Consider the following 72,089-nt stretch of genomic DNA (forward strand, 5'->3'; position numbering starts at 1 on the left):
ATGTACCAGGCTTGCATGCGGTGGGTAATGCCACCTTTAGCTGGGGTTACCCTATTGAAGCCCTCGCAGCACCCCCCCGCGGCATGTGTGTCCTTCTGCGCATGCGCAGCAGCACGCCTGAGAGGCTTCTGGGTCTTGGACCCAGAAGTCCCTCATTTGCAAAGGACAGCTCTTACCGAGAGAGTGGCCTTTTGTGCATTCCTTCATGCATACTGACATTACTAACGCCGGCATGCATGCGAAGAGCGGCACGAATGCATCGCATCCTGAATGCGATGCGTCATGCATCCCACCCATTGTCTTTATCTCCGCATTCAACATCTGTGGGAGTCCAAGTCGAAGACAGGGAAATAACAATTGCAATGCTGCAGAATTTAACGTCTGAATTAGATTTTCTGATAGTAACTTTAGAATCCAATATGGCTAAGCTATTAACATAAATTGTAAGAACTAAAGTACTGCAATTCCAAGAACGCATGGCAATTGAATTAAATACTGAGGTCTTTATAACACATCCTCTGAATATCACCCAGTGTCATTTACAAGGCATTAATGATATACAGATAAGGGCCGTAATTACCTTGGGGGCCACAATTCCTAAGAGTGGGTCAGTGAGGACTCTCTAAAGGGCCAATAATAAACTCTGCAGAACCCCTATCAAAGCAATTGAGAAGGGGAACCATATAATATAGGGGTACCAGCTCTTTATAATGTTGAACACCAAGCTACTTGAGGGGTGCAATATATGTGTGTGTTTGGTGGGGGGATGCAGGTGGTGTCCTGCTAATTATAAAGAAAGGAGGATGTGGACAATATGTGGGGTTGCAGATAATGACAATCACATGGGGGGGCATAAAGACAGCAGCTTAAGGAGGGATGATGTTATTTGCAGTGTGGTACTATTGTATATTGTATAAAAGTTCCCAAACTCGGTCCTCAAGGCACCCTAACAGTCAGGGCCGGCTCGAGGCACGTGCGACCAGTGCGGTCAAACCGGGGCGCCACCCCATAGAGGGCACACCCCTCCAAACCATCCCGATTTCAGCGGGACAGTCCCGTTTTTGGGCACTGCCCCGCTGTTCCACCTGAGGGCCAAAGTGTCCTGCCTGTGGTCGGGAGATTGGACACCCCCATTGCCGCAGCTGTGCCAGCCCCGAAGAAGAGAAATGGATGCCGTGCACCATTCAGTGCAGGAAGAGGGCTGGGGGAAGTCCAGCTACTGATATTAAATGGGAGGCATGCCATATGGGTAAGCCATCAAATAGCATAATTTGGGGGGATGTGGCCTATGGTAATTAGGCCACATCCCTTTTCGAACGCGTGCACAGGGTAAGGGACCATTGGATTCCATATCTGCACAGGGCGTGGCTCCTCCTGGAGTCGGCCCTGCTATCAGTCCAGGTTTTAAGGATATCCATGCTTGACCACAGGTGACTTAATTAGTACCTCTGTCTATTTGATTTAAGCACCTGTGCTCAGCCATGGATATCTCTAAAACCTGAACTGTTGGGTGCATTGAGGACTGCATTTGGGAACCTCTGATATAGTAATAAAAACCACTTTAAGATAGGAGCAATATCTATGGTGCATGAAACCCTGGAATTTATTTATACATACACAACTGCTTAAGGAAGGGACATTTGTGGGTGTGTATGTAGGGATGTATTAAACATCATGGCAAGCTGGAAATGCAGCTAAATTAGGTAAGTGCTGAGGTTATATGAGGAGAGGATGACAATCTAATTCTGTATTAGCTGAGCTTTAACTACTTCCTTGTGAGGTTTTATTAGACACAAATAGTTTGGTCCTGTGCAGGGGCAGAGTCAGGGTCACTCTTCCTGGGCTGCCTCACCTTGCATGTGCATGCCATCAAAATGTCTACAATGATCAGTCTGCAGGGAGAGAGGTGCAGCTGGACTGGCCACCTGGCCCTTCTGTCAAATGCCAGAAGGGCTGATGGCCTGACGGGCAAGTCTGAATCCCTGAAGGCCTGGTCAAGAAGCTCCTCCTCCCATCACTGTGCTTGGCTGGCATACAGATATGGGGTGTGGCACTACCCCATGCCTCTGTGACTCGCAGCATGCCCACACTAAGCATACCCCTCTGATGCATGGCCATGCCATGATTCTGGCCCCTAGTCTGTCCCTGGAGAGGTGAGGAATTGATACTGTGTATTGTGCATTGTCGTCAGCAGCCCACCTAACATGTATTCTACCTTATGCAGTGGCACCAAAGGCCCCTCCCTCCCATGGTAGAGGGCTGGGCTATGCGTCAATGGGGCCTTTCGGGAATTACCCGAGGATCCCATCCGTAAAGTACACCTCAAAATGTTTGTTACAAGGAGTAAGAAGTAGCTGGGAGCTGCCTTGTGAACCTGTCCCTCCCCCAGCCGGCACTGCTCCATGTGTAAAGTGCTTATTGAACATGTGAAGTGTGTAGCAAGTCAGTGTGACAACACAGCCCAAATAACCTGCCCTTTTCTGGCCCCTTCAGCTTTATAAAAAGGAGACTTAGGGGGGGAGGGATAAATTTACACAAGTTCTATAAGGAGGTTTCCATACAAGTGTATGGGGTCCACGTTCCACTATGGGGATGACAGTTACCTGTTTAATGAACGTTAACAAAACTTACTTTTCACAAAAGTAGGTGAAACTTGTTTATTTTCACCTATTTTAAGGATAATGAGTTGGCCCCTATGAGAGAAACATACTAAAGGTTGGTTTGTAGAAATCAGTTTTTTTGTCTTTTTGTTGGTGGTTTTGAAACCAACAATTTTACTATAGACCAAAAAAGCCACAAAAGTGCAGCAAAACCATAATTTTCAAAACTCAACACTACAATTGATGCCCTGCCTTTCACCAGTATAGAATAGAGGCCACCGTGCTTGTCAAGTGGCGGATTTGTGATCCACCAAACAAATGCCAGAAATACCAACTAAACATATAAGGTATTTCTGATAGGCGAGATAGCCCAAACAGCTTTCTATCATCACTATCTGCCAAACAGCTACCAGGGAGGCTCATACATTTATTATGCCTGAAATCATTATGGTATAAGAGGTAAAGAAGATTCATTGTTATCTTATGAGGGCATTATTGTTATTGAATAAATGTCTTAGGGCTCCAACTGAATTTTTACCATGTATTAAGTATATTAAGCTGGAAATATGAATGATTGGTAAAGGAAACAAATAAATGTATTGCTGATGGGGAAAACAATACTTTGTGATGTGGTCTCCATTTATAGTGGCATAAAATAGTAATTGTTGCATCTATCATAATAACACAAATGGCCCCAATATTAATCATATTACAAACCTTATACAATTACTAAATAATATTGGTTTATTAATATAATAAATCACTTATTTAGGCTACTCATATATTAATCAGATTTAAATGCCCTTATAAGGTAATTATATATTTTTTTCCCTTTTATTCAGTCAATGATTATTGCACTAATAATACATTTATTAATCCTCCACATAACTTACTGGTAGTTTTGCAGCAGTTTAGCAAATATTAAAAGCTGCACATTGATGGTGGTTTTAGTCACCCTCCAAGCTGCTGAATAGTAAATACGGCCTTTGTAAATTCCCCTTAGGCTTCCCTCATATACTGTAGCAGACAGTACCAGACACGCTACTACTGATATATAGGTGTGAAACATTGCATCATTGGACCCATGGTAAAATTGAGGGACAAGATCGGTGCCATAATTTGGATATCACAGAGCATGCATCGAACCCATGTACAGTATGTTTAGAAGGTGCCCCAGTTCTGTCAACAGCAAAACAAGGTGCCTTGGAATGGTAACCCAGCATTGGCCTTATAGCTGTCATACCCTCTGCTCATACCCTCTATGAACACTGCAGGAATACACCAATGTGTCAGGGACCTAAAAGATGTGAACTTTAAGTTCTTTCAATAGTCCTAAATGCAGGATAACTGGTATGCATATGACTATAATTTTCAATCACTAATTTATGTTAAATATCTGAACTTGTGACATATTTGATAGATATGTAACTATGGTGGAGATGTACTAAGCTCTGGAAAGTGATAAAGTGGAACGTGATAAACGATCAGCCACTCAGCTCCCAACTGTCATGTTAAAGGCTGTGTATGAAAAATGACAGTTGGGACCTTATTGGTTGGTCGTTTATCATTCTCCACTGTATCACTTCACAGAGCTTAGTACATCTGGCCTTATAAATGTTACTGTTGTTCCCTTATGTAACGTAGTTTTTAGCATCAGTGGTCCTTTAAGTCTGGTTGTAGCCATGGCAACAGCACTAGCACCATCACTGCACAACAGGTTGCCAGGGCAACGCCAGTTGTTTAGACTGTCTGTGAGCTCAGGTTCCTGACAGTTGTCACATCTGCCTGACCAGAAGAATTGAATTATATTTATTCATTTACACTTATTTTATTATACATAATATTTATATTTTATAATTTTTATTATAACATTTTTAGATAAAATATATAAGTTATTTTAATAGTATAAGAGTTTAATTTTTTTATTATTATTTTATATATAAAAATAAATTAGATATTTTACGATTTAAACTTTTTAAATTTATGTTTTTTTACATCTTTATTTCAATTAATTGTGGATTTTAAGATAAACCACATTTTTAAGTTTCTTTTATTTTGATACAATACTTGGTGCATGTGAGCGAGTGGCAGAGAAATGGACACTGGGTAAGTACAATGAGCCAGTCACTATATATAGTAGCTTATAGGATACTGTAAGGGGATAAACATTGTGATGCTGACTGTGAGTAGTTAATCCTTATGTCAAATATTATGAAGAAGTTAAAATAATTATCTTGGGTACTGAGCCTGATTCAGATGTGGAGGCAAATGCCATCGCACCTGCAATCTCTCACGGATTGCAATTGCGAAAATATGCTAATGACCCACTTGCCATCCAGTGCTTAGAGACGCCCACTGACAGCATCTCACATCCGCTACTCGTGCACAAAATCACGAACATCAAATGCAGATAAAGTGGCCATTTGCTTTCTCAGTAAGATTACACTGTCGCAGACATAGCGATTCTCCAGACACACAGAGAGCTCTCCTACTGCGAGTAAGAACGCAAAGGCTAATTTATGGATGCGCAGAAAACAGTGTTTAAATGGTCCCAACACACCTGCATTTATCTATGTCCCTCATGTGCTGGGGAACAGACAGGGGCTTTTCTACATTAATGGAAGTGGGGCCGTTTCTGGGTGCTGAATTACTTCCCTTATCTTTCATATGAAAATATGTATTATTATTACCATATATAATAGAGATTCATTTATCGCACAGGACAACAGCCCAGACACCCACAGCAAAGAAGAGAAAACTAAACCTCTATGAAGATCTGAGCCGCCATTCCCCGTCTCCTCACCTAGGATATGAGAAGGAAGCCTTCTACAGATTGCTGGGTAAGGCTGTCTTATCATTTACTAACATTTATTAGGACCACAAACAACATTAATAAGAGACTATACTGCACATATACCATTTCATTTTATGTAGAATAAAAACTTATTCCTAGCAAAACCTTGAAAATGGTTCTGGGTTTGAATTATTCATATAAAATGTATTGTTCAAATAATATTCCTATAATAATATTCTTCCCGATGTAAATAAATCACAATATACAGCCAGCAATAATTATTGTTATGTGAAATGTGATCAGGGGTGTGTTGGCCATAGGCCTTACTTGGACTTTTTTCAATAGGCTGATGGCTGTGTGGCTGGATGAAGGCTTTTTTTTTAATCATTTGCTGATTGTTACCCAGCACCTGACTCACTCATCAGGACTGATCCTCGGCCATCTGAATAAAGTGTTAAAGGTATTGGCCATGCAGTCTGCTACAGTGCACCACCCCTACCTCTTCTCTGGAGGCCTGTCCCTTTTACATGCTTTGTATTATATTGTGGTCACTAGGTTTCTGACTGTATTGCACATGCACTCTGTATTGTACGGTGGTCTACTGGGGTGATCTATGTATTGTATGTCAGTATGATGCTGTAAGTTTTGGGTACAGTTAGGCAGAAATTATGTGATTTATATTTTTATTGTACACTGCTAGGAAAATGTTATTCTAACCCCACCTACATTTGTGTTGGCAATGCCCACAGGTGAACTGGTCCCATCTAACTGAGGTCACTTTTATAATTTTTTGCAGGGCCACTTTAACAATCTATCCCTGATTGTCAGGAACTTGTAAGAGGAAGGGCAAGCTCCTGTAAGGGGTTATTTGTGTAAAGTAGAATGGGTACAACAGATCAGTGTATTACACAATATCGCCCTTTTGTATATTTATAAGGGATGCAATGAAAATTTTCTTATTAGAAATACATGAAGCCCCGGATAGATCTCAGATAACTGAAAAATGGCAGTACAGAGAGGACTAACATCACTGCCTTGTTTATTTGTAGGTAATTAAAGTAACAGACCTTATAAGCATTGAGCAAATAATTATCATCACTATTAAGAGCCTTTATAATTATTATTAGTATTATCCTACGTTTATATAGCGCCACAAGTGTTCTGCAGCGCCCTACATAGTACAGAAAACTAATAAGTGAACATAAAAAACAAACAAGTAACTTACAGTACAGTGAAGGACATTATATACATTTCTGCAATAGTGATTAAAACACTCACAATAAGCAGTAGGGAGTTGGCAGAGATGTGTTAGGTGCCCTTATGAGGAGTAAGGAGTACAAGAAAGTGTAAGGAGTAGCACATTAGGGAAGAGGTCCCTGCTTGTGAGAGCTTACATTCTAATGGGGAGGGGATAAGCATTGATAAGCATTGAGCAAATAATTATCATCACTATTAAGAGCCTGGAAGTGCCTTTGATATGCTGGTCCCTGTTGTGTTAAAGAGCACATATAATCCATCCCCGCCTGTCCTGTATTGTGCCCAGAGTCAGCCCTCTGCCAGCTACCCAGCAGTCCTGATCCAACATTAGTATGACAAATTTCCCTAGCAAAGTTTTGTCTAATATGTTACATGACTACATTAATAGCATGATGAGTACGTTATGGGTAACTGTAGGAAGGCAGGTATACCTTTCATCCAATGAGATTCTGTCATTTCTTAGTGGTTTAAAAATGAGAGTAAATGTCCAAATGGCTTCTATGGGCAACACCAACTTATGTTCTGTTACCTGTAGGAAATTAGTATAGAAATATTCCCCATTATAGTATATAGGATTTCAATATTTTATTTTTTTGTTTGCAGAAGAAAGTACCATCAAAGCATTCCTTAAATTGGATAAGACCATGAGAATGTCAGACAAGGTATTTATTTTACTGTTATGTCACCATTACTATCTTAGATTTGTAGTGTGTAGTATATAGTAACCAGGCTGATATTACCTATTACCAGGGTAATGCAAACGAAAACAGTGAAAGGTCATGTTTAATATTTTTGGACTTGGGGCTGATCAGAGTTATACGTTAATGCCGTCACAGCTGCTAATGTGTACTCATCTGCTATCCGAATATATGCAAATATTGCAGCTGCCGGGAGATGTAATGAGATGTCCTCCTGAGTGTGGACAATTTGCGTCAGAAGCGACTTTCCGTAGTATTGTGTATGCCGTCCTATTCTGAGGCAGTCCCACATTGGCCAGATCGGTGTTTTCATGTAATAGGGCATTTGGGAACCACCCTGACTTGTAGAGCATCGTGGAAGTGTTGTTGAGGTGAATAAAAAGCTCCAAGTTACTAAGGCATGTGTACGGGGAAGGGAAGCCTGTTACTCACACATCTCTTGTACCTAGCATGGGGCAGACACTAATGATGACGGCTGAGGCTGCCGGTGTGAGGTCAATGGGCGTCACTGGTTTCCGCTTGCACACCCACTGTCCCCTCATTAATTACATAGATACTCGCATTAGCATAAAGTAGTAAATAGGGATGGATTCATGTTTATAGGGGCCCTAGGGCAACTAACTTCTGGGGGCCCCTGCCAATAAAATTGACAATAATATATACTGGCAATGTTATTAAAAAAAGTATAATGAGTAAATATTCCCAGCACAACAATGTAGTGTGCCCAGTTTACATTATGCCACACAGGATCCTCAGTACACATATGCCACAGTGCCCCCAATGCTGGTGATGTAGCAACAGAGGCGGCTCCAGGAGTTGGAGCATCTTGTGCCGGCTCTTTACAGTGCACTCCAACAGCGCCAAATATGGGGGTGTGGTCTAATTACCATAGGCCACGCCCCTATGTGGCATTATTTGGAGGCGTGCCCGCATGGCACGTCTCCAAATACCGTCGGGCTAGCTGGGGAGAGCCTGAGTAGCTGGGCTTCCCCCAGCCCCTCTCCCGTTACTGAATGGATGCCGCGCGCATGCGCGCAGCATCCATTCGGACACCAGGGTCTGGCACGGCCACACAGCTGTGATGGTGGGGGTCCCCAACCTCCCAATTTGACCACCCGTGGGCCACTTTGGCCCATGGGTGGAATAGTGGGACAGTACTGTCCTGCTGAAATCGGGATGTTGGGGATGGGTGGGCCCTCTATGGGTGGTGCCCCTGTTTGAACGCACTGGTCGCACACCCCTAGAGCCGGCCCTGTGTAGCGATGTGTGGGGGGCCCTGGGCAACCATCCTAGTGGCCCTGTTGTCAATCTGGCTCTGACAGTTTTGCAGGTTTCCGCAGCTGCCCACAATTACAGCCATTTTGGGTATGACTCAGAAACAGCCCATTAGATCCTCCATGTCACCAAATCCCACAGCCATGCCCCCAATAGTTTGCCTTTTGAGCTACAGGGAGCTGAACAGTGGAAGATAGGACTGCTGGGCTATGTACACATGTATTTTTCCATTCTGACGCTGTAACTGGTATTTCTATCCTAGTACTTACTGGCCATGGTGTTCACCTACTTCCAGAGAGCCCACCTGACCCTGAGCGAGTATAATTCCATCAATTTCTACTGCGCTCTGTAAGTATTTTTATTTGTTGATTACTCAGTTACTGTATATCTGGAGACCAAGGGGCCTATTCATCATCACTTATTTTTCACAAAAGCATGTAAAAATTTACATTTTCACATACTTTTGTAAAAAATAAGTGTCAGGGCCATTCATCAAGTTCCGAAAAAGCATTTTTTTGGAACTTGATGGTGTTACTGAACATCACTCTGAGATGGCGTTCAGCCTCCGATAATCTTCACAGGCTGCTGTTTACACGGTAGCCTGTGAAGATTTACATGGCAGCCACACAGCACATGGATCTATTCAGATCCCTCCCTGCTGTGTCTGCACAGCCGACATGTGGCCCAGCTCACCGAAAGAATATAGGTGAGCCGGGTTACAGAGATGCAGCGTCATGAAGCAGGCGGATACCAGCAAGGGAAGGGGGTCTCACACCTGTGGGGGGTGGGAGGGAGGGCCAGATTGTACACCTGCAAGGGGAGGGGGTGCTGGATTGTACACCCGCGGAGGGGAAGGGGGGTTCCCGTATCATACGGAGGGGCAGTGAATTCAGCAGCCTGTGTAAGACAGGCAGTGAAAAGTTTCTCCCTTACGAAATACTGCTTCATAGAAACAGCAGTTTTTTGGAAGTGATAGTTTAGGGCAGGAGGCATGATGAAAGCCTCCTAAACTGTGTTTGAACTCACATGTGATAATTATGTTTCGATGAATAGGCCCCCAAATGTCCTAGAAAACTTCTTAGGCAAGTCGGGGGCTGTTTACTTATCTACAGCCATTACTGTATGTCCAACAATAAAGAACAATAAAGGATTATATGCATTTACTAAACAGCCCAAATGACACAGGGGCTATAAGTGAGATATTGGGGCTATATACTCCCTGTAGGGGATATACCCAGCTGCCACAGAGATACATATCCAGAGCTGTAATAGTTACTTATCACTCTGCTGGCCCCCGTTCTTTTCTGAGTATGTACAGAGCCTGCTGCATAGCATTCACATGGCATACATACACACAGCATACATACACATACTGTAGCATATACACACAGCATACTTACAAACACACACATAGAGCATACATGCACATAGCATACTTACACAGTGGCATTAAGTTCATCCCAGATGCCCAGAGGCAAGTTATAATTTAGTGCCCCCGCGTCACAGCCGCTGACACCGTAATGTAGCATTCGCATGCAGACAGGCTATAGATAGACAAAGGCAGCAGCTGATGGTCTGACATAGAGCTCTCCACTAGTGTATGGTGGCTTCTCAGGTGCCGGGAAGGGGTGCCATGTATTGGGCGGCCGTGACATTACACTCCGGGTACACAGTTACAGCCGTAAGTGGGGTGAATATGTTGTGGACAATGGAGGAGGTGCCCCTTCAGAACGCCTCCCATAGCTGCTTACACACACACGCAGGTCTGGATTAAGGGGGGGTGACAGGGGCGGTCATCCTGTGGCCCCCACACACAGAGGGGCCCCCACTCTTGACCACGCTGGGGGATTTCTGAGTGCTTAGAAACCACCCCCCCGATGGACCAATTCCCCTCTTCACCGGCCGTAATGGGGGCAGAGCCAATATGACAAGCCCCACCCCGAAATCAACCGCGAATCACTGCATTACAGCGTGAGGGGGCAGAGCCTAATGATGTGAGCTGCCCGTCCCCATTAGCAACCTGAAGCTGCTGGATACAAGTAAGTGTTTGTACTGTGTTTGTGTGTATATATGTGTATGTGCTATTGTATATACAGTATGTGTGTATATATGTGTATGCATGTGTTAATATGTATATGTGTTAGTGTGTGTATACTGTGTATGTATATGTGTTAGTGTGTTTGTATGTGTTTATGTGTGTATACTATATATGTGTGTGTTAGTATGATATATGTATATCTATATATATATTACATTTTCTACATATATCTATATATATATATCATATATATGTGTGTGTGTGCGTGCGTGTTTAACACACACATGGGGGAGTAGGATTAGGCTCCGTGTGGTGGGTGGGGTGGGGTTAAGTAAGCTCCGTGTGGCTTGGTGGGGGCCCCCACAATTTAGTTGCCCCAGGGCCCCCACAAGCCTTAATCCAGTCCTGCACACATGTGTGGGTTCTGCTGCTAGCTGCAGACCTCCTCCTAGGTGCCTGTGAGGACTGTAATTGCGGCACGCTGCCCGGACCCTGCCGGTTCAGCTGTCAGCGCTTCCACGTCAGGTGATATAAAAGCCACCTGACGCGGAAGCGCTCACAACTAAACAGGCAGTGTCCGGGCAGCTCTGATCGTGGTGGGTGGCCTGCGGCTGGTGCACAGTCAAAAACAAGGCTGTACCATCTGAAAAAAAAATGGTCCAGGGTGGGTTTCTGGGTACTCAAATCCCCCATCCCTTGCATGCGGTACTATATATTATATATTATATCACCTGCCTTCAAGAAAACTCATTATTACATTGTGCAGAGTAATAAGAGGTCAGCAGCATCTACAGCACTGTCACCAGCAAAGGGCTGTACCCAGTGATACATACACCCTCTTCCCCCTACCACACCACAGTCTACTTTATTGCCTTGTACTTAACATAATGGGACCTGTGACAGAAATGGTAGGTCCTATTGATGGAAACTAAGACATGATTTGCACATTTGATGGCTAGATGGCACAGACTTGCTTCTCGTGGTCTTCTGTTTCCACAGGTTCCTGGCTAATCAAATGGAAGAGGAGAATTTCTCTTACTTTACAATGTACTGTGATGCTGACATTCCTATTCCACTCGAGACGTTTGACATGTTGAAGAACAGGTTTTGGGTGAGGATGCAGCACAGGACATTTGTTGCACGTGAAGAACTGGAAGTGGTGAGTAATTTATTAGAATAAATGTAGGAGAATTTCATGGACCATAATGGGAGTCATTAAGAAAACCTCTCTGTAAGCAGTGTAATGTGTAATGTATCTGATAAACATGTCATTTAAACCAACATAGGGGGTCATTCAGAGCCGCTCGTGAGTGGCAGTACGCTCGCAAGCGGGTCGATGTCCCCCACTGTGCATGCGCACGACAGAGGGAGCTCCGTCGTGCGCATGCGCGAGACCCGGAGAGCGACGGGCTCTCCATCGCTCCGGGTCTCGCACCAAAGGGGGCGTGCTGTCGATGTTGATTGACAGCACGCCCCCTTTGGTGGGCGTGCTGGGGGCGTGCCTGCCAGACAGAGGCGTTCCCATGGGAACGTCTACCATCTCAAGCCGGCCCCACTAGTGATGTCAGTGGGAGTGATTTTGGCTCTGATAGAGCCAAAATCACTCCAGGGCTTGCGGCAGCGAGACCCTACCGCAGGGTCTCCGTCGCAAGCCCGATGGTCGCGATGGTCAAGAGAACGTAGGAGGAGGGCCCTGATTCAGAGCGAGCGCTCTGGTCAGAGCGTTCAGCTCTGAATCAGGCCCATAATCCCATTCTAGAGCATTTGGCAAGGGTAATGAGCTTTGTGTGTCGCACAAAACCATATAACGTAGTTATTACTGATGTGTGATCAGTGATGTAGGGTATGGAGTCTCTGCCTTAAGCTAGGTACAGTACACACCTAATCCATTACTCTGCTGATTGGGTAGAACAGTGGTGCACACATGCTATATCCACCTATGCCTTTCTCCTGCATTAGGGGGGCAATGGAGTTCTAACTTTGTCCAAGTACAGTAAAGTAAGGGATGATGATGATGATGGCTGCTGGACTTGCAGACTTTTTGTGATTGACTGGTGTTTTCCTCTGATAGTCCCCCCCCCCCGTCCAGCATTTTATGCAACCAATATTTATCCTTCATGCAAAACAACTAATAAATGTTTGTTCACCCCTTGCATTGCAGCATGGTGTGTCCAGGTACACAGATACTTGCTCTTGAGAGGTTTTAGCAGCTGTACCTATACCTAAGAGTGTATGCATTTATTAGACATAAAGGAGATGGTTTAAGCATGGGTGCAAATGGGACATACTGTAAGTGCCTGTGATGTGTGCCTGGCATAATCCAGGTGCGTATGTTACTGTTGCTGCCCAGAATGCATGTCAAGCTTCACATATGGGTGGAAATATGATATTTTGCATGTGACTTTTTTAATAGGCTATTTTTTAGGTCAGCTCTTCAAGAATGTGTTACATATCTGACAGTCACAGGCTATAAAAACAGATTCAGGGTCCAACAAGACGTGAGCCTTTATTATAGAGTGCGGAAGTCCAACTAGCAGACCGTGAGCTGAATGTGACCCTCAATAGCTGGATAACAGTTTTCTTTATGTTTACTAGATTATGAGAAATGACCCACACTATGCCTGGGAAAGGAAACGGAAAGACCCGCATCAACATCCAGCCATCCGGGCAAAAAGAAGAAAAAAATAAGGCATCCAGGAAAAAATAAGAAAATTAGCCCCAGCATCTAGTGATGACCCACAACAACTAATGCCATCACCTTTCTACCAACACCATCACCTCTGTACCAACACCATCACCTTTGTACCAACGCCATCACCAATGCCAGCACCTTTGTACCATCACCTTTGTACCAACATCATCATCTATGTACCAACACCATCATCTTTGTACCAACACCATCAACTTTGTACCAACGCCCTCATCTTTGTACCAACGCCGTCATCTTTGTACCAACACCATCATCCATGTATCAACACCATCATCCATGTATCAACACCATCATCTTTGTACCAACAGCATCAACTTTGTACCAACGTCATCAACTTTGTACCAACGCCATCAATTTTGAACCAACGCCATCATCTTTGTACCAACGTCATCATCTATGTAACAATGACAACTATGTAACCAACACTGCCACCAACTTATTTCCCCTATGGCTTGCTGAGAATTACCACCGTATAATGCTGAAGGAGGAGGAAAAGAATATTTAACATCAATATAATAAATAAGTTTTCTCAGCTACAGTATATAAAATGTATTAGTATTTTTCAGTATAGAGGATAAAGCTAAATGTAGATACAGATACAAATTAATATGAACTTAAACAATTTATACCCAGCGCTTGACATAGCAGAGGTATAAGGGCACAGCTGCAGCAGTAGTAAAGGGGCAATTGCCCGCTCCACATTACATACAATAAACAAGAAAAAACTGTGCTGCTGTGTCCTATTGGGGTAACAAAATCAAGTTTTCCAGCCCTTAAAATAATATTTATAACAATAAAAGACAAATAAGAGTGTTATTTTGTTTCTCAACAAAAGCCTTTGGATCTGCACTTACACATGCGTGCCTTATAATTCCGTGCAGAAAATTAATCAACTGAAGAGAAACTGACATCCAATGACCACAAAGTGCATACTATTTATATGGCCAGCAATGATTTGGGAGCTATACAGCTTGAAATAGGCCACAGTAGTGGCTGAAACATGTTGCTGATCCCTGTTTTATGCCCCACTGTATCCTGAATCCAGAAACCACAGGCCAAGCTTACTGCACCTACCTGTGACTGAGTATTGCTGCGGGGACCCTATACTGGCTCACTGCATTTGTCTGGGGAAGCGGTGAGCATGTTCCCAGTGTGACAGGAAATAGGAGTGTGACACGTAGCCATGCCACCTTTTTGTGTGCATGCTGAAAGAATGTGCATGAGGACCCGATCGCCCCATCACAACTATTGTTCTTTAGGGCCCCCCAGAGTCTTAATCCGCTGCCCTATGCTATAGAAAACATATTTTTTCCACATATGGGGAGAGGGCACTATGTGCCCTATCACGCCCATAATTACACCTGTAAATGTAGGGTCACTCAAAATTATGTGGCCCCTTTAGCCGTTATTGTTTGGTGAACACCTGTAATCACCAGACAATATCGCCCAGCGCTCCAGAAAAAAATAGTTTTCCAAGATGGAGGAAGGGCACATTGTCCCTATCTCTCCCATACTGACCCACACACACATGGGGCACTGAGTCTTCAAACAATGTGCCCCTTAGTAGTTAGTTATACCCCTTTTACACCGGAGCAAAAACCTGGGTTTACCCGGGTCACAGCTCAGTGTAAAAGGGTCCCTGAAAAATAACCCAGGTCAAGTGACCCGGCAATCCAACCCAGGTAGCTACCAGGGTTGGACCCAGGATGGACCTGGGTAATGGTGCAGTGTCATGTCTAAAATTAGCTGATTGGTGGTTGTGGAGCAGTTACCTCCCACTTTCTATGACCTCACAAGTTTAGTAGGGCAGACCCGGGTTCATTGTGAACAGGGCTGAGCTGAGAATAACCCAGATTGATGGTGCTGTGTAAACGGTGTCTGACCTGGGTTGGAACCATGTCTGAAAACCCAGGTCGGACCCGGGTTTTTGGTGGAAAAGAGGTATTATTGTCTTACAAACCCTCCAACATAAGTCTTAACCCATTCTATTAGGTACAAAATGCCTTGCACTGCAGACACCTGTGGAGAAACACCCTTCTCATCAATTAACTAGTTTAACACAGGTGACTGCAATCACAAATCAGGTGGGAAGTCCAAGAGCAGAGCATTTTTTACCTGATGGAAGGGTCATGTGGGAGGGTACGCAGACAATAACTAACACAGGACACAAATAATAAAATTTTCTACAGATCTAAGGGGTCTATTTACTAAGAAGTGTTAAGAGACAGAGTTGAAAGTGATAAGAAAGTGATAAGGTGCCAGCCGATCAGCTCCCAACTGATCCTATATTTAATGCAGTTGGTTGTCTAGTGCACAGGTTCTCAACTTGGTCATCAGGACCCCAAACAGTGCATGTTTTCCTGGTTTTCCCACAGAATAACAAGTGAAATATTTAGCTCCACCTGTGGATCTTTTAAAATGTGTCAGTGAGTTATGAATACACCTGTGCACCTGCTGGGTGACCTGGGAAATGTGACCTGTGTGGAGTCCTGAGGACAGAATTTGAGAACCACTGATCTAGCATATATATAATGGTAGCCTTGTTGGGCTCCCATATTCTTCCTATACATAGGAAAAATCCATTTTTATTTCAAGTGCAGATATTTTTTGTCAAAATCTACACATAGTATCCTGCATTTTATTATTTTGGAAAGGTGAATTATTGGTGAAACAGGAACCATAAAGTATTTCTTTGTGGTGCTTATTTGCTTATCTTTTCTTTTCTTAAAACTTCAATAAACACTTTTTGGCCATATGGGTTAAAAAAAAAAAAAAGTTTTAAGTGTTAGAATGAGTAAATAAACTATTGATATTTACTGAAAATATAGGGCCTCATTTACTAATGAGTTTTATTACCAAAACGAGTGATACATTTCACGGTGTATGATTTTCCAACTGCACAAGCGTGGCCTTCCGCTTATTCTCCAACTACACATGTGTAACCTTCTGCCGATTCTCCAACAGCACATGCGTGACCTTCTGCCAATTCTCCAAACCGCACATACATGACCTTCCGCTAATTCTCCAACTGCACATGCGTGACCTTCCGCTGATTCTCCAACTGCACATGTGTGACCTTCCGGCCGATTCTCCATCTGCACATGCGTGACCTTCCGATTCTCCAACTGCACATGCATGACCTTCCACTGATTCTCCAACTGCACATGTGTGACCTTCCACTCATTCTCCAACTGCACGTGTGACCTTCTGTTGATTCTCCAATTGCATATGCGTGACCTTCCACTAATTCTTCAACTGCACATGTGTAACCTTCCGCCTATTCTCCAACTACACATGTGTGACTTTCCCCTGATTCTCCAACTGCATATGCGCAACCTTTCCCATATTCTCCAACAGTGCAACCGCGACCTTTCCCTTATTATCCAACTGTACATGCATGTCCTTTCCCTTATTCTCCAACTGTACATGCATGTCCTTTCCCTTATTCTCCAACTGTGCAAGCGTGACCTTTCCTTATTCTCCAACGGTACATGCGTGTCCTTTCCCTTATTCTCCAACTGTGCAAGCATGACTTTTCACTTATTCTCCAACTGTACATGCATGTCCTTTCCCTTATTCTCCAACTATGCATGAGTGACCTTTCCCTTATTCTCCAACTGTGCAAGTATGTCCGTTCCCTTATTCTCCAACTGTGCAAGCGTGACCTTTCCCTTATTCCCCACTGTGCAAGCACGACCTATCACTTATTCTCCAACTGTACATGCGTCTCCTTTCCCTTATTCTCCAACTATGCATGAGTGACCTTTCCATTATTCTCCAACTGTGCAAGCATGTCCGTTCCCTTATTCTCCAACTGTGCAAGCGTGTCCTTTCCCTTATTCTCCAAATGTGCAAGTGTGACCTTTCCCTTATACTCCAACTGTGCAAGCGTGACCTTTCTCTTATTCTCCAACTGTACATGCATGCGCTTTCCCTTATTCTTCAACTGTGTATTTGCAACCTTTCCCTTATTCTCCAACTGTGCAAGCGTGTCCTTTCCCTTATTCTCCAACTGTGCAAGCGTGTCCTTTCCCTTATTCTCCAAATGTGCAAGTGTGACCTTTCTCTTATTCTCCAACTGTACATGCATGCGCTTTCCCTTATTCTTCAACTGTGTATGTGCAACCTTTCCCTTATTCTCCAATTGTGACCTTACCCTGATTCTCCAACTGTGCAAGCGTGACCTTTCCCTTATTCTCTAACTGTCCATGCATGTCCTTTCCCTTATTCTCCAACTGTGCATGCGTGTCCTTTCCCTTATTCTCCTACTGTCCCTGCGTGACATTTCCCTTATTCTCCAACTGTGCATGAGTGACCTTACCCTAAGTCTCCAACTGTGCATGCATGTGCTTTCCCTTATTCACCAACTGTGCAAGCGTGACCTTTCCCTTATTCTCCAACTGTGCAAACGTGACCTTTCCCTTATTCTCCAACTGTGCAAGCATGTCCTTTCCCTTATTCTCCAACTGTGCATGCGTGACCTTTCCCTGATTCTCCAACTGTGCATGTGTGACCTTTCCCTGATTCTCCAACTGTGCAAGCGTGTCCTTTTCCTTATTCTCCAACTTCATATGCGTGTCCTTTCCCTTATTCTCCAACTGTGCATGAGTAACCTTACCATGATTCTCCAAATGTGTATGTGTGTCCTTTCCCTTATTCTGCAACTGTACAAGCATGTCCTTTCCCTTATTCTCCAACTGTGCAAGCGTGACCTTTCCCTTATTCTCCAACTTCATATGCGTGTCCTTTCCCTTATTCTCCAACTGTGCATGAGTGACCTTACCATGATTCTCCAAATGTGTATGTGTGTCCTTTCCCTTATTATCCAACTCTGCATGAGTGATCTTACCCTGATTCTCCTACTATGCATGAGTGACCTTACCCTGATTCTCCAACTGTGCATGCGTGACCTTTCCCTTATTCTCCAACTGTGCATGCATGCACTTTCCCTTATTCTCCAACTGTGCATGCCTGACCTTTATTCTCCAACTGTCCATGTGTAACCTTTTCCTTATGCTCCAACTGTCCATGCATGACCTTTCCCTTATTCTCCAACTGTCCATGTGTGACCTTTCCCCTATTCTCCAACTGCGCAAGCATGACCTTTCCCTTATTCTCCAACTGTGCATGCGTGACCTTCTGCTAATTCTCCAACTGCACAGGCATGACCTTCAGCTAATTCTCCAACTGCACATGTGTGTCCTTACCCTGACTCCCCAACTGTGCATGTGTGACCTTCCGCTAATTCTCCAACTGTGCATGCGTGACCTTCTCCTGATTCTCCAATTTCGTATGCGCAACCTTTTCCTTATTCTCCAACTGTGCATGCGTGACCTTTCCCTTACTCTCCAACTGTGCAAGCGTGACCTTTCCCTTATTCTCCAACTGTGCAAGCGAGACCTTACCGACTCCTTAACTGCACATGTGCAATATTGATATTGATCCTGGAGAAGATGAATCATATTTGCGGTTATTAAATACAGTGTTGCCGATACTGTATTAATGCAAAAGTCGATACGGGACCGCTGCCATTACTGTCTGTACCACTGTATCACTGTATTCCTACAATAAACCTGCAAGCCTGGTTAGCGATCACTGTTGTGGCTTAAAGTCCATATTCACATTCCGCTGGTGCCTATTGTTAACCTCCTATGATTTAAACCAATAGAACATATCAACAGGTCATGGGCCCAGGTACCACTAGTGCCATAGTACCCTTATTTTATTCATATAAAATGTATTGTTCAAATAATATTCCTATAATAATATTCTTCCCGATGTAAATAAATCACAATATACAGCCAGCAATAATTATTGTTATGTGAAATGTGATCAGGGGTGTGTTGGCCATAGGCCTTATTTGGACTTTTTTCAATAGGCTGATGGCTGTGTGGCTGGATGAAGGCTTTTTTTTAATCATTTGCTGATTGTTACCCAGCACCTGACTCACTCATCGGGACTGATCCTCGGCCATCTGATTAAAGTGTTAAAGGTATTGGCCATGCAGTCTGCTACAGTGCACCACCCCTACCTCTTCTCTGGAGGCCTGTCCCTTTTACATGCTTTGTATTATATTGTGGTCACTAGGTTTCTGACTGTATTGCACATGCACTCTGTATTGTATGGTGGTCTACTGGGGTGATCTATGTATTGTATGTCAGTATGATGCTGTAAGTTTTGGGTACAGTTAGGCAGAAATTATGTGATTTATATTTTTATTGTATACTGCTAGGAAAATGTTATTCTAACCCCACCTACATTTGTGTTGGCAATGCCCACAGGTGAACTGGTCCCACCTACCTGAGGTCACTTTTATCATTTTTTCCAGGGCCACTTTAACAATCTATCCCTGATTGTCAGGAACTTGTAAGAGGAAGGGCAAGCTCCTGTAAGGGGTTATTTGTGTAAAGTAGAATGGGTACAACAGATCAGTGTATTACACAATATCGCCCTTTTGTATATTATTTATAAGGGATGCAATGATAATTTTCTTATTAGAAATACATGAAGCCCTGGATAGATCTCAGATAACTGAAAAATGGCAGTACAGAGAGGACTAACATCACTGCCTTGTGTATTTGTAGGTAATTAAAGTAACAGCCCTTATAAGCATTGAGCAAATAATTATCATCACTATTAAGAGCCTTTATAATTATTATTATTATTAGTATTATCCTTTATTTATATAGCGCCACAAGTGTTCCGCAGCGCCCTACACAGTACAGAAAACTAATAAGTGAACAAAAAAAACAAACAAGTAATTTACAGTACAGTGAAGGACATTATGGGCCTGATTCAGACCCACTCGCGAGCGGCTGTCCGCTCGCAAGTGGGTCGATGTTATGCACTGAGCATGCACACGACGGAGGGAGCTCCGTCGTGCGCATGCGCCAGACGCGACGAGCGAAGGAAAGTCCTTCGCTCGTTGTGTCCGATCAAAGGGGGCGTGCTGTCAATGTTGATTGACAGCACGCCCCCTTTGGTGGGCGTGCCGGGGGCGTGCCTCCCTGACGGGGGCGTTCCCACGGGAACACCTCCCGTCAGAAGCCGGCCCACTGACATCACTAGTGATGTCAGTGGGAGTGATTTTGGCTCTGATAGAGCCAAAATCACTCTGGAGCTTGCGGTTGAAAACCTCAACCGCAGGCTCCGGCTCGCAAATTCGATGGTCGCGATGGTCTCGACCATCGCGGCCATCACAAAGCACGCTCGTATAGCCTGTGGGTGGTGACCCACAGCTATACGAGCGTCCAGGAGGACGCTCCATGAAAATGGAGCCCGGCCCTCATTCAGAGCGTGCGCTCTGCTCAGAGCGTACGGCTCTGAATGAGGGCCTATATACATTGCTGCAATAGTGATTAAAACACTCACAATAAGCAGTAGGGAGTTGGCAGAGACGTGTTAGGTGCCCTTATGAGGAGTAAGGAGTACAAGAAAGTGTAAGGAGTAGCACATGAGGGAAGAGGTCCCTACTTGTGAGAGCTTACATTCTAATGGGGAGGGGATAAGCATTGAGCAAATAATTATCATCACTATTAAGAGCCTGGAAGTGCCTTTGATATGCTGGTGCCTGTTGTGTTCCTGTGATAACAGATTAAAGAGCACATATAATCCATCCCCGCCTGTCCTGTATTGTGCCCAGAGTCAGCCCTCTGCCAGCTACCCAGCAGTCCTGATCCAACATTAGTATGACAAATTTTCCTAGCAAAGTTTTGTCTAATACGTTACATGACTACATTAATAGCATGATGAGTACGTTATTGGTAACTGTAGGAAGGCAGGTATACCTTTTATCCAATGAGATTCTGTCATTTCCTAGTGGTTTAAAAATGAGAGTAAATGTCCAAATGGCTTCTATGGGCAGCACCAACTTATGTTCTGTTACCTGTAGGAAATGAGTATAGAAATATTCCCCATTATAGTATATAGGATTTGAATATTTAATTTTTTTGTTTGCAGAAGAAAGTACCATCAAAGCATTCCTTAAATTGGATAAGACCATGAGAATGTCAGACAAGGTATTTATTTTATTGTTACGTCACCATTACTATCTTAGATTTGTAGTGTGTAATATATAGTAACCAGGCTGATATTACCTATTACCAGGGTAATGCAAACGTAAACAGTGAAAGGTCATGTTTAATATTTTTGGACTTGGGGCTGATCAGAGTTATACGTTAATGCCGTCACAGCTGCTAATATGTACTCATCTGCTATCCGAATATATGCAAATATTGCAGCTGCCGGGAGATGTAATGAGATGCCCTCCTGAGTGTGGACAATTTGCGTCAGAAGCGACTTTGCGTAATATTGTGTATGCCGTCCTATTCTGAGGCAGTCCCACATTGGCCAGATCGGTGTTTTCATGTAATAGGGCATTTGGGAACCACCCTGACTTGTAGAGCATCGTGGAAGTGTTGTTGGGGTAAATAAAAAGCTCCAAGTTACTAAGGCATGTGTACGGGGAAGGGAAGCCTGTTACTCACACATCTCTTGTACCTAGCATGGGGCAGACACTAATGATGACGGCTGAGGCTGCCGGTGTGAGGTCAATGGGTGTCACTGGTTTCTGCTTGCACACCCACTGTCCCCTCATTAGTTACATAGATACTCGCATTAGCATAAAGTAGTAAATAGGGATGGATTCATGTTTATAGGGGCCCTAGGGCAACTAACTTCTGGGGGCCCCTGCCAATAAAATTTACAATAATATATACTGGCAATGTTATTAAAAAAAGTATAATGAGTAAATATTCCCAGCACAACAAAGTAGTGTGCCCAGTTTACATTATGCCACACAGGATCCTCAGTACACATATGCCACAGTGCCCCCAATGCTGGTGATGTAGCAACAGAGGCGGCTCCAGGAGTTGGAGCACCTTGTGCCGGCTCTTTACAGTGTGCTCCAACAGCGCCAAAAATGGGGGTGTGGTCTAATTACCATAGGCCACACCCCTATGTGGCATTATTTGGAGGCGTGCCCGCATGGCACACCTCCAAATACCGTCGGGCTAGCTGGGGAGAGCCTGAGTAGCTGGGCTTCCCCCAGCCCCTCTCCCGTTACTGAATGGATGCCGCGCGCATGCGCGCAGCATCCATTCGGACACCAGGGTCTGGCATGGCCACACAGCTGTGATGGTGGGGGTCCCCAACCTCTCAATTTGACCACCCGTGGGCCACTTTGGCCCATGGGTGGAATAGTGGGACAGTACTGTCCTGCTGAAATCGGGATGTTGGGGAGGGGTGTGCCCTCTATGGGTGGTGCCCCTGTTTGAACGCACTGGTCGAACACCCCTAGAGCCGGCCCTGTGTAGCGATGTGTGGGGGGCCCTGGGCAACCACCCTAGTGGCCCTGTTGTTAATCTGGCTCTGACAGTTTTGCAGGTTTCCGCAGCTGCCCACAATTACAGCCATTTTGGGTATGGCTCAGAAACAGCCCATTAGATCCTCCATGTCACCAAATCCCACAGCCATGCCCCTAATAGTTTGCCTTTTGAGCTACAGGGAGCTGAACAGTGGAAGATAGGACTGCTGGGCTATGTACACATGTATTTTTCCATTCTGATGCTGTAACTGGTATTTCTATCCTAGTACTTACTGGCCATGGTGTTCACCTACTTCCAGAGAGCCCACCTGACCCTGAGCGAGTATAATTCCATCAATTTCTACTGCGCTCTGTAAGTATTTTTATTTGTTGATTACTCAGTTACTGTATATCTGGAGACCAAGGGGCCTATTCATCATCACTTATTTTTCACAAAAGCATGTAAAAATTTACATTTTCACATACTTTTGTAAAAAATAAGTGTCAGGGCCATTCATCAAGTTCCGAAAAAGCATTTTTTTGGAACTTGATGGTGTTACTAAACATCACTCTGAGATGGCGTTCAGCCTTCGATAATCTTCACAGGCTGCTGTTTACACGGTAGCCTGTGAAGATTTACATGGCAGCCACACAGCACATGGATCTATTCAGATCCCTCCCTGCTGTGTCTGCACAGCCGACATGTGGCCCAGCTCACCGAAAGAATATAGGTGAGCCGGGTTACGGAGATGCAGCGTCATGAAGCAGGCGGATACCAGCAAGGGAAGGGGGTCTCACACCTGTGGGGGGTGGGAGGGAGGGCCAGATTGTACACCTGCAAGGGGAGGGGGTGCTGGATTGTACACCCGCGGAGGGGAGGGGGGGTTCCCGTATCATACGGGGGGGGCAGTGAATTCTGCAGCCTGTGTAAGACAGGCAGTGAAAAGTTTCTCCCTTACGAAATACTGCTTCATAGAAACAGCAGTTTTTTGGAAGTGACAGTTTAGGGCAGGAGGCATGATGAAAGCCTCCTAAACTGTGTTTGAACTAGGGGTGTGCACCGGCCACTTTTCGTGTTTTGTGTTTTGGATCTGGATCTTTCTTCATGTTTTGGATCTGGATTGGTTTTGCCAAAACCACCCTTCCGTGTTATGGGTTCTGGGTTTTGTGTTTTGGATCTGTATTTTTTTTTAAAAAAGCATAAAAACAGCTAAAATCACAGAATTTGTTGGTTTCTCTGCTCCTATGCTATTATTAACCTCAATAACCTTAATTTCCACTCATTTCCAGTCTATTCTGAACACCTCACAATAGTGTTTTTATGTCCAAAAGGTTGCACCGAGGTAGCTGGATGACTATGCTAAGCGACACGAGTGGGCGGCACAAACACGTGACCCATCTAGGAGTGATACTGCAGTAGCAGACAGGATGGCAGTTAGAAAAACTAGGCCCCAAACTGTACATAATGCAAAGAAAAAAAAGAAGTGCAAGATGGAATTGTCCTTGGGCCCTCCCACCCACCCTTATGTTGTATAAATAGGACATGCACACTTTAACAAATCAATCATTTCAGCGCCAGGGTCTGCCACACAACTGTGGCTGAAATGATTGGTTCGTTTGGGCCCCCACAAAACAAGCTGGCAATTAATGTGTCCCTGCACAAACTGGCTCTACGTAGGCAAGATGTCATCCTCATCCTCCTCATCCACCGATTCCTCACCCTCTTCAGTGTGTACATCCTCATCCTCACAAAGTATTAACTCGTCCCCACTTGAATCCACCACCACAGGTCCCTCTGTACCTTCTGGAGGCTGGTCTCCCTGGAAGAGCTGATAATTCATTTTGATGAACATCATCTTCTCCACATTCTGTGGAAGCAACCTCCTACGCCTTTCGCTGACAAGGTTCCCGGCTGCACTAAACACTCTTTCGGAGTACACACTGGAGGGGGGGCAACTCAGGTAAAATAGAGCCAGCTTGTACAGGGGCCTCCAAATTGCCTCTTTTTCCTGCCAGTACAGGTATGGACTGTCTGACATGCCTACTTGGATGCTGTCACCGATGTAATCCTCCACCATTCTGTCAATGGTGACAGTATCATTTGCAGTGACAGTAGACATGTCAGAAATTGTTGCCAGGTCCTTCAGTCCGGACCAGATGTCCAAACTTGGTCCTGCCTGCCCTGCATCACCGCCAGCGGGTTGCTTAGGATACCTAAGTTTTTTCCTGGCAGCCCCAGTTGCGGGAGAAAATGAAGAAGGAGCCGTTGACGTGTCACGTTCCGCTTCAGCTGACAGTGTGTTCACCAGCAGGTCTTTGCACCTCTGCAGGCTTGTGTCGGCCGGAAAGAGAGACACCACATCGGCTTTAAACCTAGGATCAAGCACGGTGGCCAAAATGTAGTGGTCTGATTTCAACAGATTGACCACCCTGGAATCCTAGCAAAGCGAATGAAGGGCTTCATCCACAAGTCCCACATGCCGAGCGGAATAGCTCCGTCTTAGCTCCTCCTTCACTTTCTCCAGCTGCTTCTGCAAAAGCCTGAGGAGGGGAATGATCTGACTCAAGCTGGCTGTGTCTGAACTGACTTCACGTGTGGCAAGTTCGAAGGGCTGGAGAACCTTGCACAACACGGAAATCATTCTCCACTGCGCTTGAGTCAGGTGCATACCCCCTCCTTTGCCTATGTCATAGGTGGATGTATAGGCTTGTATGGCCTTTTGCTGCTCCTCCATCCTCTGAAGCATATAGAGGGTTGAGTTCCACCGCGTCACAACCTCTTGCTTCAGGTGATGGCGGGGCAGGTTCAAGAGTGTTTGCTGGCGCTCCAGTCTTCGGCACGCAGTCGCTGAATGGCGAAAGTGGCCAGAAATTTTCGGGCCACCCAAAGCGTCTCCTGCACGCCCCTGTCGCTTTTCAGAAAATTCTGCACCACCAAGTTTATTGTGTGAGCAAAACATGGGACGTGCTGGAATTTGCCCAGATGTAATGCCCGCACAATATTGGTGGCGTTGTCAGATATCACAAATCCCCAGGAGAGTCTAAGTGGGGTAAGCCACTGGGCGATGATTTCCCTCAGTTTCTCTAAGAGGTTGTCGGCGGTGTGCCTCTTACTGAAACCGGTGATACACAGCGTAGCCTGCCTTGTAACGAGCTGGCGTTTCTGAGATGCTGCTACTGGTGACGCTGCTGCTGTTGCTGCGTAAGGTGATACATCTACCCAGTGGGCTGTCACAGTCATATAGTCCTTAGTCTGCCCTGTTCCACTTGTCCACATGTCCGTGGTTAAGTGGACACTGTGTACAACGGCATTTTTCAGGACACTGAGGACACTTTTTCTGACGTTTCTGTACAGTCTCGGTATCGCCTGCCTAGTGAAGTGGAATCTAGACGGGATTTGGAACCGGGGACACACTACCTCCATCAATTGTCTAAATCCCACTGCACTAATGGCGGATACCGGACGCACGTCTAACACCAACATAGCAGTCAAGGCCTCAGTTATACGTTTTGCTTCAGGATGACTGCTGTCGTACTTCATCCTCCTCGCTAAGGACTGTTGGAGGGTCAATTGTTTAGTAAAAGTAGTGGTGTTCCTACTTCCTCTCTGGGATGATGAACGACTCCCAGCAGCAGCAACAGCAGCAGCGGCAGCAGTAGGCGTAGCAATGCAGGATCCTCCAGAGGAATCCCGGATAGGAGAGTCTGTCATGCCAGTGACATGGCCTGCAGGACTACTTCCGATCCTGACTAAGGAGGAAATTGACGAGGAGGGAGTTGACGGTGTGGTTTGCAGGCGCTTGGATACAACAGGACAACGGGATTTAGGTGTCCCTGGACTGCTTACGGTCTTAGCCAAAGTTTCTGAACTTGACAGTAACTTTTTATGAACGCGCTGCAGGTGCCGTATAAGGGAGGATGTTCCTAGGTGGTTGACGTCCCTACCCCTACTTATTTCACCTTTACATATGGTACATATGGCAAGACAGTTGTTGTCCGGATTTGGATAGAAATATTGCCAGACCAAAGAGGTGGAATGTTTGGTCTTCTGCCCAGGCATGACCGTGATGGGATTTTTCATCCCAAAACAACAACTGTCTCCCCCGGAGCCTGATTTAAACAAACCACATCACCATCAGAATCCTCCTCGCCAACTTCCTCCTCAGCGCCAGCTACACCAGTATCCTCATCCTGTTGTACTTCAACAGTGACATCTTCAATTTGCATATCAGCAAGTGGACTGTGGGTGCTCCTTTCAGCACTTGCAGGGGGCGTGCAAATGGTGGAAAGAGCCACCTCTTCCCGTCCAGTGCTGGGAAGGTCAGGCATCGCAACCACCACCACACTTGGACTCTCCTTGGGGATTTGTGATATCTTCTTAGAAAGCACAGTTCTTCGCTGTGCTTTTGCCAGCTTAACTCTTTTGATTTTTTTAGTGGGAGGAGGGCTTCCATCGTCATGTGAAGCTGAACCACTAGTCATGAACATACTAGGGATCGACCTTAGCCGTTCCTTGCCACTCCGTGTCGTAAATGGCATATTGGCAAGTTTACGTTTCTCTTCAGCTGATTTAAATGTCTTTTTCAAGGTCATTTTCCTGAACTTTGCCATTTGGGATTGTATGTGCCCTCTACTATGACATTGGGCATCGGCCTTGGCAGACGACGTTGATGGCATGTTATCGTCTATGTCATGACTAGTGGCAGCAGCTTCAGCACTAGGAGGAAGTGGTTCTTGATCTTTCTCTATTTTATTTTTATCGGAGAAAGTTTGGTCCTCCATTTATGTTATATCGATTTGATATATACGTGCGGCTAAACACAGAAAATAATTTTTTTTTTGGTTTGGACTGGAGTGTACTTTTGGGGGTTACAGCACCCTTAACGGTCAAGCCAGCCGGCCCTTTACTTATGACACAGGCGCACGCTTGGCACTACTTTGTTGATGCACGTGCGGCTACTGCGCACACAATTCACAAACACAGAAAATAATTTTTTTTTGGTTTGGACTGGAGTGTACTTTCGGGGGTTACAGCACCCTTTAACGGTCAAGCCAGCCGGCCCTTTACTTATGACACAGGCGCACGCTTGGCACTACTTTGTTGATGCACATGCGGCTACTGCGCACACAATTCACAAACACAGAAAATAATTTTTTTTTTGGTTTGGACTGGAGTGTACTTTCGGGGGTTACAGCACCCTTAACGGTCAAGCCAGCCGGCCCTTTACTTATGACACAGGCGCACGCTTGGCACTACTTTGTTGATGCACGTGCGGCTACTGCGCACACAATTCACAAACACAGAAAATAATTTTTTTTTGGTTTGGACTGGAGTGTACTTTCGGGGGTTACAGCACCCTTTAACGGTCAAGCCAGCCGGCCCTTTACTTATGACACAGGCGCACGCTTGGCACTACTTTGTTGATGCACGTGCGGCTACTGCGCACACAATTCACAAACACAGAAAATAATTTTTTTTTTGGTTTGGACTGGAGTGTACTTTCGGGGGTTACAGCACCCTTAACGGTCAAGCCAGCCGGCCCTTTACTTATGACACAGGCGCACGCTTGGCACTACTTTGTTGATGCACGTGCGGCTACTGCGCACACAATTCACAAACACAGAAAATAATTTTTTTTTTGGTTTGGACTGGAGTGTACTTTCGGGGGTTACAGCACCCTTAACGGTCAAGCCAGCCGGCCCTTTACTTATGACACAGGCGCACGCTTGGCACTACTTTGTTGATGCACGTGCGGCTACTGCGCACACAATTCACAAACACAGAAAATAATTTTTTTTGGGTTTGGACTGGAGTGTACTTTCGGGGGTTACAGCACCCTTTAACGGTCAAGCCAGCCGGCCCTTTACTTATGACACAGGCGCACGCTTGGCACTACTTTGTTGATGCACATGCGGCTACTGCGCACACAATTCACAAACACAGAAAATAATTTTTTTTTTGGTTTGGACTGGAGTGTACTTTCGGGGGTTACAGCACCCTTAACGGTCAAGCCAGCCGGCCCTTTACTTATGACACAGGCGCACGCTTGGCACTACTTTGTTGATGCACGTGCGGCTACTGCGCACACAATTCACAAACACAGAAAATAATTTTTTTTTTGGTTTGGACTGGAGTGTACTTTCGGGGGTTACAGCACCCTTAACGGTCAAGCCAGCCGGCCCTTTACTTATGACACAGGCGCACGCTTGGCACTACTTTGTAGATGCACGTGCGGCTACTGCGCACACAATTCACAAACACAGAAAATATTTTTTTTTTTGGTTTGGACTGGAGTGTACTTTCGGGGGTTACAGCACCCTTAACGGTCAAGCCAGCCGGCCCTTTACTTATGACACAGGCGCACGCTTGGCACTACTTTGTTGATGCACGTGCGGCTACTGCGCACACAATTCACAAACACAGAAAATAAATTTTTTTTGGTTTGGACTGGAGTGTACTTTCGGGGGTTACAGCACCCTTTAACGGTCAAGCCAGCCGGCCCTTTACTTATGACACAGGCGCACGCTTGGCACTACTTTGTTGATGCACATGCGGCTACTGCGCACACAATTCACAAACACAGAAAATAATTTTTTTTTTTGTTTGGACTGGAGTGTACTTTCGGGGGTTACAGCACCCTTAACGGTCAAGCCAGCCGGCCCTTTAGTTATGACACAGGCGCACGCTTGGCACTACTTTGTTGATGCACGTGCGGCTACTGCGCACACAATTCACAAACACAGAAAATAATTTTTTTTTTGGTTTGGACTGGAGTGTACTTTGGGGGTTACAGCACCCTTTAACGGTCAAGCCAGCCGGCCCTTTACTTATGACACAGGCGCACGCTTGGCACTACTTTGTTGATGCACATGCGGCTACTGCGCACACAATTCACAAACACAGAAAATTATTTTTTTTTTGGTTTGGACTGGAGTGTACTTTCGGGGGTTACAGCACCCTTAACGGTCAAGCCAGCCGGCCCTTTACTTATGACACAGGCGCACGCTTGGCACTACTTTGTTGATGCACGTGCGGCTACTGCGCACACAATTCACAAACACAGAAAATAAATTTTTTTGGGGTTTGGACTGGAGTGTACTTTCGGGGGTTACAGCACCCTTAACGGTCAAGCCAGCCGGCCCTTTACTTATGACACTATTAACAACAGCAGCACAGCACAACACAGCCAGCCCCTATGGACTTTGAAGTAGTGGACAACAGCAGCACTACACTACACTACACAGCCCTAACTCCCACCCTCCCTCTTCACTGTCCACAGCCGAGTGAGAAAATGGCGCCGACGCGGGTACCTTATATAGGATCCAAAACCCGCGAGACTCGGAAGGCGGGATGATGACGTTTTGCCTCGATTTCAGATCCGAGTCAGGCGGGAAAAGTCGAGCCTGATTCGGATCGGACTCGGATCGGGGGGGCTCGGGGGGGGGTTCGGATTTCAGAAATCCGAACCCGCTCACCCCTAGTTTGAACTCACATGTGATAATTATGTTTCGATGAATAGGCCCCCAAATGTCCTAGAAAACTTCTTAGGCAAGTCGGGGGCTATTTACTTATCTACAGCCATTACTGTATGTCCAACAATAAAGAACAATAAAGGATTATATGCATTTACTAAACAGCCCAAATGACACAGGGGCTATAAGTGAGATATTGGGGCTATATACTCCCTGTAGGGGATATACCCAGCTGCCACAGAGATACATATCCAGAGCTGTAATAGTTACTTAACACTCTGCTGGCCCCCGTTCTTTTCTGAGTATGTACGGAGCCTGCTGCATAGCATTCACATGGCATACATACACACAGCATACATACACATACTGTAGCATATACACACAGCATACTTACAAACACACACATAGAGCATACATGCACATAGCATACTTACACAGTGGCGTAAGTTCATCCCAGATGCCCAGAGGCAAGTTATAATTTAGTGCCCCCGCGTCACAGCCGCTGACACTGTAATGTAGCATTCGCATGCAGACAGGCTATAGATAGACAAAGGCAGCAGCTGATGGTCTGACATTGAGCTCTCCACTAGTGTATGGTGGCTTCTCAGGTGCCGGGAAGGGGTGCCATGTATTGGGCGGCCGCGACATTACACTCCGGGTACATAGTTACAGCCCTAAGTGGGGTGAATATGTTGTGGACAATGGAGGAGGTGCCCCTTCAGAGCGCCTCCCATAGCTGCTTACACACACATGCAGGTCTGGATTAAGGGGGGGTGACAGGGTCGGTCATCCTGTGGCCCCCACACACAGAGGGGCCCCCACTCTTGACCACGCAGGGGGATTTCTGAGTGCTTAGAAACCCCCCCCCCCGATGGACCAATTCCCCTCTTCACCGGCCGTAATGGGGGCAGAGCCAATATGACAAGCCCCACCCCCAAATCAACCGCGAATCACTGCATTACAACGTGAGGGGGCAGAGCCTAATGATGTGAGCTGCCCGTCCCCATTAGCAACCTGAAGCTGCTGGATACAAGTAAGTGTTTGTACTGTGTTTGTGTGTATATATGTGTATGTGCTATTGTATATACAGTATGTGTGTATATATGTGTATGCATGTGTTAATTTGTATATGTGTTAGTGTGTGTATACTGTGTATGTATATGTGTTAGTGTGTTTGTATGTGTTTATGTGTGTATACTATATATGTGTGTGTTAGTATGATATATATATATCTATATATATATATTACATTTTCTACATATATCTATATATATATATCATATATGTGTGTGTGCGTGTGTGTTTAACACACACATGGGGGAGTAGGATTAGGCTCCGTGTGGTGGGTGGGGTGGGGTTAAGTAGGCTCCGTGTGGCTTGGTGGGGCCCCCACAATTTAGTTGCCTCAGGGCCCCCACAAGCCTTAATCCAGTCCTGCACACATGTGTGGGTTCTGCTGCTAGCTGCAGACCTCCTCCTAGGTACCTGTGAGGACTGTAATTGCGGCACGCTGCCCGGACCCTGCCGGTTCAGCTGTCAGCGCTTCCACGTCAGGTGATATAAAAGCCACCTGATGCGGAAGCGCTCACAACTAAACAGGCAGTGTCCGGGCAGCTCTGATCGTGGTGAGTGGCCTGCGGCTGGTGCACAGTCAAAAACAAGGCTGTCTCCATCTGAAAAAAAAATGGTCCAGGGTGGGTTTCTGGGTACTCAAATCCCCCATCCCTTGCATGCGGTACTGTATATTATATATTATAGCACCTGCCTTCAAGAAAACTCATTATTACATTGTGCAGAGTAATAAGAGGTCAGCAGCTTCTACAGCACTGTCACCAGCAAAGGGCTGTACCCAGTGATACATACACCCTCTTCCCCCTACCACACCACAGTCTACTTTATTGCCTTGTACTTAACATAATGGGACCTGTGACAGAAATGGTAGGTCCTATTGATGGAAACTAAGACATGATTTGCATATTTGATGGCTAGATGGCACAGACTTACTTCTCGTGGTCTTCTGTTTCCACAGGTTCCTGGCTAATCAAATGGAAGAGGAGAATTTCTCTTACTTTACAATGTACTGTGATGCTGACATTCCTATTCCACTCGAGACGTTTGATATGTTGAAGAACAGGTTTTGGGTGAGGATGCAGCACAGGACATTTGTTGCACGTGAATAACTGGAAGTGGTGAGTAATTTATTAGAATAAATAAATGTAGGAGAATTTCATGGACCATAATGGGAGTCATTAAGAAAACCTCTCTGTAAGCAGTGTAATGTGTAATGTATCTGATAAACATGTCATTCCAACCAACATAGGGGGTCATTCAGACCCGCTCGTGAATGGCAGTACGCTCGCAAGCGGGTCGATGTCCCCCACTGTGCATGCGCACGACGGAGGGAGCTCCGTCGTGCGCATGCGCGAGACCCGGAGAGCGACGGGCTCTCCATCGCTCCGGGTCTCGCACCAAAGGGGGCATGCTGTCGATGTTGATTGACAGCACGCCCCCTTTGGTGGGCGTGCCGGGGGCGTGCCTGCCAGATGGAGGCATTCCCATGGGAACGCCTACCGTCTCAAGCTGGCCCCACTAGTGATGTCAGTGGGAGTGATTTTGGCTCTGATAGAGCCAAAATCACTCCAGGGTTGCGGCAGCGAGACCCTACCGCAGGGTCTCCGTCACAAGCCCGAAGGTCGCGATGGTCAAGAGGACGCTCCGAAAAAAGGTAGGAGGGCCCTGATTCAGAGCGAGCGCTCTGGTCAGAGCGTTCAGCTCTGAATCAGGCCCATAATCCCATTCTAGAGCATTTGGCAAGGGTAATGAGCTTTGTGTGTTGCACAAAAACATATAACGTAGTTATTACTGATGTGTGATCAGTGATGTAGGGTATGGAGTCTCTGCCTTAAGCTAGGTACAGTACACACCTAATCCATTACTTTGCTGATTGGGTAAATGCTCCCTGTCAGGCCTGTACACACATAGCTCAGTGTGTGCGGACTTCTATGGTATCAGGAGCTCAGGGCTGACAAATATTAAACAGCCCATAAGATGCAACCTCCTGATTCTGACCATTGCAGGAGCGTTATAAGCCATTTATTTGTTAACATTCCTGCAACGCTACTGCATATTATTATTATTACCAGTTATTTATATAGTGCACACATATTCCGCAGCGCTTAACAGAGAGAATTTTTGGCCCTTCACATCAGTCCCTGCCCCAGTGGATCTTACACTCTATATTCCCTATCATATGCACACACACCTACACACACGGGTTAATTTTTGTGGGGAGCCAATTAACCTACCAGTATATTTTTGGAGTGTGGAAGGAAACCGGAGTACCCGGAGGAAACCCACGCAAGCACAAGGAGAATATACAAACTCCACACAGTTAGAGCCATGGTGGGAATTGAACCCATGACCTCATTGCTGTGAGGCAGTAACGCTAACCATTACACCGTCATATGCACCTATACAATCGTCAGCCCAATCACCCTATATTCTTATCATTGCGAATCAAGGCAATAAGAAATTATTTATCAGCAGAATGTAATAAGAATGGTCAGCTGGAATAGCTGTTGTGTAAACGGCTGTCCCGGCAATGTCCCTATGACTTTCAAAGCTGCTTTAACATAGCTGTGAGTTATCCTCCTTAGTCAGATGACCACTGCACATTGCCTATGTTATGATAATGTAGGAGATACTGGCAATATCTCCTACATATCAGTAATGATGCATAAAGCCGTAATTAAATATAACAAAGAAAATGGGGAAAATGTTCAGTCTTGCATGAATTTGCTCTGAGAGTACCCAGAACAGTGGTGCACACATGCTATATCCACCTATGCCTTTCTCCTGCGTTAGGGGGGCAATGGAGTTCTAACTTTGTCCAAGTACAGTAAAGTAAAGGATGATGATGATGATGGCTGCTGGACTTGCAGACTGTTTGTGATTGACTGGTGTTTTCCTCTGATAGTCCCCCCCCGTCCAGCATTTTATGCAACCAGTATTTATCCTTCATGCAAAACAACTAATAAATGTTTGTTCACCCCTTGCATTGCAGCATGGTGTGTCCAGGTACACATATACTTGCTCTTGAGAGGTTTTAGCAGCTGTACCTATACCTAAGAGTGTATGCATTTATTAGACATAAAGGAGATGGTTTAAGCATGGGTGCAAATGGGACATACTGTAAGTGCCTGTGATGTGTGCCTGGTGTAATCCATGTGCCTATGTTACTGTTGCTGCCCAGAATGCATGTCAAGCTTCACATATGGGTGGAAATATGATATTTTGCATGTGACTTTTTTAATAGGCTATTTTTTAGGTCAGCTCTTCAAGAATGTGTTACATATCTGACAGTCACAGGCTATAAAAACAGATTCAGGGTCCCACAAGACGTGAGCCTTTATTATAGAGTGCGGAAGTCCAACTAGCAGACCGTGAGCTGAATGTGACCCTAAATAGCTGGATAACAGTTTTCTTTATGTTTACTAGATTATGAGAAATGACCCACACTATGCCTGGGAAAGGAAACGGAAAGACCCGCATCAACATCCAGCCATCCGGGCAAAAAGAAGGAAAAATAAGGCATCCAGGAAAAAATAAGAAAATTAGCCCCGGCATCTAGTGATGACCCACAACAACTAATGCCATCACCTTTCTACCAACACCATCACCTTTGTACCAACACCATCACCTTTGTACCAACGCCTTCACCAACGCCAGCACCTTTGTACCATCACCTTTGTACCAACACCATCATCTATGTACCAACACCATCATCTTTGTACCAACACCATCAACTTTGTACCAACACCATCATCTATGTACCAACACCATCAACTTTGTACCAACGCCGTCATCTTTGTACCAACGCTGTAATCTTTGTACCAACGCCATCATCTTTGTACCAACACCATCAACTTTGTACCAACGTCATCAACTTTGTACCAACGCCATCAATTTTGTACCAACGCCATCATCTTTGTACCAACGTCATCATCTATGTAACAATGACAACTATGTAACCAACACTGCCACCAACTTATTTCCCCTATGGCTTGCTGAGAATTACCACCGTATAATGCTGAAGGAGGAGGAAAAGAATATTTAACATCAATATAATAAATACGTTTTCTCAGCTACAATATACAAATGTATTAGTATTTTTCAGTATAGAGGATAAAGCTAAATGTAGATACAGATACAAATTAATATGAACTTAAACAATTTATACCCAGCGCTTGACATAGCAGAGGTATAAGGGCACAGCTGCAGCAGTAGTAAAGGGGCAATTGCCCGCTCCACATTACATACAATAAACAAGAAAAAACTGTGCTGCTGTGTCCTATTGGGGTAACAAAATCAAGTTTTCCAGCCCTTAAAATAATATTTATTAATAACAATAAAAGACAAATAAGAGTGTTATTTTGTTTCTCAACAAAAGCCTTTGGATCTGCACTTACACATGCGTGCCTTATAATTCCGTGCAGAAAATTAATCAACTGAAGAGAAACTGACATCCAATGACCACAAAGTGCATACTATTTATATGGCCAGCAATGATTTGGGAGCTATACAGCTTGAAAAAGGCCACAGTAGTGGCTGAAACATGTTGCTGATCCCTGTTTTATGACCCACTGTATCCTGAATCCAGAAACCACAGGCCAAGCTTACTGCACCTACCTGTGACTGAGTATTGCTGCGGGGACCCTATACTGGCTCACTGCATTTGTCTGGGGAAACGGTGAGCATGTTCCCAGCGTGACAAGAAATAGGAGTGTGACACGTAGCCATGCCACCTTTTTGTGTGCATGCTGAAAGAATGTGCATGAGGACCCGATCGCCCCACCACAAATATTGTTCTTTAGGGCCCCCCAGAGTCTTAATCCGCTGCCCTATGCTATAGAAAACATATTTTTTCCACATATAGGGAGAGGGCCCATAATTACACCTGTAAATGTAGGGTCACTCAAAATTATGTGGCCCCTTTAGCCGTTATTGTTTGGTGAACACCTGTAATCACCAGACAATATCGCCCAGCGCTCCAGAAAAAAATAGTTTTCCAAGATGGACGAAGGGCACATTGTCCCTATCTCTCCCATACTGACCCACACACACATGGGGCACTGAGTCTTCAAACAATGTGCCCCTTAGTAGTTAGTTATACCCCTTTTACACCGGAGCAAAAACCTGGGTTTTTGCTGGGTCTACCCAGGTCACAGCTCAGTGTAAAAGGGTCCCTGAAAAATAACCCAGGTCAAGTGACCTGGCAATCCAACCCAGGTAGCTACCAGGGTTGGACCCAGGATGGACCTGGGTAATGGTGCAGTGTCATGTCTAAAATTAGCTGATTGGTGGTTGTGGAGCAGTTACCTCCTACTTTCTATGACCTCACAAGTTTAGTAGGGCAGACCCGGGTTCATTGTGAACAGGGCTGAGCTGAGAATAACCCAGATTGATGGTGCTGTGTAAACGGTGTCTGACCTGGGTTGGAACCATGTCTGAAAACCCAGGTCGGACCCAGGTTTTTGGTGGAAAAGAGGTATTATTGTCTTACAAACCCTCCAACATAAGTCTTAACCCATTCTATTAGGTACAAAATGCCTTGCACTGCAGACACCTGTGGAGAAACACCCTTCTCATCAATTAACTAGTTTAACACAGGTGACTGCAATCACAAATCAGGTGGGAAGTCCAAGAGCAGAGCATTTTTTACCTGATGGAAGGGTCATGTGGGAGGGTACGCAGACAATAACTAACACAGGACACAAATAATAAAATTTTCTACAGATCTAAGGGGTCTATTTACTAAAAAGTGTTAAGAGACAGAGTTGAAAGTGATAAGAAAGTGATAAGGTGCCAGCCGATCAGCTCCCAACTGTCATCTCACATCTCTGCTGTGTTTGAAAAATGACAGTTGGAAGCTGATTGGCTAGCACCTTATCACTTTCTTATCACTTTTCACTCTGTCTCCTAAAACTGCTAAGTAAATAGACCCCTCTATCCCTTAACTCTCCCATCTTGTGTTAAATAAAAAAAAATGATCCTATATTTAATGCAGTTGGTTGTCTAGTGCACAGGTTCATCAGGACCCCAAACAGTGCATGTTTTCCTGGTCTTCCCACAGAATAACAAGTGAAATATTTAGCTCCACCTGTGGATCTTTTAAAATGTGTCAGTGAGTTATGAATACACCTGTGCACCTGCTGGGTGACCTGGGAAATGTGACCTGTGTGGAGTCCTGAGGACAGAATTTGAGAACCACTGATCTAGCATATATATAATGGTAGCCTTTTTGGGGTCCCATATTCTTCCTATACATAGGAAAAATCCATTTTTATTTCAAGTGCAGATATTTTTTGTCAAACTCTATACATAGTATCCTGCATTTTATTATTTTGGAAAGGTGAATTATTGGTGAAACAGGAACCATAAAGTATTACTTTGTGGTGCTTAAGAAAAATCACATTTGCTTATCTTTTCTTTTCTTTAAACTTCAATAAACACTTTTTGGCAATATGGGTTAAAAAAAAAAGTTTTAAGTGTTAGAATGAGTAAATAGACTATTGATATTTACTGAAAATATAGGGCCTCATTTACTAACGAGTTTTATTACCAAAACGAGTGATACATTTCACGGTGTATGATTTTCCAACTGCACAAGCGTGGCCTTCCGCTTATTCTCCAACTACACATGTGTAACCTTCTGCCGATTCTCCAACAGCACATGCGTGACCTTCTGCCAATTCTCCAAACCGCACATACGTGACCTTCCGCTAATTCTCCAACTGCACATGCGTGACCTTCCGCTGATTCTCCAACTGCACATGCGTGACCTTCCAGCCGATTCTCCATCTGCACATGCGTGACCTTCCGCCGATTCTCCAACTGCACATGCATGACCTTCTATGACCTTCTGCAGATTCTCCAACTGCACAAGCGTGACCTTGCACTGATTCTCCAACTGCACATGTGTGACCTTTCGCTGTCTTCAACTGCACATGCGTGACCTTTCCCTGACTCCCGAACTGTGCATGTGTTACTTTCCCCTGATTCTCCAACTGCATATGTGCAACCTTTCCCATATTCTCCAACACTGCAACCGCAACCTTTCCCTTATTATCCAACTGTACATGCATGTCCTTTCCCTTATTCTCCAACTGTACATGCATGTCCTTTCCCTTATTCTCCAATTGTGCAAGCGTGACCTTTCCTTATTCTCCAACGGGACATGCGCGTCATTTCCCTTATTCTCCAACTGTGCAAGCGTGTCATTTTCCTTATTCTCCAACTTCATATGCGTGTCCTTTCCCTTATTCTCCAACTATGCATGAGTGACCTTTCCCTTATTCTCCAACTGTGCAAGCATGTCCGTTCCCTTATTCTCCAACTGTGCAAGCGTGACCTTTCCCTTATTCCCCACTGTGCAAGCATGACCTTTCACTTATTCTCCAACTGTACATGCGTGTCCTTTCCCTTATTCTCCAACTATGCATGAGTGACCTTTCCCTTATGCTCCAACTGTGCAAGCATGTCCGTTCCCTTATTCTCCAACTGTGCAAGTGTGACCTTTCCCTTATACTCCAACTGTGCAAGCGTGACCTTTCTCTTATTCTCCAACTGTACATGCATGCGCTTTCCCTTATTCTTCAACTGCGTATGTGCAACCTTTCCCTTATTCTCCAACTGTGCATGTGTGACCTTTCCTGATTCTCCAACTGTGCATGTTTGACCTTTCCCTGATTCTCCAACTGTGCATGAGTGACCTTACCCTGATTCTCCAACTGTGCATGAGTGACCTTACCCTGATTCTCCAACTGTGCATGCATGTGCTTTCCCTTATTCACCAACTCTGCAAGCGTGACCTTTCCCTTATTCTCCAACTGTGCATGAGTGACCTTTCCCTTATTCTCCAACTGTACATGCATGCGCTTTCCCTTATTCTTCAACTGCGTATGTGCAACCTTTCCCTTATTCTCCAACTGTGCATGTGTGACCTTTCCTGATTCTCCAACTGTGCATGTGTGACCTTTCCCTGATTCTCCAACTGTGCATGAGTGACCTTACCCTGATTCTCCAACTGTGCATGAGTGACCTTACCCTGATTCTCCAACTGTGCATGCATGTGCTTTCCCTTATTCACCAACTCTGCAAGCGTGACCTTTCCCTTATTCTCCAACTGTGCATGAGTGTCCTTTCCCTTATTCTCCAACTGTGCATGCATGACCTTTCCCTGATTCTCCAACTGTGCATGTGTGACCTTTCCCTGATTCTCCAACTGTGCAAGCGTATCCTTTCCCTTATTCTCCAACTTCATATGAGTGTCCTTTCCCTTAATCTCCAACTGTGCATGAGTGACCTTACCATGATTCTCCAAATGTGTATGTGTGTCCTTTCCCTTATTCTCCAACTGTACAAGCATGTCCTTTCCTTTATTCTCCAACTGTCCATGCATGTCCTTTCCCTTATTCTCCAACTGTGCATGCGTGTCCTTTCCCTTATTCTCCAACTGTCCCTGCGTGACATTTCCCTTATTCTCCAACTGTGCATGAGTGACCTTACCCTGATTCTCCAACTATGCATGCATGTGCTTTCCCTTATTCACCAACTGTGCAAGCATGACCTTTCCCTTATTCTCCATCTGTGCAAACGTGACCTTTCACTTATTCTCCAACTGTGCAAGCATGTCCATTCCCTTATTCTCCAACTGTGCATGTGTGACCTTTCCTGATTCTCCAACTGTGCATGTGTGACCTTTCCCTGATTCTCCAACTGTGCATGTGTGACCTTTCCCTGATTCTCCAACTGTGCAAGCGTGTCATTTTCCTTATTCTCCAACTTCATATGCGTGTCCTTTCCCTTATTCTCCAACTGTGCATGAGTGACCTTACCATGATTCTCCAAATGTGTATGTGTGTCCTTTTCCTTATTCTCCAACTGTACAAGCGTGAGCTTTCCCTTATTCTCCAACTTCATATGCGTGTCCTTTCCGTTATTCTCCAACTGTGCATGAGTGACCTTACCATGATTCTTCAAATGTGTTTGTGTGTCCTTTCCCTTATTATCCAACTCTGCATGAGTGACCTTACCCTGATTCTCCTACTGTGCATGCGTGCACTTTCCCTTATTCTCCAACTGTGCATGCCTGACCTTTATTCTCCAACTGTCCATGTGTAACCTTTTCCTTATTCTCCAACTGTCCATGCATGACCTTTCCCTTATTCTCCAACTGTCCATGTGTGACCTTCAGCTAATTCTCCAACTGCACATGTGTGTCCTTACCCTGACTCCCCAACTGTGCATGTGTGACCTTCCGCTAATTCTCCAACTGTGCATGCGTGACATTCTCCTGATTCTCCAACTTCGTATGCGCAACCTTTTCCTTATTCTCCAACTGTGCAAGCGAGACCTTACCGACTCCTTAACTGCACATGTGCAATATTGATATTGATGCTGGAGAAGATGAATCATATTTGCGGTTATTAAATACAGTGTTGCCGATACTGTATTAATGCAAAAGTTGATACGGGACCGCCGTTTGTCCATCCCTTGTCTCAGGGGCGGATTGGGCCGCTGGGACACTGGGCTGGTTCCCGCTGAGCCGGCCCTTGTGTTCCCTTTAGTGGCCACCGCCCTTCCATCACTCACCCCTGCTGAACTGCTAATGGCTGGGCTGGCGAGATTGGAGCTTGGCTCCGATGGGCAGCTCACTGAAGTAAATAAACCAAATGGCCACCGGGGGAGTTGCTGCGCATGCCCAGCCACAGCAGCTCCTCCCATAAGCCTTTGTGGAGTCCATCAGTCACCACTCTTCGGAGTCTGGCATCTCTGCAGCAATCTGCCTTGCCCTGCACACACACAGCAGACAGCACAGGAGGACACAGGAGCCTGCACGGACCTGCCAAGCATTCTTTTACCGGAGCTGCCTGCCACGGCCCACAGCTAAGCTCCGCCCCTCCTGACATTTGGCTCTGCCCCCTTTTTAAAAAATCTGCAAATCGGGCCAGTGACCTGGACCTCCGCGAGTCCCCTCCTTTCACGTCTCCTTCCCACTTGACCTGGCTATCTTCCCCTCCCCACCTGGCTCTTTTCTCTTCCCCACCTGACCTGGCTCTCCCCCCCACCTGACCTGGCTCTCCTCCCCTCCCCATCTGACATGGCTCTACTCCCCACCTGACCTGGCTATCTGAAGAAAGGCAGTCTCCAGTGCCGATGCCATCCAGCTGAAAAAAATAAATTGATAAGGAGTGGTGAGAACAGAAGAAGCAAATAGTTGCAGAAAAAAAGGTAAGTATTTTATTTTAAATGTTTATAATATATGTCTTTAATAAGGTAATATGTATATGTGTATTCATTTTACCGGAGGTAAGTACTGAGGTTAGGGAGAAAGTTAGGGGTAGGCACTAAGGGGAGGGTTAAGTTTAGGCTGTGAGGGGGGGTTGATAGATTAGGTTTAGGCACTAAGGGGATTAGGTGTAGGCTACGGGTTGGGAGGGTTAGGGCCATGGCCGGCGCAACGTAACCATCCAGCCCTGCGCTGCAGGGAAGTGGCGGCCTGGAGAGGAGCCGCCGCTACCTACTCCATGTCCCAGGATTTTGTTACCAGCAGGTGACCAGCAGCTCCTTCCCTGAAGCGGCAGCCGGAGGCTGGAGCTCACTCCTGAGCTCTGCCTTCCTGCTTCCGCAGTGGGTGAAGGGAGAGACGTGATGACATCTCTCCCATATTGCCCAGCCCGAGGACGCAGTACTTAGACAGTGGTGGACACAGGAGCGGGGCTTCAGGTAAGTATAGTATTGTGTTTTGTGTGTGTGTGTGTGTCTGTGACTTTATGTGTAAGGGACACTACTACTGGGGACACTGCATAAGGGGCACTACTACTGGGGGCACTGTATAAGGGGCACTACTACTGGGGGTACTGCGTAAGGGGCAAAAATACTGGGGTCACTGCATAAGGGATACTACTACAGCGGGCATTGCATAGGGCACTATTACTATAGGGATCATTGCAAAAGGGACACTATTACTACAGGGTGCATTGCAAAAGGGGCACCACTACTACTGTGGGCATTGCAAAGCACCACTACTACTGTGGGCATTGCAAAAGGGGCACTACTAATCTGGACATTGCATAAGGGGCACTACTATGGGCATTGTGTATAAGGGGCACTACTGTCATAACGGGAATAGGGGACACTACTATGTGGTGTAATGTGAATCATGGGCACTATGGACCTCATTCAGAGTCGATCGAAGCGGCCGCACGGTCGTACGGGAAAAGGGGCCGGATATGCAAATGATTCCCTCGCAAGTTGCGGCCCTAAGTTCGGATCGGTAGCTGGCCGACCAAGGGGAGGAAGCGGTCGGAATTAAAAAAAATACGCCCCCTTCTCGTACGCATTGCACGTCATCTCCGGGCATATAAGGATTAATCGAGACCATCGGAAATGGTCGTAGAGCTTAAGGTTGACCATACCCTCTCTTAAGCTCTACGATCATGTCAGTGTAAAAACCTCCCATGTCACATGTGCCATGACGCTACTTTTTTAATTATGCACTCCCATAAACCGTATGCACTCCCATAAAACGCTGTTCGCATAATTAGGCACGCCTGCGTTCGGATCTCCACTCCCCTGTTTTCAAGCACCTTCCCCTGTTACCACCCACAAACGGCTCAATCTGTCACTCAAACTACCGACCTGGCTGTGTTCAAGGAGAGAGAAATTTCTGATCGTAGCGGCTAGTTTGCGCACGCGCATTGCGAACTTTACGCATGAGCAGTATAGCAAACATCGGTGGCGTACGACCATGCGGCCGATTCGACCGACTCTGAATGAGGTCCTATGTGCGGTGTAATGTGAATAAGATTGTACTACTGTGTGTTTTAATTTGAATTAGGGATACTATTGTGTGACCATGCCCCCTTTTGTGAGACCACACCTCTTTGTGTACCGTGCACAAATGTAATAATTTGCAGGAGGGCTCCAAACACCCTAGCACCGCCCCTGGATGGAATTATTTTCCTCCTTTCACAGACCCCGCCCCCTCAACAGACCCGCCCCCATTACAGCTGCTACCGCAGATTTCTCGGGCTGGTTTTCCATCCCATTCCGCCCCTGCCTAGTCTGAATCACCAAATTTACCAAGAAAGATTAAAAGATCTAAATATAATACAATTGTATCACTGCGCTCTATAAATAGGGGTATATTGTGTTTGTTACTTATCATGTGAAACAAGGAGGTTTTAAGTAGTTAAAAATATAAATATTTTTAACATACAGTAACAGCATAATACAAACTAACTCAACAAAAATAATAACAACTTACTTAATGCTTCAATTTAACTTAAAGTTTGTACAATAGAATTAATGATTATATTAAGTCACCAGTTAGTGAAGCAGTGGGTGGTAAGAAGGGCTGGATTAAATCTTGTGGGGGCACCGGGGCTACTAAGTTGCGGGGGCCCCTACAATAAAATGGACACCCCTACGCCCCATTGCCCCCCCAATATGCCCCACAGTGCTACCCTTTTTGGGACACCCCTACCAGCCCATTGCCCCTGAGTACACACCTTTGGGACCTGTGTTCAACTTCTGCATGCAGAGTTAGTGTACAAAGCGCAAAGCAGCTCCCAAGTCCCCTCATCAGCGACCAGCATAACGTCACATGACGCTGATGACTAGGAGACTAGGAATAGTGTACTCACTATGCATGCAAGCAGGACAACCGCGGCATCCCCCGTCCGGGAACAGGTGCTGCTGGGCACCTGTTCTCGATAATTGAAGGGTCACAACAACCCTGCGTGGGGGCCATTTTGTGTGTGGGGGCCCCAGTGTGACCGCCCCTGTCATCTTCCCCTTAATCCCACCATGATTAAATAAGCAGATGCCATTACTGTCTGTACCACTGTATCACTGTATTCCTACAATAAACCTGCAAGCCTGGTTAGCGATCACTGTTGTGGCTTAAAGTCCATATTCACATTCTACTGGTGCCTATTGTTAACCTCCTATGATTTTAAACCAATAGAACATATCAACAGGTCATGGGCCCAGGTACCACTAGCGCCATAGTACCCTGACTGTGAAGTACACAGTGAGTCCTGTGTTTGGATCAGCACACAGCATGTACACAGCAGCAGCATCCAGCATGATCATGATCAAATTTGAGAAGTTCATCTCCATAGCGAACATGGAAGTTCGCTATGGAGATGCAACTTAAATTAAGAAGTTGTGGAAGACCAGCAGTTATCCAGATGACAATCCTAACCTGATGATGTGGAACATGGAAACAATAGGCTTGAGTGTGGAGCAAAATGATTATTCCATAATTCATGGGAAGGTGTCAGCATATGACATGTGGAGAGCCCTGCAGACAGTGTAGGAAGATTAAGGTATCATGAGGAGAATAAACTTGAGGTGAGGAGTGCTTCATAATACAAAATTGAGTTAATACAAAAGTATGAATGACTATATTGACAAGATATTGGGTGGGATGCAGCAACGGTAGAAATGCGGTCAAACCACAAAAATGTGGATTTGACCGCATTTCTCACATGCACCAGGCTTGCATGCGGTGGGTAATGCTACCTTTAGCTGGGGATACCCTATTGAAGACCTCCCAGCACCCCCCGTGGCATGTGTGTCCTTCTGCGCATGCGCAGCAGCACGCCTGAGAGGCTTCTCGGTCTTGGACCCGGAAGTCCCTCATTTGCAAAAGACAGCTCTTACCGAGAGAGTGGCCCTTTGAGCATTCCTTCATGCATACCGACATTACTAACGCCGGCATGCACGTGAAGAGCGGTGGGATGCATTGCATCCTGAATGCGATGCGTCATGCATCCCGCCCATTGTCTTTATCTCCGCATTCAACATCTGTGGGAGTCCAAGTCGATGACAGGGAAATAACAATTGCAATGCTGCAGAATTTAATGTCTGAATTAGATTTTCTGATAGTAACTTTAGAATCCAATATGGCTAAGCTATTAACATAAATTGTAAGAACTAAAGTACTGCAATTCCAAGAACGCATGGCAATTTAATTAAATACTGAGGTCTTTATAACACATCCTCTGAATATCATCCACTGTCATTTACAAGGCATTAATGATATACAGATAAGGGCCGTAATTACCTTGGAGGCCACAATTCCTAAAAGTGGGTCAGTGGGGACTCTCTAAAGGGCCTAAAATAAACTCTGCAAAACCCCTATCAAAGCAATTGAGAAGGGGAACAGTATATAATATAGGGGTACCAGCTATTTATAATGTTGAACACCAAGCTACTTGAGGGGTGTAATGTATGTGTGTGTTTGGTGGGGGGATGCAGGTGGTGTCCTGCTAATTATAAAGAAATGAGTATGTGGACAATATGTGGGGTTGCAGATGACAATCACATGGGGGGGCATAAAGACAGCAGCTTAAGGAGGGATGATGTTATTTGCAGTGTGGTACTGTTGTATATTGTACAGAAGTTCCTAAACTCGGTCCTCAAGGCACCCTAACAGCCAGGGCTGGCTCGAGGCACATTCGACCAGTGCAGTCAAACAGGGGCGCCACCCCATAGAGGGTGCACCCCTCCCAACCATCCCGATTTCAGTGGGACAGTCCCGTTTTTTGGGCACTGCCCCGCTGTTCCACCTGCGGGGCCAAAGTGATCGGATATTGGGCATCCCCATCTCCGCAGCTGTGCCGTCCCCGAAGAAGAGGAATGGATGCCGCGCGCCATTCAGTGCAGGAAGAGGGCTGGGAGAAGTCCAGCTACTGAAGGAGTGCTGGGATCGCCCTTAGCCTGATATTAAATGGAAGGCATGCCATACGGGCATTCCCTCAAATAGCGTAATTTTGGGGGACGTGGCCTATGGTAATTAGGCCACGTCCCTTTTCGAACGCGTGCGCAGGGTAAAGCTAGCCACACATCTAAAGATTATCTGTCCAACCAGCCAACTAGTTGATTGGTTGGAATGAAAATCTGGTAAGGAATACAATCAGCAAATTGCTCCCAAACGCTGGAAAATGGACCAAAACTGTTAAATGTTTGATCTAAACTATTTGTTCAAACAACAAACTTGTCTAACGACCATTTTCATCTGTTTTCTGGCATTTAGGAGAAAATTGCTGATCATCATTTATTCCCATACGTTAACAGGTTTTCATTCCAACCAATCAACAAGTTGGCTGGTTGGATGTAAGTTGGTCTAGTGTGTGGCCAGCTTAAGGGAGCATTGGTTTCCATATCTGCACAGGGCGTGGCTCCCCCTGGGGCCGGCCCTGCTAACAGTCCAGGTTTTAAGGATATCCATGCTTGACCACAGGTGACTTAATTAGTACCTCTGTCTATTTGATTTAAGCACCTGTGCTCAGCCATGGATATCTCTAAAACCTGAACTGTTGGGTGCATTGAGGACTGCGTTTGGGAACCTCTGATATAGTAATAAAAACCACTTCAAGATAGGAGCAATATATTTGGTGCATGAAACCCTGGAATTTATTTATACATACACAACTGCTTAAGGAAGGGACATTTGTGGGTGTGTATGTAGGGATGTATTAAACATCATGGCAAGCTGGAAATGCAGCTAAAATTAGGTAAGTGCTGAGGTTATATGAGGAGAGGATGACAATCTAATTCTGTATTAGCTGAGCTGTAACTACTTCCTTGTGAGGTTTTATTAGACACAAATAGTTTGGTCCTGTGCAGGGGCAGAGTCAGGGTCACTCTTCCTGGGCTGCCTCATCTGGCATGTGCATGCCATCAAAATGTCTACAATGATCAGTCTGCAGGGAGAGAGGTGAAGCTGGACTGGCCACCTGGCCCTTCTGTCAAATGCCAGAAGGGCTGATGGCCTGACGGGCAAGTCTGAATCCCTGAAGGCCTGGTCAAGAAGCTCCTCCTCCCAGCACTGTGCTTGGCTGGCATACAGATATGGGGTGTGGCACTACCCCATGCCTCTGTGACTCGCAGCATGCCCGCACTAAGCATACCACTTTGATGCATGGCCATGCCATGATTCTGGCCCCTAGTCTGTCCCTGGAGAGGTGAGGAATTGATACTGTGTATTGTGCATTGTCGTCAGCAGCCAACCTAACATGTATTCTACCTTATGCAGTGGCACCAAAGGCCCCTCCCTCCCATGGCAGAGGGCGGGGCTATGAGTCAATGGGGCCTTTCAGGGATTACCCGAGGATCCCATCCGGAAAGTACACCTCAAAATGTTTGTTACAAGGAGTAAGAAGTAGCTGGGAGCTGCCTTGTGAACCTGCCCCTCCCCCAGCCGGCACTGCTCCATGTGTAAAGTGCTTATTGAACATGTGAAGTGTGTAGCAAGTCAGTGTGATAACACAGCCCAAATAACCTGCCCTTTTCTGGCCCCTTCAGCTTTATAAAAAGGAGACTTAGGGGGGGAGGGATACATTTACACAAGTTCTATAAGGAGGTTTCCATACAAGTGTATGGGGTCCACGCAGGGCCGTAGCTAGGGTAGTGCGGCCAGGGCCATCGCAGAGGGCACCACAGGTCAGGGGCGCTGTTTGGGCCTGTCAAATGTCATTACGGCTCTGGGTCCACGTTCCACTATGGGGATGACAGTTACCTGTTTAATGAACGGGAACAAAACTTACTTTTCACAAAAGTAGGTGAAACTTGTATATTTTCACCTACTTTAAGGATAATGAGTTGGCCCCCATGAGAGAAACATACTAAAGGTTGCTTTGTAGAAATCAGTTTTTTTGTCTTTTTGTTGGTGGTTTTGAAACCAACAATTTTACTATAGACCAAAAAAGCCACAAAAGTGCAGCAAAACCATAATGTTCAAAACTCAACACTACAAATTGATGTCCTGCCTTTCACCAGTATAGAATAGAGGCCACCGTACTTGTCAAGTGGCGGATTTGTGATCCACCAAACAAATGCCAGAAATACCAACCAAACATATAAGGTATTTCTGATAGGCGAGATAGCCCAAATAGCTTTCTATCATCAATATCTGCCAAACAGCTACAAGGGAGGCTCATACATTTATTATGCCTGAAATCATTATGGTAAAAGAGGTAAAGAAGATTCATTGTTATCTTATGAGGGCATTATTGTTATTGAATAAATGTCTTAGGGCTCCAACTGAATATTTAAATTTTTTTTTTTAAAGTATATTAAGCTGGAAATATGAATGATTGGTAAAGGAAACAAATAAATGTATTGATGATGGGGAAAACAATACTTTGTGATGTGGTCTCCATTTATAGTGGCATAAAATAGTAATTGTTGCATCTATCATAAATAACACAAATGGCCCCAAATCAATCATATTACAAACCTTATACAATTACTAAATAATATTGGTTTATTAATATAATAAATCACGTATTTAGGCTACTCATATATTAATCAGATTTAAATGCCCTTATAAGGTAATTATAATTTTTTTTTTACCTTTTATTTAGTCAATGTTTATTGCACTAATAATACATTTATTAATCCTCCACACAACTTTCTGGTAGTTTTGCAGCAGTTTAGCAAATATTAAAAGCTGCACATTGATGGTGGTTTTAATCACCCTCCAAGCTGCTGAATAGTAAATCCGGCCTTAGTAAATTCCCCTTAGGCTCCCCTCATGTACTGTAGCAGACAGTACCAGACACGCTACTACTGATATATAGGTGTGAAACATTGCATCATTGGGCCTATGGTAAAATTGTGGGACAAGATCGGTGCCATAATTTGGATATCACAGAGCATGCATCGAACCCATGTACAGTATGTTTAGAAGGTGCCCCAGTTCTGTCAACAGCAAAACAAGGTGCCTTGGAATGGCAACCCAGCATTGGCCTTATAGCAGTCATACCCTCTGCTCATACCCTCTATGAACACTGCAGGAAAGCACCAATGTGTCAGGGACCTAAAAGATGTGAACTTTAAGTTCTTTCAATAGTCCTAAATGTAGGATAACTGGTATGCATATGACTATAATTTTCAATCACTAATTTATGTTAAATATCTTAATTTGTGACATATTTGATAGATATGTAACTATGGTGGAGACAGTGGTCGAAGTGGAAATTTTGAAGTGAGGGTATGGAAATATCAGGGAGGCTTTACTTAGGCAGGCCCAATCCTGAGCCCCCCTTATATTTCCATAACCCCACTTCCTCCCCTCCCAGCTCACCTGCCCTCAAACCTCACTGCGCAGCTCACCTGCCCTCCCAGCTCACAGCACAGCTCCCAGTTCACCCGCCCTCACATTTCCCAGCACAGCTCCCAGCTCGCCTGCCTTCACACCTCCCAGCTCACCTGCCCTCACATCTCCCAGCACAGCTCCCAGCAAACCTGCCCTCCCAGCTCACAGTATAGCTCCCAGCTCACCTGCCCTCACAGCACACCTCCCAGCTCACCTCCCACCTCCCAGTACAGTTCACCTGCCCTCACTCCTCAGCTCCCAGCTCACCTGCCCTCACACCTCACTGCACAGCTTCCAGCTCACCCACCTTCACACCTCCCAGCACAGCTCCCAGCTCACCTGCCCTCACACCTCCCAGTACAGCTCCCAGCTCACCCGCCCTCCCAGCTCACATCACAGCTCCCAGCTCACCTGCCCTCACACCTCACTGCACAGCTCCCAGCTCACCCACCTTCACACCTCCCAGCACAGCTCCCAGCTCACCTGCCCTCACACCTCCCAGCACAGCTCCCAGCTCACCCGCCCTCCCAGCTCACATCACAGCTCCCAGCTCACCTGCCCTCACACCTCACAGCACAGCCCCAGCTCACATGCCCTCCCACCTCACAGCACAGCCCCAGCTCACCTGCCCTCCCACCTCACAGCACAGCTCTCCTGCACCCTCAACACAGCTCCCAGCTCACCTGCCCTCCCAACTCACATCACAGCTCCAAGCTCACGCGCCCTCCCACCTCACAGCACAGCCCCAGCTCACCAGCCCTCCCACCTCACAGCACAGCCCCAGCTCACCAGACCTCCCACCTCACAGCACAGCCCCAGCTCTCCCCTCACATCACAGCCCCAGCTCACCAGCCCTCCCACCTCACAGCACAGCCCCAGCTCACCAGGCCTCCCACCTCACAGCACAGCCCCAGCTCACCAGCCCTCCCACCTCACAGCACAGCCCCAGCTCACCAGCCCTCCCACCTCACAGCACAGCCCCAGCTCACCAGCCCTCCCACCTCACAGCACAGCCCCAGCTCACCAGCCCTCCCACCTCACAGCACAGCCCCAGCTCACCAGCGCTCCCCCCTCACAGCACAGCTCCAGCTCACCTGCCTTCACATCTCACCTACCCTCATACCTCCCATTGCACCTACCCGCTCACCTGCCCTCACACCACAGCTACCAGCTCACCTCCGTCCCTCCTAGGTCATCTTCTAGCACACACTACTCCGCGCTGCACTCTGCTTACTGGCGCTGCACCCTGCTGACCAGTGCCGCTCTGCACTCTGCTTACCGGCGCTGCACCCTGCTGACCAGTGCCGCTCTGCACTCTGCTTACCAGAGCTGCACCCTGCTGACCAGTGCCGCTCAGCACTCTGCTTACCGGCGCTGCACCCTGCTGACCAGTGCCGCTCTGAAGTCTGCTTACTGGCGCTGCACTCTGCTGACCAGTGCCGCTCTGCAACCTTCAAGTTCTGACCGGCGCTACTCCCGCCTCTTCTCCTCACTCCTCGTCGGCGCAGCATATTGAATTTAGCTCCAGCCGCGGACCGGCAGCCAATTATGGGCGGCCACGTAGCCGCCCCCGATTGGCTTGCGGCCAGGGCCAAATTCAATATGCTGCAGGTCGCTGCTGATTGGCCACCGGTCCGCGAGCCATGATTGGCTCGTGGCCGGAGCCAAGTGTAAACAGGCAGCACAGCCGCTTGTTAACTGGCGCTGGGACAGTGACAGTCTCAGCGCCGGGTGCCGAAGTGAAGTGCCGGTATGACATACCGTTTCATACCGGCACACTTCGAGCACTGGGTGGAGATGAAATATGGGAAATAGGAGAGACTTTCACAACATTGGGCGCTGCCTCATATAGCAGCAGAAAAAGGTCAATATATGTCACCAACTTACAAATATAATCATAAACATAAAAAATGACCTTACAAATCCGCGCTAATGAGATGTTCTGGATAATGAACCTTTTTCACAGATTCCAAACGTATCTCAATGAGTCCATATGTAAAAACATAGAAAAAGAAAGAAAAATGTTCTTTTGTCATACAGTAAATGTTATAAATGTTGTACACCACAGGTGTCAGAAACGGATGGAGAGGTGATATTAGTCCCAACCCAGGACAAAAGTAGATCTTGAGAAAGTATCCAAATAGTCCATTCAGATGCACCCCCACCGTGATAAGACCAAATGGTGCTTACATGTAAGCTTAGATGAGTAATGCAGGATACGTAGCAGTTTCTTTTTATGGTCCTCTTCCACAAACACAAATCCACAGGTTTCTCACATGGATCGAGTCCACAGGGCCCCAAAAAAATAATAATGGGACCAGACAGTCACAAAGAGTAACTAATATTCCATAGGTTTATTGAAAAAATATATATTAAAAACACATGATAGACATACCCTATGTGCAACGATGGATCCCGGGAATAACGCTGGGTAAGTATAGTGGAACACACAAGGTAAAAAACAGACACTGGGACGCGTTTCGACGCTCTGCGGCGTTTTTATCAACTTTAGTGTCTGTATAAACAAAAGCTCCAATTAAGATGCAAAGATATGCAATATAGATAAAGATCTACAGGAAAGTGTAGTATAACTCACCAAAAAAAATGAAGCATGTGTAATCACGCGGCCGCCATCTTGATTAAAGGACTACATTTCCCATAAGTCACTCCTGGTATATATACCTTACAGATGGTGTCCAATTAATTCATTGGACATAACAGTCACATGACCGCTTGTAGGCCTAATAGGTGAGGTCATCACAACATGCCGCGCATACTTCTATGACGCCGGCCGCATGGTATCACACGCTCGTTTCTTTGTTAAGAAACTACAAATCCCATGGGGTATAGAGGATCCAGTTTAAAAATGAGCCACCTATTGGCTTAAAACCTATATCGTCACTGGATGTCACACACAGGTTCACAGTGACTGGAGTCAAAAACATCACGTGATCACTCTAACATGTGTCGAATAGCCAACACCAGTCACGTGACCCGCGGCAGCACGGCAACCACATCAACAATCGGTCACGTGACCCACAAATAAAAAACTTACGGTTGTGTAACAACATAAAAAAGAATAAAACCACATAAAATAGAAAATTAAACGTTATAGCCGGTATCCATCTTGTACATAACATAAAATACAATGCTTTATAATAGGGGTGAGCGGGTTCGGATTTCTGAAATCCGAACCCCCCCGATCCGAGTCCGATCCGAGTCAGGCTTGACTTTTCCCGCCTGACTCGGATCTGAAATCGAGGCAAAACGTCATCATCCCGCCTTCCGAGTCTCGCGGGTTTTGGATCCTATATAAGGTACCCGCGTCGGCGCCATTTTCTCACTCGGCTGTGGACAGTGAAGAGGGAGGGTGGGAGTTAGGGCTGGCTGGGCTGTGTAGTGTAGTGTAGTGCAGAGTAGTGTTGTGCTGTGCTGTGCTGCGCTGTGCTGCTGTTGTCCACTACTTCAAAGTCCATAGCGGCTGGTTGTGTTGTGCTGTGCTGCTGTTGTTAATAGGGGCTGTGTCCACTACTTCAAAAGTCCATAGGGGCTGGCTGGACTGTGTTGTGCAGTCAGTTCTCCATAGGGGCTGTGTCCACTCCAAAGTCCTGTGCAGTGTCCCAGTCCTAAAGGGGAGCTGTAGTGTTGTCCAGGGGGTGCTCTGTCCATCAGGGGTGCTCCCCCCAAGTGCTAAAAAAATAATATATTTTCTGTGTTTGTGAATTGTGTGCGCAGTAGCCGCACGTGCATCAACAAAGTAGTGCCAAACGTGCGCCTGTATCATAAGTAAAGGGCCGGCTGGCTTGACCGTTAAAGGGTGCTGTAACCCCCAAAGTACACTCCAGTCCAAACGAAAAAAAAAATTATTTTCTGTGTTTGTGAATTGTGTGCGCAGTAGCCGCATGTGCATCAACAAAGTAGTGCCAAGCGTGCGCCTGTGTCATAAGTAAAGGGCCGGCTGGCTTGACTGTTAAGGGTGCTGTAACCCCCGAAAGTACACTCCAGTCCAAACCAAAAAAAAAATTATTTTCTGTGTTTGTGAATTGTGTGCGCAGCAGCCGCACGTGCATCAACAAAGTAGTGCCAAGCGTGCGCCTGTGTCATAAGTAAAGGGCCGGCTAGCTTGAACGTTAAAGGGTGCTGTAACCCCCAAAGTACACTCCAGTCCAAACCAAAAAATATATATTTTCTGTGTTTGTGGATTGTGTGCGCAGTAGCCGCACGTGCATCAACAAAGTAGTGCCAAGCGTGCGCCTGTGTCATAAGTAAAGGGCCGGCTGGCTTGACCGTTAAAGGGTGCTGTAACCCCCAAAGTACACTCCAGTCCAAACTAAAAAAAAATTATTTTCTGTGTTTGTGAATTGGGGTGCGCAGTAGCCGCACGTGCATCAACAAAGTAGTGCCAAGCGTGCGCCTGTGTCATAAGTAAAGGGCCGGCTGGCTTGACCGTTAAAGGGTGCTGTAACCCCCAAAGTACACTCCAGTCCAAACTAAAAAAAAAATTATTTTCTGTGTTTGTGAATTGTGTGCGCAGTAGCCGCACGTGCATCAACAAAGTAGTGCCAAGCGTGCGCCTGTGTCATAAGTAAAGGGCCGGCTGGCTTGACCGTTAAGGGTGCTGTAACCCCCGAAAGTACACTCCAGTCCAAACCAAAAAAAAAATTATTTTCTGTGTTTGTGAATTGTGTGCGCAGTAGCCGCACGTGCATCAACAAAGTAGTGCCAAGCGTGCGCCTGTGTCATAAGTAAAGGGCCGGCTGGCTTGACCGTTAAGGGTGCTGTAACCCCCGAAAGTACACTCCAAACCAAAAAAATATATATTTTGTGTGTTTGTGAATTGTGTGCGCAGTAGCCGCACGTGCATCAACAAAGTAGTGCCAAGCGTGCGCCTGTGTCATAAGTAAAGGGCCGGCTGGCTTGACCGTTAAAGGGTGCTGTAACCCCCGAAAGTACACTCCAAACCAAAAAAATATATATTTTCTGTGTTTGTGAATTGTGTGCGCAGTAGCCGCACGTGCATCAACAAAGTAGTGCCAAGCGTGCGCCTGTGTCATAAGTAAAGGGCCGGCTGGCTTGACCGTTAAAGGGTGCTGTAACCCCCAAAGTACACTCCAGTCCAAACCAAAAAAATATATATTTTCTGTGTTTGTGACTTGTGTGCTCTGTGGCTGCACGTGCATCAACAAAGGAGCAGCACAAAGCGTGCGCCTGTGTCCCATAAGTAAAGAGCCGGCTGGCTCATTTCTTAAAGGGTGGTGTAACCCACAAAGTGCACTACTCTCCAGCAAAAATAAAAAAATATTTTCTGTGTTTGTGTGCGCTTTAGCCGCACGTATATATCAATATAACATAAATGGAGGACCAAACTTTCTCCGATAAAAATAAAATAGGGAAAGATCAAGAACCACTTCCTCCTAGTGCTGTTGCTGCTGCTGGGAGTTGTTCATCATCCCAGAGAGGAAGTAGGAACATCACTACTTTTACTAAACAATTGACCCTCCAACAGTCCCTAGCGATGAGGATGAAGTACGACAGCAGTCATCCTGAAGCAAAACGTATAACTGAGGCCTTGACTGCTATGTTGGTGTTAGACGTGCGTCCGGTATCCGCCATTAGTGCAGTGGGATTTAGACAATTGATGGAGGTAGTGTTTCCCCGGTTCCAAATCCCGTCTAGATTCCACCTGCATCCTCAAAGCAGCAGCGACAAGCGTGCGTCTGTCTGTTAAAGGGTGGTGACACCCTCAAAGTGTGCTACACAAACAATAAAAATATTGTTATTTTTTTTTCTGTCTTTGTGAAATGTGTGGGCTGTAGCCGCACCTGCATCCTTAAAGCAGCAGTGACAAGCGTGCGTCTGTCTGTTAAAGGGTGGTGACACCCTCAAAGTGTGCTACACAAACAATAAAAATATTGTTATTTTTTTTTCTGTCTTTGTGAAATGTGTGGGCTGTAGCCGCACCTGCATCCTCAAAGCAGCAGCGACAAGCATGCGTCTGTCTGTTAAAGGGTGGTGACACCCTCAAAGTGTGCTACACAAACAATAAAAATATTCTTCTTTTTTCTGTCTTTGTGAATTGTGTGTGCTGTAGCCGCACTTGCATCCTCAAAGCAGCAGCGACAAGCGTGCGTCTGTCTGTTAAAGGGTGGTGTAACCCTCAAAGTGCTCCAAAAAATAAAAAACTATTTTTTTTATGTGTTTGTAACTTGTGTGCGATGTAGCCGCACATGCATCAACATAGTAGCAGCGCCAAGCGTGCGCCTGTGTCATAATTCAAGGGCTGGTTTGGACATCTGGTCCGGACTGAAGGACGTGCCAACAATTTCTGACAAGTCTACTGTCACTGCATATGATACTGTCCTCAAAGCAGCAGCGACAAGCGTGCGTCTGTCTGTTAAAGGGTGGTGACATCCTCAAAGTGTGCTACACAAACAATAAAAATATTGTTCTTTTTTTTTCTGTCTTTGTGAATTGTATGGGCTGTAGCCGCACTTGCATCCTCAAAGCAGCAGCGACAAGCGTGCGTCTGTCTGTTAAAGGGTGGTGTAACTCTCAAAGTGCTCCAAAAAATAAAAAACTATTTTTTTAATGTGTTTGTGACTTGTGTGCGATGTAGCCGCACTTGCATCCTCAAAGCAGCAGCGACAAGCGTGTGTCTGTCTGTTAAAGGGTGGTGACACCCTAAAAGTGTGCTACACAAACAATAAAAATATTCTTCTTCTTTTTTCTGTCTTTGTGAATTGTGTGGGCTGTAGCCGCACCTGCATCCTTAAAGCAGCAGCGACAAGCGTGCGTCTGTCTGTTAAAGGGTGGTGACACCCTCAAAGTGTGCTACACAAACAATAAAAATATTGTTCTTTTTTTTTCGGTCTTTGTGAAATGTGTGGGCTGTAGCCGCACCTGCATCCTTAAAGCAGCAGCGACAAGCGTGCGTCTGTCTGTTAAAGGGTGGTGACACCCTCAAAGTGTGCTACACAAACAATAAAAATATTCTTCTTTTTTTCTGTCTTTGTGAATTGTGTGGGCTGTAGCCGCACCTGCATCCTCAAAGCAGCAGCGACAAGCGTGCGTCTGTCTGTTAAAGGGTTGTGTAAGCCTCAAAGTGCGCTCCACAAACAATAAAAATATTCTTTTTTTTTTTTCTGTCTTTGTGAATTGTGTGGGCTGTAGCCGCACTTGCATCCTCAAAGCAGCAGCGACAAGCGTGCGTCTGTCTGTTAAAGGATTACATCGGTGACAGCATCCAAGTAGGCATGTCAGACAGTCCTTACCTGTACTGGCAGGAAAAAGAAGCAATTTGGAGGTCCCTGTACAAACTGGCTTTATTTTACCTGAGTTGCCCCCCCTCCAGTGTGTACTCCGAAAGAGTGTTTAGTGCAGCCGGGAACCTTGTCAGCGAAAGGCGTAGGAGGTTGCTTCCACAAAATGTGGAGAAGATGATGTTCATAAAATGAATTATCAACTCTTCCAGGGAGACCAGCCTCCAGAACGTACAGAGGGACCTGTGGTTCCAGCGGGGACGAATTAATACTCTGTGAGGATGAGGATGTACACACTGAAGAGGGTGAGGAATCGGTGGATGAGGAGGATGAGGATGACATCTTGCCTCCGTAGAGCCAGTTTGTGCAGGGACACATTAATTGCCAGCTTGTTTTGTGGGGGCCCAAACGAACCAATCATTTCAGCCACAGTTGTGTGGCAGACCCTGGCGCTGAAATGATTGGTTTGTTAAAGTGTGCATGTCCTGTTTATACAACATAAGGGTGGGTGGGAGGGCCCAAGGACAATTCCATCTTGCACCTCTTTTTTTTCTTTGCATTATGTACAGTTTGGGGCCTAGTTTTTCAAACTGCCATTCTGTCTGCCACTGCAGTTTCACGCCTAGATGGGTCACGTGTTTGTGCCGCCCACTCGTGTCGCTTAGCATAGTCATCCAGCTACCTCGGTGCAACCTTTTGGACATAAAAACACTATTGTGAGGTGTGAGGTGTTCAGAATAGACTGGAAATGAGTGGAAATTAAGGTTATTGAGGTTAATAATAGCATAGGAGCAGAAAAACCTACAAATTCTGTGATTTTAGCTGTTTTTATGCTTTTTTTCAAAAAAATACAGATCCAAAACACAAAACCCAGAACCCAAAACACGGAAGGGTGGTTTTGGCAAAACCAATCCAGATCCAAAACACGAAGAAAGATCCAGATCCAAAACACAAAAAGTGGCCGGTGCACACCCCTACTTTATAAAAACCACTTAATTTCAAAATCAGAGTTCAATCCTGTAGGTTTAAGTGTCTGAAGTTCATATATATAGCGCATCTCTGTTTTGGCGAGTCTAATATCTCTATCTTTAACTCGCCAATTTTCCTTAACACAGACCATGCCACAACAGTGTTTTAAACCCTTGATTGAACTATTATGTTTTTCTTTAAAATGCATAGACAAAGGGTGGTTTTCACAACCTCTAATAATATTGTAAACATGTTCAGACCATCTTATTTTTAACTGACGTTTAGTCTTTCCAATATATGTTAGATCACATGTACATGTCAACGCATATATTACATAATTGGTATGACAAGTAATAAAATCCGTAATGGGAAAACAATGTCCATTTATATATACTTCAGTTATCTTAGATTGAGGGATTTTACATGCCTTACACATTTTACAGTCACCGCACCTGTAAAAACCTTTATTTCTAGGTAATAGGCGTCTCTCATTAATAGGCAGTGCACTGGACTCCAATCTATTTTTAATGTTGGGGCTTTTCGATATATAATTATAGGTTTCTCTGGTAGAATATCTTTCAGAATGTCATCTTTTAATAGGATTCCCCAATGTTTTCTGAAAATACCTTCGATATATTTATATTTATTATTAAATTGTGTGCTAAAGGACACCATATATTTGTTATTACGATTTTTAATTTTATTGTCTTCCAGCAAAGAATTCCTATCAACCTTTAATACTTCCTCCATATCCCCTTTGAATTTTGGGGCATTGTATCCCTTTTTGATAAAATTACTAGGGGTGTGCACCGCATAGTTGCCTACCCTCCCGAATCCTGCAGGAGACTCCCGCTTCACTGCAGAGTCTCCCGCTACCCCGGAAAGTTTAACAAAACCCCGGATTCCCCACTGACTCGTAGGGAATCAGGTTTGAATATTAGCTTCCCCACCTCCTGAGAGAAGTCCTCTTAGATCTGCCTCCGCTCCTGTCTCCGGACCTCCCACTGGCACCGAGGGGTATGCAGTGAAGACTTGTGCTTGTCTCCCCCGGGCCGCTTTTATCCGCCCCCACACACACCTCCAGACTGCCAGCTTCCAGCATGTGTTGAAGGAATGGGCGGCGCTGGTCTCCCCTGGTCCGTCCCGGCTCCTCCTTCAGCGGCGGCTGCCTGTCATTTAAACACCAGAGGACCCTCACACTGTACAGCTGCATCGCTGCTGCCTGAGCCTGCCTCCAAAAACACAGCGCTGACGGCAGCGCAGCTACGGTCAGTCTCTAAATCCAGAACTGGTCCACTGTCTGTGCCTCCGGCGCATGCCGGCTGTATTCCCACCAGACCCACATGTCACTGTCCCTCTCCTTTAATTGTCTGGCCACACTAACGGGCCGGCAGGGCTCCCCATCTTGAGTCTGGTGGGAGAGTTCCTGCCACAAGCCCCATTAACATTTAACAGTCTGGCTGGGGAAAATCATTAATCCCTTCCAGGGAGGGGGGAGGTGGAATGCACACAAGAAGGGGGCACAGCATAGGGGCAAAATGCACTAATATAAAGAATATACAATAACAGCCACTATACTGTGTCTATTATAAGGCACAATGATCCCTATGGCTGTACATGCATTTTCTGTAATATATCAGTGTGTTGTCATTAAAAAATAGATCTTACTGACTGCTTTGGGGCTCATTTACATTTCGATGTAAGTCAATATTATGACACGCCTCTCAGATGCATTAGTACACGCCCACTTTACCGCCGCGCTCATGGGTGCTGCTTTCACAATCTCCCTGAAATGCTTTTTCAAAAGTAGGCAAGTATGGTGCACCGGCTACTTTTCGTGTTTTGTGTTTTGGTTTTGGATCTGGATCTTTCTTCGTGTTTTGGGTTCTGGGTTTTGTGTTTTGGATCTGTATATTTTTTTAAAAAAGCATAAAAATAGCTAAAATCACAGAATTTGTGTTTTTCTGCTCCAATGCTATTATTAACCTCAATAACCTTAATTTCCACTCATTTCCAGTCTATTCTGAACACCTCACAATAGTGTTTTTATGTCCAAAAGGTTGCACCGAGGTAGCTGGATGACTATGCTAAGAGATACGAGTGAGCGGCACAAACACGGAGGCAAGATGTCATCCTCATCCTCCTCATCCACCGATTCCTCACCCTTTTCAGTGTTGTGTACATCCTCATCCTCACAGAGTATTAATTCTTCCCCGCTGGAATCCACAACCACAGGTCCCTCTGTACGTTCTGGAGGCTGGTCTCCCTGGAAGAGTTGATAATTCACTTTATGAACATCATCTTCTCCACATTTTGTGGAAGCAACCTCCTACGCCTTTCGCTGACAAGGTTCCCGGCTGCACTAAATACTCTTTCGGAGTACACACTGGAGGGGGGGCAACTCAGGTAAAATAGAGCCAGTTTGTACAGGGACCTCCAAATTGCCTCTTTTTCCTGCCAGTACAGGTACGGACTGTCTGACATGCCTACTTGGATGCTGTCACCGATGTAATCCTTTAACAGACAGACGCATGCTTGTCGCTGCTGCTTTGAGGATGCAGGTGCGGCTACAGCCCACACAATTCACAAAGACAGAAAAAAAAGAAGAATTTTTTATTTTGTTGGAGCGCACTTTGGGGGTAACACAGACGCACGCTTGTCGCTGCTGCTTTGAGGATGCAGGTGCGGCTACTGCGCATACATTTCACACACAAACACAGAAAAAAAGATTATTTTGTTTTGTTGGAGCGCACTTTGGGGGTAACACCACCCTTTAACAGACAAACGCACGCTTGTCGCTGCTGCTTTAAGGATCCAGGTGCGGCTACAGCCCACACATTTCACAAAGACAGAAAAAAAAAGAATTTTTTTTTTATTGTTTGTGGAGCGCACTTTGAGGGTTACACCACCCTTTAACAGACAGACGCACGCTTGTCGCTGCTGCTTTGAGGATGCAGGTGCGGCTACAGCCCACACATTTCACAAAGACAGAAAAAAAAAGAAGAATTTTTTTATTGTTTGTGGAGCGCACTTTGAGGGTTACACCACCCTTTAACAGACAGACGCACGCTTGTCGCTGCTGCTTTGAGGATGCTGGTGTGGCTACAGCCCACACATTTCACAAAGACAGAAAAAAAAAGAAGAATTTTTTTATTGTTTGTGGAGCGCACTTTGAGGGTTACACCACCCTTTGACAGACAGACGCACGCTTGTCGCTGCTGCTTTGAGGATGCAGGTGGAATCTAGACGGGATTTGGAACCGGGGACACACTACCTCCATCAATTGTCTAAATCCCACTGCACTAATGGCGGATACCGGACGCACGTCTAACACCAACATAGCAGTCAAGGCCTCAGTTATACGTTTTGCTTCAGGATGACTGCTGTCGTACTTCATCCTCCTCGCTAGGGACTGTTGGAGGGTCAATTGTTTAGTAAAAGTAGTGGTGTTCCTACTTCCTCTCTGGGATGATGAACAACTCCCAGCAGCAGCAACAGCACTAGGAGGAAGTGGTTCTTGATCTTTCCCTATTATATTTTTATCGGAGAAAGTTTGGTCTTCCATTTATGTTATATTGATATATACGTGCGGCTAAGGCGCACACAAACGCAGAAAATATTTTTTTATTTTTGCTGGAGAGTAGTGCACTTTGCGGGTTACACCACCCTTTAAGAAATGAGCCAGCCGGCCATTTACTTATGGGACACGGGCTCACGCTTGGCGCTGCTCCTTTGTTGATGCACGTGCAGCCACAGTGCACACAATTCACAAACACAGAAAAAAAAAATTATTTTGTTTGGAGTGCCCTTTGGGGGTTACAGCACCCTTTAGCAGTCAATCCAGCCGGTCCTTTATTTATGGGACACAGGCGCACGCTTGGCACTACTTTGTTGATGCACGTGCGGCTACTGCGCACATAGGGCCTGATTCAGACCCACTCGCGAGCGCCTGTCCGCTCGCAAGTGGGTCGATGGTGTGCACTGCGCATGCGCACGACGGAGGGAGCTCCATCGTGCGCATGCGCGAGACGCGACGAGCGAAGGACTTTCCTTCGCTCGTTGTGTCTGATCAAAGGGAGCGTGCTGTCGATGTTGATTGACAGCACGCCCCCTTTGGTGGGCGTGCCGGGGGCGTGCTTCCCAGACAGGGGCGTTCCCAAGGGAACGCCTACCGTCAGAAGCCGGCCCCACTGACATCACTAGTGATGTCAGTGGGAGTGATTTTGGCTCTGATAGAGCCAAAACCACTCTGGGCCTTGCGGTTGTGAATGGATGACGAAAAATGAATAGGATTGAGGAGTGTTAAGATTATTAGTTTTTTACTGACAGTGTGTTTGAATGACAGCCTTGTTGCTGGGTAAATTGAGGATTAGTTTGGATGTGATCAGCTGCTTCCAAGGGCCAGTAATATAGTTTGGGGGAGTGGTTATAGTGGACTATACAGGAGCCTGTGGTCCTTGGGATCAGCCTCTTTGAAGGAAATTTGACACAAGCTAAGTATCAGTGCCCCCGTTGCAAAAGTCTAGTTAGCTTAGTTTGCTTCTCCCCTTGTTACACCATGCCTCGCCCACGTCGCTCTGCTCCCCCTCCCCATCAGCTGGCTGATTATGCTAGCCCCCTCAGCTTGCCCCCTGCGCGCCCGCGCCCCCCCTTTCCCCACCTGTTCTTTCCCTGCGTCCTCCTTCCCCTCCCACCTCACCTCTGGTTCAGCCGCCTTCCCCGTCGGCTCCCCCTCCTCCCGTGCACGCTGGTGCGGCTGCACCAGCGTCTCTCGCGGGTCCCGCAACCCCGGCGGAGGTTGTGCCCTCAGCAGCCTCCCCGGGCCGGCACACCCCTTACGCGGCTCCGGTGGGAGCGTCCGATGGACGCTCCTCGCCATCGCCCACCAGTCACGCGGCGGCTGGCGCTTACGCTGAACCAGCGGGGGCGAGAGTGCTCGCGTCTCCCGCTGGTTACTCTGCATTGGGCCCGCCGACGGGAGCGTCCGATGGACGCTCCTTGCCAGCGCCCATCAGCCACGCGGCGGCTGCCGCTTACGCTGCACCGGTGGGAGCGCGAGTGCTCGCGCCTCCCGCTGGGTACTCTTCATTGGGCCCGCCGGCGGTTAGCGCCGCGGGTCACGTGGGGGCATTAGGCTTCGGTCCCCGGGGAATGGGTGGTCCCGCTGGCCTGGTCTGCACGTCAGGCCCGGCGGCCATCTTAACCCCGGCGGCCATTTTGAGTAGCACCCCTGGGGCAGTCAGGCAGTTACATAGCCCCATGATTAGCCAGTCTCACCCTGCCCAATTTTGGCCAAGTCAAGCTGTCCCTTCCACCTATCAGAATCCATGGTTCCCCGCCATCAGTGCCCCACCTCCCATTTATAATGCGCCCCCCTTGTCAGCCGGCTCCTCCTGGGGTCAGGCTTCATGGAGCTCCGGGGCGGCTCCCCCCGTTTATCCCTCCACCTCAGTTATGTCCTCTCCGCCTTTTTATCCCAACTACTCTGGGGTCACTTTTGGATCTTACCCTTTCTCAGGTTTTCATCCGCAGCTTTATTTCCCTTATTTGCCAATTTCACAGCAGAGCGCATCGTCGGCTCCCATGCCGATGCTACCTTCCGCATCGCCTGTCATGTACAGTCAAACCTCCACCAGTTTGCCCGCGACACCCGACTTCGCGCTGGTGCCTCCGGCTCGTCTGTTAGCCACGCCTGCACCCCTTCCTCCTACGCCCGGCATTCCCACCCCCCCTGCGCAGGCGGTAGTGTCTTCCAGTCCTGATGTGCACCAGTCTACCCCGGTTGCAGATAATCGAAGGGCGACCGAGGCTCCTTCAAGCGAACCGTTCAATGTTGCAGCAGCTGATCCGGTGGGCGTGGAGAAGGGACCGACAGGCGAGTCTTCGGCCACGACGAATGAACAAGTCGAGGAAGCTGTTCCTGGTCCATCTGGTGCTGGTGAGCATGATTCTTCTTGTTCGTCTATGTCTGACTCTTCCTCTTCTCATTCTTCTGGTTCCCCTGCGCGCCCGCGTAAAATAGCCAGAATGGTTGCCAGGCGTTTAGCCAAGAAGTCAGTAAGTACAGCTGCACAGGGCGTTAGTGCTGAGCTAGCTACAGTGGCGGCAGGGGCTGATTCAGTGCATTGTGCGAACACCGCCGTTCTTCACGGCCTGCGAAAGAGTGTGAGGGGTAGAATTCGCAAAGGTAAATTTGTCGACTTCTTTACGCTTACCGAGGATATGAAAAAGGCTTTTGGTCAGGCTAAGAAGGCGGGGGGTATGGGCGAGGAGGCTTTCTGTAGTTTCACCAGTTGGTTGAAGGGCATGCTGGTATTTGCGGCGTGCTATTTGGAGACGCGAGCGGATGAACATGTAAACATAGTGAGATATATTTTTTTAGTTCTAGACATGTTTGTCCATTCGCGGGCCTTGGCATGGCGGGAATACGACGTGCAATTTAGAAGAAAACATGATGGCAGCAAGATTATTCCGTTCGGAGCAAAGGACGTAGAGGTGTGGTTAGAGGTGTCGCAGCAGCGTCGGCCCCCTTTGGACGGGATGCATCCTCGCAAGGGTTATGCTACTGGTAGGACGGGGGCGACGGGAGTTATGAAGGGCAAATGTTTTGCTTTCAACGACTCCCGGTGTACACGGGGGTCGTCCTGTCGTTTTCGTCACTCCTGTCGTCTCTGTGGGGGGGAACATCCGGCCAAGGATTGCCGTAGAGGGTCTGCTAGTGCCACCCAAGATCGTGAAGGATCAAAATGAGCTGGTTAAGGCTCATTCGCCTATTTGTTTAGCTGCTCTAGTTCGCTGGTTGGTTTTATATCCTCATATGGAGGACGCTTCTTTTTTGTTAGAAGGTTTTTCGTTCGTTTTTTCTTTGCCAATATTGGGTCCTTTATGGGTCCGGTCTCCCCGGAACTTGCGCTCGGCCAGGGACTACCCAGAAGTTTTGCAAGCGAAAGTTAGGGCCGAGGTGCTGCTGGGGAGGATGGAGGGTCCTTTCCCTGTTCCTCCGTTGCAGGATCTTTGTATCTCTCCGGTAGGTGTGGTGCCCAAGAAGGCCCATGGGAAGTTTCGTTTGATCCAACACCTATCAGATCCTGATGGGTGTTCGGTGAACGACGCCATTCCGGATAGTTTTTGTAGAGTGAAATATCAAAGTTTTGACGAAGTATTAGGTTTAGTGCGCAGTTTTGGACAGGGCGCGCTGCTGGCTAAGTTAGACATTGAGTCAGCCTTCCGTTTATTGCCGTTGCACCCAGACGCTATGCAGTTTATGGGATTCAAACTAGAGTCAAGTTACTTTGTCGACAAATGTTTGCCTATGGGTTGTTCAGTTTCCTGTGCCTATTTTGAGAAACTCAGCTCTTTTTTACACTGGTGTGTTCAGGCCGGCACAGGGCAAGCAGGCGTGGCACACTATTTGGATGACTTTCTCTTCATAGGTCCAGGAGAAAGCGACGTCTGTGCAGACCTCCTCTTTTCCGCTCAAGCTCTGTTTCGCGTTTTAGGGGTTTCCATTGCGCAAGATAAGACGGAGGGTCCCATTTCTTGCCTGTCGTACTTGGGAATTGAGATAGACACGGTTGCGGGTTGTTGTAGGTTACCAAGCGACAAAGTGGCTAGATTGTTAGAACAGATTGCGCGTTGTTTAGCAGTGGACACGGTAAGATTACGTGGAGTTCAGTCAATGCTGGGTTCCTTTAATTTTGCTTGTCGCATAATTCCCATGGGCAGGGTTTTCTGTAGGAAATTGGAGAGGGCCAGTGCTGGGTCGAGACAGCCGCATCATCATATTCGTTTGTCGTCAGAGATTAAGGAAGATCTTCGGGTTTGGACCAAGTTTCTGGTTCATTTCAATGGCGAACGTATTTGGCCAGCGCCTCCGGTAGCAAATGGGTCATTGCAACTGTATACTGATGCGGCCGGATCATCTGGTTTTGGGGCTTTTTTCAATGGGGAATGGTGCGCTACTGCTTGGCCTTTAGTTTGGCGCGACGAAGGCTTAACTAGTAATTTGTTGCTCTTGGAACTGTTCCCAATTGTCGATGCTGTGGAGCTCTGCTCAGCACGTCTGAGTAACCGACATGTAATTTTTTGGTGCGACAATTTGGGAGTGGTGCATGCCATTAACAACCAGCGATCGTCCTCTCCGTTAGTTTTGCGTTTGCTTCGTCATTTAATTTTGCGCTGTTTAGAGGCCAACATACGTTTTAGAGCTCGTCATGTACCGGGTGTTGTTAACGAGATTGCGGATGCATTGTCTCGTTTTCAATTTGAACGTTTTCGGGCGCTTGCACCATCTGCTTCTGCTGTTGGTTTGATATGCCCCCCGTTTGTGTGGCAGATCATCAGGCCGGCTTAGAGGCTTTGGCGATGCAATCGCTCACTCCATCAACTCTCCGCAAGTACTCGGCCGCATGGCGGGATTGGAGCAGTCACTGCGCGTGCCAAGATTCGGAGAGTAAGTCTCCGAAGGGGGAGCAGGGGAGGTCCAGGGCCTACGTGGGGTCGGCGCTTGCGGGAGTCTCTTTTTTTTGCAAACTTAAAAGTTTGCACGACCCAACCAGGTCTTTTCTTCTTGCTAAGGCTCTAAAAGGTTGGGCTAGGCAAGCTCCTGTTCGCGCCGATTCCCGCCGGCCGGTGGACACCCAGCTTTTGGCAGCATTGCTTAGGGTTATGGAGAAGGTAGCTTCTGATGCGTTTGAGGCTGCTCTTTTTCGTTTAGCTTTTTCTTCTGCGTTTTTTGGAGCTTTCAGGGTTAGCGAATTAGTGGCAGTTAATAGTTTATCTGAGTCCTCCGGGTTGTTGTACAAGGACATTGTTTTTAGAGATGCAGCGGTGCTTTGTAAGCTCCGCCTCTCTAAAACGGATCAGACAGGTAGGGGTACATGGGTCACGCTTGCGCAGCAGCAGGATTGCAATATTTGCCCGGTTCATTTAGCATCTCAGTACATGTTGGTGCGCCCAGTTGGGGGGATTCAGTGGTTGGTTCATGTGGATGCTAAGCCTCTCACAAAGTTTCAGTTCATTGCGTTATTTAAGCGAAGTTTAACAGAATTGGGTTTAAATCATACAGCTTACGGCACCCATTCCTTTCGAATAGGGGCAGCCACTTGTGCAGCGCTTGCAGGGGCATCTCCTTCGGATATTCAAAAGGTGGGGCGTTGGAAGTCAGGGAGTTATAAGAAGTATGTTCGCTGCGACAAGTTGTAGGTGCGCACCTTGCGATAACCCAAAAATGTTATTTACCTGCCAATCGTTGAACGTTTAGCGTTCAACAATTGGGCGTGTGAGGGGATTTTTTAATTTTCCTCCCGTTAGCCATGATCTGGCCCAATTTGGTTCACGGGTAGGTTTTTGGTTTTTTCTTCTTCACTCGGGTTCCTGTTTCCCCCGTTTTTGGCATCCCTGCTAGTTAGTTGCTCTGTTTTGTTCTTAAGTTGTGTCGTTTTGGTCCAGGTTGGGTGTGGTTTCTCATGTTAGGGTTTCTTCTTTTACAGTGTTGACAAAAGAAGATGGGCAGGTGTGGTTGGTTGGCCACTCCTACATTTTTTGGGCGGAAAAGCATGTCTCGGGTCGGACTAGTGGCTTGCCAATTGGTAGTCGGAAAGTGCGTTGGATTGGAGTGAGAGGTTTGCGTGTGGACGGTGGGTTGGCACTGATTGTTTCTGCGATGGCAAAATGGGGAATGCCCGAATGGCTGGTGCTTCACGTTGGTGGCAATGATGTCGGTCAGCTTACTGGTGTGGGTTTAATTGTGAGTCTGCGTGAGATTGTGGATTCGATTTGTACAAAATGGCCATCCATTCAGATTGTGTGGTCGGAGATGACACCCCGCTTGACGTGGAGAGGAGTGAGAAAGTTTGGGGCTTTGGAAAGAACACAGAGGAAGGTGAACATGGCAGTGTCTAAGCATGTCGTGTCGATAGGTGGCTTGGTTGTGCGTCATGGCTTTTTCGAGGGTGATCTTGTACGTTTCTTTCGTCATTATGGTGTGCATTTGAACGGCCAGGGTGTGAATCTTTTTGTTCAGGATTTGTTTTCGTTTCTTGGTTAGTTCTTTTGGGTGGCGGGCCAGTCTCTATTAGGGCCTGGCTTTGGCGGGAGTACGCTGCAGCTCAGTGGCTTTATGGGACGCAAGATAACTGTGGGAGCACTTGCTCTCGATGTACAAGGCGGATTTGTCCTGCTCCGCACGGGGGGACCCGGGCGTTTTTGCACGAAACGCCTCGGATTGGCCCAGGAGAGAAGTGAGACCCTCACGGTTTAAGTGCGTCTGAAAGGGGGGGACGGGTTAGTCGTTCCCTGAGTATTTTGGAGTAAGTTAAAAAGCTAGAACTGAGTCTGCAGCGTCTCTTTGCCACCCTGGTTAGGTTAATTGATTCAATTATAAATAAAAGCTGTGACCTTTTTTAGCCAAGCTATGGTGTCTGTGTCTTTATTTGTAGTTAAGGTTAAGTAAGCTAATCAAGGTTGATAAGTTTGGAAGTAATAAACGTATGTAATTCTTAACTCGACCGCAGGCTTCGGCTCGCAGTGGCAATGGTCGCGATGGTCAAGACCATCGCGACCATCATCCTGCACGCTCGTATATGCTGTGGGTGGTGACCCAAAGCTATACGAGCGTCCAGGAGGACGCTCCATAATTATGGAGGTGGGCCCTGATTCAGAGCGAGCGCTCTGGTCAGAGCGTCCGGCTCTGAATCAGGGCCACAATTCACAAACACAGAAAATATTTTTTTATTTGGTTTGGAGTGTACTTTGGGGGTTACAGCACCCTTTAACGGTCAAGCCAGCCGCCCTTTACTTATGACACAGGCGCACGCTTGGCACTACTTTGTTGATGCACGTGCGGCTACTGAGCACACAATTCACAAACACAGAAAATATTTTTTTATTTTGTTTGGAGTGTACTTTGGGGGTTACAGAACCCTTTAACGGACAAGCCAGCCGGCCCTTTACTAATGGGACACAGGCGCACGCTTGGCGCTGCTCTTTTGTTGATGCACGTGCAGCCACAGTGCACACAATTCACAAACACAGAAAAAATATTATTTTTTTTTAGCACTTGGGGGGAGCACCCCTGATGGACAGAGCACCCCCTGGACAACACTACAGCACCCCTTTAGGACTGGGACACTGCACAGGACTTTGGAGTGGACACAGCCCCTATGGACAACTGACTGCACAACACAGTCCAGCCAGCCCCTATGGACTTTGAAGTAGTGGACACAGCCCCTATGGACAACAGCAGCACAGCGCAGCACAGCACAACACTACTCTGCACTACACTACACAGCCCAGCCAGCCCTAACTCCCACCCTCCCTCTTCACTGTCCACAGCCGAGTGAGAAAATGGCGCCGACGCGGGTACCTTATATAGGATCCAAAACCCGCGAGACCCGGAAGGCGGGATGATGACGTTTTGCCTCGATTTCAGATCCGAGTCAGGCGGGAAAAGTCGAGCCTGACTCGGATCGGCCTCGGATCGGGGGGGCTAGGGGGGGTTCGGATTTCAGAAATCTGAACCCGCTCACCCCTAAAAATTACTAATCATTTTGTTAGCTTGAGTTTTGTATGTTGCACTATTGGAACAATTCCGTCTGAGTCTCGACAATTGTCCCTTTGGTACATTTTCCAACCAAAGGGGAAGATGGTTACTCTTTCTATCAATATATGTGTTGCATTCTGTTGGTTTTCTAAAATTGCTAGTCTCTATTTGATCATTTATCACACGAATTTGCAAATCCAAAAAATTCACTGTATCCTTGCTATTAGAAAAAGTAAGGACTATATTATGAGAATTATTATTGAGATATGTACAAAACTCTTTAAGCACTTCTTCATCACCATCCCAGACAAATAGGTTGTCGTCAATATAACGCCACCACTGCACCAGGTTTGCGCCCCAGCTATGCCCAGACCATACATGGGACTCCTCCAATTTGGACATGAACAGGTTGGCATAGCTGGGCGCAAACCTGGTGCCCATTGCCATGCCAACGAGTTGCTTGTAGAAATTACCGTTGAAATTAAAATAATTATTATTTAATATGAAATTAATACCATCAAGAATAAATCTGTTAGTTATTTCATCAAGATTTTCTTCTTCTAACACTGTATGAATGGCTTCTATTCCTTGTGAATGAGAAATAATAGTGTATAACGATGATACGTCCGCCGTAACAAGAGTGTAATTATCCTTCCACTCTGACGCATTAAGTTTATTTAGAACATCTTTTGTGTCCTTCAAATGATATCTTCCTTTTATAACAAAGGGTTGAAGATAATGATCAATATATGCCGAAAGGTTCGAAGTAATGGAATTGGTCCCTGCTACTATGGGTCTACCCAGCGGATCTTGGATGCTCTTATGTATCTTGGGTGGCAAATATAACACAGGGATAGAAAAATTCTCATTAATCAAATAATCAGATGTTTCCTTATTGATGGTACCTAACTCTTTATATGAAAGAATCATAGACTGATAATTTTTGAAAATATATGAGGAGGGATCACTTTTCGATTTGGAGTATGTAACTCCATCATTTAGTTGTCGTAAGCCTTCTTTAATGTATAAGTCTTTATCCATTACGACAATTCCTCCCCCCTTGTCCGCGGATTTAATAATTATAGTTTTATTATCTTGCAACGATTTGAGTGCTTCTTTTTCTTTTTGATTCAAATTATTTCTATATTTCAAACTCTTGGATTTCATATTTTCAATATCATGTGTACAACATTTATAACATTTACTGTATGACAAAAGAACATTTTTCTTTCTTTTTCTATGTTTTTACATATTGACTCATTGAGATACGTTTGGAATCTGTGAAAAAGGTTCATTATCCAGAACATCTCATTAGCGCGGATTTGTAAGGTCATTTTTTATGTTTATGATTATATTTGTAACTGGGTGGAGATGTACTAAGCTCTGGAAATTGATAAAGTGGAGAGTGATAAACGACCAGCCACTCAGCTCCCAACTGTCATGTTACAGGCTGTGTTTGAAAAATGACAGTTGGGACCTGATTGGTTGGTCGTTTATCACTCTCCACTGTATCACTTCACAGAGCTTAGTACATCTGGCCCTATAAATGTTACTGTTGTTCCCTTATGTAACGTAGTTTTTAGCATCAGTGGTCCTTTAAGTCTGGTTGTAGGATCCGATCGCCCCATCACAAATATTGTTCTTTAGGGCCCCCCAGAGTCTTAATCCGCTGCCCTATGCTATAGAAAACATGTTTTCCACATATGGGGAGAGGGCACTATGTGCCCTATCATGCCCATAATTACACCTGTAAATGTAAGGTCACTCAAAATTATGTGGCCCCTTTAGCCATTATTGTTTGGTGAACACCTGTAATCACCAGACAATATCACCCAGCGCTCCAGAAAAAAATAGTTTTCCAAGATGGAGGAAGGGCACATTGTCCCTATCTCTCCCATACTGACCCACACACATATGGGGCACTGAGTCTTGAAAGAGGAGAGGCAGTGGAGCGCACGCCAGCGGCAGACATCAGAGTACCCCCAGCGCTGTAGGAACATTTATCTACAGTGCTAATTCATTTGATCAGGGGTGTGTGTGTTTCTTGATAAACGCATTAGTGTGTCTGTATAGATCGCTATGTAGAGATATCTGCAGGCATATTGGTATGATCATATATTATATATACAATGGTGTTGATTCTCACTGGGGGTGGAAACTAAAGCACTAAGGGCGGGGTCAACTAATTGATCTTGTGGGTATTTAAGGAGGACATGTATCGTCTGTACTGGTATCTTGACAAAGGTCCTAGTGGAGGACCGAAACGTTGATCCTGCTAAATGCTGTTATAATAATTTTTTATGGGGGGCGTGGCCACGGGGAGCATGTAAGAGCACACATCTTGGTGCGCTCTCCGGTTCCATCTATCCGGATTGAACATCCTGTCGGCTCCCCCGGGATTCCTTTTCGATACTTGGCTGGCTGAAGGTATAGTGGCTGTGGAGAGCAGCCTGTTTGCGGCTGCAGGGGCTGTGTTATGCGGCAATCGGAGTTCGAGTGTGGCGGGGCCTGGTCATGTGTCCCACCGGCGCCATCTTTCCCCGCGAGTGCATTGTCCCGGCGGCTGCCTGTGTCTTCTCGGAGGCGCTTATTAATGGAGGCTGCCGGCGGAGCAGTACTATATTCAGAGGTATCCCCGCAGTGGCTGTTGGGGTGTGTGGCTCCCCCTTGTCCTTCAAAGTTTGTCTGGTGCTTTTGACATAGAGCAGTGCTGTTCACACTCTCACAGCATTATAAAGGCGGAAATAGCCTACTCTTCCCCTGTCAACTGCTGTTATCAATATATCTTTCGTCTGTGTCATATACTTAAAAGGAGTGGCCGTCTATATATTCTCCTATACATCATAATTTTTCTGCATTATACAGTAATATACGTCCAGACCCTCTCCTGTGAATATACTCTCATGATGGGGAAGAATACTGCGGCTGCGGTGAAGTTGAAGAATTTCTCCAGGGTACCCCCTGCTCAGTCCACTTCTACTGCATGGGGTGATAAC

The 72,089-nt window shown here is 46.3% G+C and overlaps 2 protein-coding genes across 2 annotated transcripts; both read left to right on the forward strand.

The window, feature by feature from the left end:
• The first annotated feature begins 5,354 nt into the window (after nucleotides 1-5,354).
• Nucleotides 5,355-13,350, forward strand: LOC148532070 (speedy protein C-like). The gene is made up of 5 exons (XM_088468292.1): nucleotides 5,355-5,440; nucleotides 7,255-7,313; nucleotides 8,887-8,972; nucleotides 11,662-11,821; nucleotides 13,258-13,350. Exons 2-5 carry the CDS (start codon nucleotides 7,296-7,298, stop codon nucleotides 13,348-13,350), a joined length of 357 nt encoding a protein of 118 aa, XP_088324418.1. The 5' UTR covers nucleotides 5,355-5,440; nucleotides 7,255-7,295.
• A 7,993-nt stretch (nucleotides 13,351-21,343) lies between these two features.
• LOC148532071 (speedy protein 1-A-like) lies at nucleotides 21,344-32,329 on the forward strand. Its single transcript, XM_088468293.1, has 3 exons — nucleotides 21,344-21,390; nucleotides 22,964-23,049; nucleotides 32,179-32,329. The coding sequence occupies exons 1-3, from the start codon at nucleotides 21,373-21,375 to the stop codon at nucleotides 32,327-32,329; spliced, it is 255 nt and encodes an 84-aa protein (XP_088324419.1). The 5' UTR covers nucleotides 21,344-21,372.
• Nucleotides 32,330-72,089: the final 39,760 nt, after the last annotated feature.

The sequence above is a fragment of the Taudactylus pleione genome, unplaced genomic scaffold, assembly GCF_031769625.1.
Source record: "Taudactylus pleione unplaced genomic scaffold, aTauple2 ptg000085l, whole genome shotgun sequence".
NCBI classification, from domain to species: domain Eukaryota; kingdom Metazoa; phylum Chordata; class Amphibia; order Anura; family Myobatrachidae; genus Taudactylus; species Taudactylus pleione.

Bases quoted from the DNA above. Each gene is read 5' to 3' on its own strand.
- LOC148532070 (XM_088468292.1), top strand. The intron at 8,973-11,661 runs GTAAGTATTTTT...CTGTTTCCACAG, and splicing joins ATCAATTTCTACTGCGCTCT to GTTCCTGGCTAATCAAATGG. The intron at 11,822-13,257 runs GTGAGTAATTTA...TATGTTTACTAG, and splicing joins CACGTGAAGAACTGGAAGTG to ATTATGAGAAATGACCCACA.
- LOC148532071 (XM_088468293.1), top strand. The intron at 23,050-32,178 runs GTAAGTATTTTT...CTGTTTCCACAG, and splicing joins ATCAATTTCTACTGCGCTCT to GTTCCTGGCTAATCAAATGG.